We start from the raw sequence: 72089 nt of genomic DNA, 5'->3' as shown, positions 1-72089 counted from the left end.
TGGTGATTTTTCATTTTGGTGTGAGCCACTCGCTCAAATCAGGGGTTTGGTGCCAGTGTACTTGGATAGAAATAAAGGTCAAGTATGAACTCTGGCTAATGAAATGATGGGTTGAGTTTGAGGCAAGCTAGAGTCCATTTATTAGGTGCAATAAGAAGCTAGAAAGATTGTTTCCTTTAAGAGACAGACAAGGGCAGAGTCAAGCCTTTGCTCTAGTAGGTCTGCATCATGCCTGCTGCAGGATGTGAAGGAATGGACCTCCACAGCAGTGCGCTGTGCCAGACTGGGCTGCGCTGGGCCTGCCCTGGCACTGTGGATTTAATCACCCACCTCCTTCCTTTGAGGAACGCTCACGAACGCCCACGAACGCCCTTGTTCTGTTTACAGGCTGACAGCAGGCAATTTAGGACCCTGCTAAATGAGGGTGATGTCCCCATGTGCTTCCTGTGAGTGGCAAAATCCTTCATCTAAGGCAGGTGGGCTTTTTAAAAATTTGGTTGAAGACCATATGTTGAAGGCGGTATCACGGCACAAGCCGCCGACCGTCTCAGAAGAAAGTATGCATGGGAGGACATTATTTGCATAGGACAGCCCTCTTCTCTGACCCATTCTTATGCTGCAGTTGCCATGAAGTGTTACTAGAGGGCAGCAGTATGAACAAAAGAGCACACTGAGGCTTTTCTTCTGCTTGCTGACATGATTCTTGTTCATGGTGGTCTTGCAGGGCCTAAGGAGTGAAGGACTGCGATGACTGAGGGGATGAGGAATGGCTGGCCTGTATTTGTGGTGAGGGGGGAATATTTGGAAGGTAAACAGCAAGATGAAAGCGTCAAAGTATATATGTTTGCTGAGTGATTGAGTCTGTGTGTCACTTGTCTCTTTGAAGGGACATGTGAGAAAGGAACAGCAGCACCATAGACTTCAGATGGGAGAGCAAGCAAGGATGAATATTTCCCTCAAATCCAAATACATACAGCACCTCAAAGATGACAAGTGCGATATGATGTTCTGCAATTGTAAGGATTTGCCATGTGTGGTGCATAAATATGCATGGTTAGTGAGGTTTTTCCCAGAATGTGAGTATCGTTAGGCTGGCAAATGTCAGGCACTACTTTGGGGGTATGAGGCCAAGAAAAAAATTGGGATGTTTGATACAGTCATCTGTAGGATCGAAAGACACTGGGGAATCGTTACAGAGGGAGCCAGGCTGCACAAAATGTGGTAACAGTTGGACAGAAATCTTTAGCAGGGACTTTTGACTACCCCCAATGTGGGACCAGGACCACAGCACCTCTGTGCCTCTAAAACGTATTTTGACCTCTGGACACCACCATCTCAATACCCCTCAAATGTTCCTTCCTGGTACCCCAGCTTTGGTAGTGCATCAACTAGGTTTCAATCATTTGAGTGACCACAAACACCCTTCCTATGTGCCTTCTATAATTACATTCAGTCAGTAACCCAGCTGCTTTGTTCGCTGTTCAATCTCAAGCGACAGTTGGATGCACATTGCAGGGGTATACAGGCATTTACCGTAATGTACAGCCCCTCTCAGTACACCCAGACTACACTTCGTAAAATCATAAATACATGTTTTGCCCAACAGTAAGGCCAGGCCTTTCCTCTGTAGTTCATAGCCAATGTAAGGAGGAAAAAATAAACTGAAGAGCATGCCAAAATTCTCTACAGACACTGCCAATCCTCACACTTCTGCCTATTTGAATGCTGAGGTTATTCACTATGACCCACCAAACCAATTGCCAACAGTAGCCTCTCCCTGCCTCATTCGTATGCTCCGATGCCACCTTTATTTAGCAATTGTTAGTGCTCTAGGATTTCGTAGCGCGATTCGCTATAGCCTCTGTTTTCAACAGAAATGTCCTAAAGGTACCTATACCAATCTGCAGGGTGGGGAGGAGGGGGGCTGCTGCTGCTGGCAGTAAAATGTTGGGGCACCCCACCTGCAAAAATACAGCCACATGCTCCTTGTTGTACCTTTCAATACAATAACTGCAGCAGAATCGTATGGTCACCCCTGTTGGTAAAAGAAACTGTCAAACAGCCTTTTGCCGCCCCCTCTCCCCCGTTGCCCCTAACCAGTTGGGGTACACCCCATGAGGGAGGATCAGAGCAATAAAAACTAATGGTAGCTCCCCAAAATGTACCTAGAAGCCATGCCGTTCTGTGCACCTCATCGCCCTTCACGTTGCGCCCAAACACCTTTCAATACTGCTCCCCCAAATTTTGACTGCCCCCTCCCAACAGAAATCAGAGAGTATAAGGGGTGCATTAAAAAAGTTTTTGCAGTTCCCCACCATAAGTCAGGATCCCTTCATAGTCCCTCAGTACCTACGCCTATTCCTCTGCTGTCTGACCCCACCCAATCTCACTAAGCTCCTCCCAAACCCCTCCTCTGCTGTCTGACCCCACCCTTTCTGTCCAGGCTCCTCCTATACTCCTCCTCTCTGACCCCACCAAATCTGCACAGGCTCCTCCCCCTTCCCCTCTGACCCCACCCAATCTGCTCAAGCTCCTCCCCCTTCCTCTCTAACCCCACCCAATCTGACTAGGCTCCTCCCAAACCCCTCCTCTGCTGTCTGACCCCACCCAATCTGCCCAGGCTCCTCCCCCTTCCTCTCTGACCCCACCCAATTTGACTAGGCTCCTCCCAAACCCCTCCTCTGCTGTCTGACCCCACCCTTTCTGTCCAGGCTCCTCCTATACTCCTCCTCTCTGACCCCACCAAATCTGCCCAGGCTCCTCCCCCTTCCTCTCTGACCCCACCCAATCTGCTCAAGCTCCTCCCCCTTCCTCTCTAACCCCACCCAATCTGACTAGGCTCCTCCCAAACCCCTCCTCTGCTGTCTGACCCCACCCAATCTGCCCAGGCTCCTCCCCCTTCCTCTCTGACCCCACCCAATTTGACTAGGCTCCTCCCAAACCCCTCCTCTGCTGTCTGACCCCACCCTTTCTGTCCAGGCTCCTCCTATACTCCTCCTCTCTGACCCCACCAAATCTGCCCAGGCTCCTCCCCCTTCCTCTCTGACCCCACCCAATCTGCTCAAGCTCCTCCCCTTCCTCTCTAACCCCACCCAATCTGTCTAGGCTCCTCCCAAACCCCTCCTCTGCTGTCTGACCCCACCCAATCTGCCCAGGCTCCTCCCCTTCCTCTCTGAGCCCACCCAATCTGCCCAGGCTCCTCCCCCTTCCTCTCTGACCCCACCCAATTTGACTAGGCTCCTCCCAAACCCCTCCTCTGCTGTCTGACCCCACCCAATCTGCCCAGGCTCCTTCCCCTTCCTCTCTGAGCCCACCCAATCTGACTAGGCTCCTCCCAAACCCCTCCTCTGCTGTCTGACCCCACCCAATCTCACTAAGCTCCTCCCAAACCCCTCCTCTGCTGTCCCCACCCAATATGCCCAGGCTCCTCCCCCTTCCTCTCTGACCCCACCCAATCTGACTAGGCTCCTCCCAAACCGCTCCTCTGCTGTCTGACCCCACCCTTTCTGTCCAGGCTCCACCTATACTCCTCCTCTCTGACCCCACCCAATATTCCCAGGCTCCTCCCCTTCCTCTCTGACCCCACCCAATCTGACTAGGCTCCTCCCAAACCACTCCTCTGCTGTCTGACCCCACCCTTTCTGGCCAGGCTCCACCTATACTCCTCCTCTCTGACCCCACCCAATCTGCTCAGGCTCCTCCCCCTTCCTCTCAAACCCCACCCAATCTGACTAGGCTCCTCCCAAACCCCTCCTCTGCTGTCTGACCCCAACCAATCTGCCCAGGCTCCTCCCCCTTCCTCTCTGACCCCACCCAATCTGCCCAGGCTCCTCCCCCTTCCTCTCTGTGCCCATCCAATCTGACTAGGCTCCTCCCAAACCCCTCCTCTGCTGTCTGACCCCACCCAATCTGCCCAGGCTCCTCCCCCTTCCTCTCTGAGCCCACCCAATCTGCCCAGGCTCCTCCCCCTTCCTCTCTGACCCCACCCAATCTGCCCAGGCTCCTTCCCCTTCCTCTCTGAGCCCACCCAATCTGACTAGGCTCCTCCCAAACCCCTCCTCTGCTGTCTGACCCCACCCAATCTCACTAAGCTCCTCCCAAACCCCCTCCTCTGCTGTCTGACCCCACCCAATATGCCCAGGCTCCTCCCCCTTCCTCTCTGACCCCACCCAATCTGACTAGGCTCCTCCCAAACCGCTCCTCTGCTGTCTGACCCCACCCTTTCTGTCCAGGCTCCACCTATACTCCTCCTCTCTGACCCCACCCAATCTGCTCAGGCTCCTCCCCCTTCCTCTCAAACCCCACCCAATCTGACTAGGCTCCTCCCAAACCCCTCCTCTGCTGTCTGACCCCAACCAATCTGCCCAGGCTCCTCCCCCTTCCTCTCTGTGCCCATCCAATCTGACTAGGCTCCTCCCAAACCCCTCCTCTGCTGTCTGACCCCACCCAATCTGCCCAGGCTCCTCCCCCTTCCTCTCTGACCCCACCCAATCTGACTAGGCTCCTCCCAAACCCCTCCTCTGCTGTCTGACCCCACCCAATCTGCCCAGGCTCCTCCCCTTCCTCTCTGACCCCACCCAATCTGACTATGCTCCTCACAAACCCCTCCTCTGCTGTCTGACCCCAACCAATCTGCCCAGGCTCCTCCCCCTTCCTCTCTGACCCCATCCAATCTGACTAGGCTCCTCCCAAACCCCTCTTCTGCTGTCTGACCCCACCCAATCTCACTAAGCTCCTCCCAAACCCCTCCTCTGCTGTCTGACCCCACCCAATCTGCCCAGGCTCATCCCCCTTCCTCTCTGACCCCACCCAATTTGACTAGGCTCCTCCCAAACCCCTCCTCTGCTGTCTGACCCCACCCTTTCTGTCCAGGCTCCACCTATACTCCTCCTCTCTGACCCCACCCAATCTGCCCAGGCTCCTCCCCTTCCTCTCTGACCCCACCCAATCTGACTATGCTCCTCACAAACCCCTCCTCTGCTGTCTGACCCCACCCTTTCTGTCCAGGCTCCACCTATACTCCTCCTCTCTGACCCCACCCAATCTGCTCAGGCTCCTCCCCCTTCCTCTCTGTGCCCATCCAATCTGACTAGGCTCCTCCCAAACCCCTCCTCTGCTGTCTGACCCCACCCTTTCTGTCCAGGCTCCACCTATACTCCTCCTCTCTGACCCCACCCAATCTGCCCAGGCTCCTCCCCTTCCTCTCTGACCCCACCCAATTTGACTAGGCTCCTCCCAAATCCCTCCTCTGCTGTCTGACCCCACCCTTTCTGTCCAGGCTCCTCCCCCTTCCTCTCTGACACCACCCAATTTGACTAGGCTCCTCCCAAACCCCTCCTCTGCTGTCTGACCCCACCCTTTCTGTCCAGGCTCCTCCTATACTCCTCCTCTCTGACCCCACCCAATCTGCCTAGGCTCCTCCCCCTTCCTCTCTGACCCCACCCAATTTGACTAGGCTCCTCCCAAACCCCTCCTCTGCTGTCTGACCCCACCCTTTCTGTCCAGGCTCCTCCTATACTCCTCCTCTCTGACCCCACCAAATCTGCCCAGGCTCCTCCCCCTTCCTCTCTGACCCCACCCAATCTGCTCAAGCTCCTCCCCCTTCCTCTCTAACCCCACCCAATCTGACTAGGCTCCTCCCAAACCCCTCCTCTGCTGTCTGACCCCACCCAATCTGCCCAGGCTCCTCCCCCTTCCTCTCTGAGCCCACCCAATCTGCCCAGGCTCCTCCCCTTCCTCTCTGACCCCACCCAATTTGACTAGGCTCCTCCCAAACCCCTCCTCTGCTCTCTGACCCCACCCTTTCTGTCCAGGCTCCTCCTATACTCCTCCTCTCTGACCCCACCCAATTTGCTCAGGCTCCTTCCCCCTTTCTCTCTAACCCCACCCAATCTGACTAGGCTCCTCCCAAACCCCTCCTCTGCTGTCTGACCCCAACCAATCTGCCCAGGCTCCTCCCCCTTCCTCTCTGACCCCACCCAATCTGCCCAGGCTCCTCCCCCTTCCTCTCTGACCCCATCCAATCTGACTAGGCTGCTCCCCCTTCCTCTCTGACCCCACCCAATCTGCCCAGGCTCCTCCCCCTTCCTCTCTGACCCCATCCAATCTGACTAGGCTCCTCCCAAACCCCTCTTCTGCTGTCTGACCCCACCCAATCTCACTAAGCTCCTCCCAAACCCCTCCTCTGCTGTCTGACCCCACCCAATCTGCCCAGGCTCCTCCCCTACCTCTCTGACCCCACCCAATTTGACTAGGCTCCTCCCAAACCCCCTCCTCTGCTGTCTGACCCCACCCTTTCTGTCCAGGCTCCTCCCCCTTCCTCGCTGATCCCCCCCCCCCCCAAGGTGACTAGGCTCCTCCTGAACCCCGCCTCTCTGACCACCCCCAATCTGACTACACACAACACCTGTTCCCTTTCTTTCACCTGTCTCTCTTCAGGCCACACCTATTTTACTTACCAACCAATCTGCAATCCCTCATTCGCTAGGCATGATTCCACTCTTACACAACACACAGACACATTTTACTTACCAATTGGCCATTTAGGCCCACCTCCAACTTACCTCTGCTCTGCCACCATCAGTCACCTGGTGCCGAACCCGGGATTTGAACCCTGTTTGCCTGGATCAAAGGCAGGAACTTACCCACTGGACCACACTGGTTTCCATGTAAATAGCCTATCAAATTGTCCTTATGTCATGGTCATCCTTTTTATGTGCAATGGAAGCTGCAGGGAAGGACACCAAGGCTTGTATGTTGCTTATAGTTACTACTACAATCCTCAAGACCATCAAGGAGCTATAGCTCAAAGGTAAGTCTTGTACCTTTGGTGGGGACAGCCCTCACAGGCCAGGGTTCGAATCCTGCCAATGCTGTAGAAGTATACCAAGGTGGGAAATTTTCAAACAGTAAATGTTTTTTTTTTTTTGCTAAGTTTTTTTTTGGCAGGTTTGTCCAAACATTTCAAATGTTTTCCCTCATGACCTTCTACCAACCGCCCTATTTCTCAAGTAGGTGCAATAGGGACAAGGCCTTATCTTCCTTTATCAATGTCTTCATTCTTTGTCCTTTAAGTTTGGTTAATTGCAGAGTGCAATTGTGGTATTGGGGGTTATAACTGAGCACAAGAATGCAAGGAAGGTGCTACACTTATTGTAAAATAGGTTGGATGATGGTGATTTTTCATTTTGGTGTGAGCCACTCGCTCAAATCAGGGGTTTGGTGCCAGTGTACTTGGATAGAAATAAAGGTCAAGTATGAACTCTGGCTAATGAAATGATGGGTTGAGTTTGAGGCAAGCTAGAGTCCATTTATTAGGTGCAATAAGAAGCTAGAAAGATTGTTTCCTTTAAGAGACAGACAAGGGCAGAGTCAAGCCTTTGCTCTAGTAGGTCTGCATCATGCCTGCTGCAGGATGTGAAGGAATGGACCTCCACAGCAGTGCGCTGTGCCAGACTGGGCTGCGCTGGGCCTGCCCTGGCACTGTGGATTTAATCACCCACCTCCTTCCTTTGAGGAACGCTCACGAACGCCCACGAACGCCCTTGTTCTGTTTACAGGCTGACAGCAGGCAATTTAGGACCCTGCTAAATGAGGGTGATGTCCCCATGTGCTTCCTGTGAGTGGCAAAATCCTTCATCTAAGGCAGGTGGGCTTTTTAAAAATTTGGTTGAAGACCATATGTTGAAGGCGGTATCACGGCACAAGCCGCCGACCTTCTCAGAAGAAAGTATGCATGGGAGGACATTATTTGCATAGGACAGCCCTCTTCTCTGACCCATTCTTATGCTGCAGTTGCCATGAAGTGTTACTAGAGGGCAGCAGTATGAACAAAAGAGCACACTGAGGCTTTTCTTCTGCTTGCTGACATGATTCTTGTTCATGGTGGTCTTGCAGGGCCTAAGGAGTGAAGGAATGCGATGACTGAGGGGATGAGGAATGGCTGGCCTGTATTTGTGGTGAGGGGGGAATATTTGGAAGGTAAACAGCAAGATGAAAGCGTCAAAGTATATATGTTTGCTGAGTGATTGAGTCTGTGTGTCACTTGTCTCTTTGAAGGGACATGTGAGAAAGGAACAGCAGCACCATAGACTTCAGATGGGAGAGCAAGCAAGGATGAATATTTCCCTCAAATCCAAATACATACAGCACCTCAAAGATGACAAGTGCGATATGATGTTCTGCAATTGTAAGGATTTGCCATGTGTGGTGCATAAATATGCATGGTTAGTGAGGTTTTTCCCAGAATGTGAGTATCGTTAGGCTGGCAAATGTCAGGCACTACTTTGGGGGTATGAGGCCAAGAAAAAAATTGGGATGTTTGATACAGTCATCTGTAGGATCGAAAGACACTGGGGAATCGTTACAGAGGGAGCCAGGCTGCACAAAATGTGGTAACAGTTGGACAGAAATCTTTAGCAGGGACTTTTGACTACCCCCAATGTGGGACCAGGACCACAGCACCTCTGTGCCTCTAAAACGTATTTTGACCTCTGGACACCACCATCTCAATACCCCTCAAATGTTCCTTCCTGGTACCCCAGCTTTGGTAGTTCATCAACTAGGTTTCAATCATTTGAGTGACCACAAACACCCTTCCTATGTGCCTTCTATAATTACATTCAGTCAGTAACCCAGCTGCTTTGTTCGCTGTTCAATCTCAAGCGACAGTTGGATGCACATTGCAGGGGTATACAGGCATTTACCGTAATGTACAGCCCCTCTCAGTACACCCAGACTACACTTCGTAAAATCATAAATACATGTTTTGCCCAACAGTAAGGCCAGGCCTTTCCTCTGTAGTTCATAGCCAATGTAAGGAGGAAAAAATAAACTGAAGAGCATGCCAAAATTCTCTACAGACACTGCCAATCCTCACACTTCTGCCTATTTGAATGCTGAGGTTATTCACTATGACCCACCAAACCAATTGCCAACAGTAGCCTCTCCCTGCCTCATTCGTATGCTCCGATGCCACCTTTATTTAGCAATTGTTAGTGCTCTAGGATTTCGTAGCGCGATTCGCTATAGCCTCTGTTTTCAACAGAAATGTCCTAAAGGTACCTATACCAATCTGCAGGGTGGGGAGGAGGGGGGCTGCTGCTGCTGGCAGTAAAATGTTGGGGCACCCCACCTGCAAAAATACAGCCACATGCTCCTTGTTGTACCTTTCAATACAATAACTGCAGCAGAATCGTATGGTCACCCCTGTTGGTAAAAGAAACTGTCAAACAGCCTTTTGCCGCCCCCTCTCCCCCGTTGCCCCTAACCAGTTGGGGTACACCCCATGAGGGAGGATCAGAGCAATAAAAACTAATGGTAGCTCCCCAAAATGTACCTAGAAGCCATGCCGTTCTGTGCACCTCATCGCCCTTCACGTTGCGCCCAAACACCTTTCAATACTGCTCCCCCAAATTTTGACTGCCCCCTCCCAACAGAAATCAGAGAGTATAAGGGGTGCATTAAAAAAGTTTTTGCAGTTCCCCACCATAAGTCAGGATCCCTTCATAGTCCCTCAGTACCTACGCCTATTCCTCTGCTGTCTGACCCCACCCAATCTCACTAAGCTCCTCCCAAACCCCTCCTCTGCTGTCTGACCCCACCCTTTCTGTCCAGGCTCCTCCAATACTCCTCCTCTCTGACCCCACCAAATCTGCCCAGGCTCCTCCCCCTTCCTCTCTGACCCCACCCAATCTGCTCAAGCTCCTCCCCCTTCCTCTCTAACCCCACCCAATCTGACTAGGCTCCTCCCAAACCCCTCCTCTGCTGTCTGACCCCACCCAATCTGCCCAGGCTCCTCCCCCTTCCTCTCTGACCCCACCCAATTTGACTAGGCTCCTCCCAAACCCCTCCTCTGCTGTCTGACCCCACCCTTTCTGTCCAGGCTCCTCCTATACTCCTCCTCTCTGACCCCACCAAATCTGCCCAGGCTCCTCCCCCTTCCTCTCTGACCCCACCCAATCTGCTCAAGCTCCTCCCCCTTCCTCTCTAACCCCACCCAATCTGACTAGGCTCCTCCCAAACCCCTCCTCTGCTGTCTGACCCCACCCAATCTGCCCAGGCTCCTCCCCCTTCCTCTCTGACCCCACCCAATTTGACTAGGCTCCTCCCAAACCCCTCCTCTGCTGTCTGACCCCACCCTTTCTGTCCAGGCTCCTCCTATACTCCTCCTCTCTGACCCCACCAAATCTGCCCAGGCTCCTCCCCCTTCCTCTCTGACCCCACCCAATCTGCTCAAGCTCCTCCCCTTCCTCTCTAACCCCACCCAATCTGTCTAGGCTCCTCCCAAACCCCTCCTCTGCTGTCTGACCCCACCCAATCTGCCCAGGCTCCTCCCCTTCCTCTCTGAGCCCACCCAATCTGCCCAGGCTCCTCCCCCTTCCTCTCTGACCCCACCCAATTTGACTAGGCTCCTCCCAAACCCCTCCTCTGCTGTCTGACCCCACCCAATCTGCCCAGGCTCCTTCCCCTTCCTCTCTGAGCCCACCCAATCTGACTAGGCTCCTCCCAAACCCCTCCTCTGCTGTCTGACCCCACCCAATCTCACTAAGCTCCTCCCAAACCCCTCCTCTGCTGTCCCCACCCAATATGCCCAGGCTCCTCCCCCTTCCTCTCTGACCCCACCCAATCTGACTAGGCTCCTCCCAAACCGCTCCTCTGCTGTCTGACCCCACCCTTTCTGTCCAGGCTCCACCTATACTCCTCCTCTCTGACCCCACCCAATATTCCCAGGCTCCTCCCCTTCCTCTCTGACCCCACCCAATCTGACTAGGCTCCTCCCAAACCACTCCTCTGCTGTCTGACCCCACCCTTTCTGGCCAGGCTCCACCTATACTCCTCCTCTCTGACCCCACCCAATCTGCTCAGGCTCCTCCCCCTTCCTCTCAAACCCCACCCAATCTGACTAGGCTCCTCCCAAACCCCTCCTCTGCTGTCTGACCCCAACCAATCTGCCCAGGCTCCTCCCCCTTCCTCTCTGACCCCACCCAATCTGCCCAGGCTCCTCCCCCTTCCTCTCTGTGCCCATCCAATCTGACTAGGCTCCTCCCAAACCCCTCCTCTGCTGTCTGACCCCACCCAATCTGCCCAGGCTCCTCCCCCTTCCTCTCTGAGCCCACCCAATCTGCCCAGGCTCCTCCCCCTTCCTCTCTGACCCCACCCAATCTGCCCAGGCTCCTTCCCCTTCCTCTCTGAGCCCACCCAATCTGACTAGGCTCCTCCCAAACCCCTCCTCTGCTGTCTGACCCCACCCAATCTCACTAAGCTCCTCCCAAACCCCCTCCTCTGCTGTCTGACCCCACCCAATATGCCCAGGCTCCTCCCCCTTCCTCTCTGACCCCACCCAATCTGACTAGGCTCCTCCCAAACCGCTCCTCTGCTGTCTGACCCCACCCTTTCTGTCCAGGCTCCACCTATACTCCTCCTCTCTGACCCCACCCAATCTGCTCAGGCTCCTCCCCCTTCCTCTCAAACCCCACCCAATCTGACTAGGCTCCTCCCAAACCCCTCCTCTGCTGTCTGACCCCAACCAATCTGCCCAGGCTCCTCCCCCTTCCTCTCTGTGCCCATCCAATCTGACTAGGCTCCTCCCAAACCCCTCCTCTGCTGTCTGACCCCACCCAATCTGCCCAGGCTCCTCCCCCTTCCTCTCTGACCCCACCCAATCTGACTAGGCTCCTCCCAAACCCCTCCTCTGCTGTCTGACCCCACCCAATCTGCCCAGGCTCCTCCCCTTCCTCTCTGACCCCACCCAATCTGACTATGCTCCTCACAAACCCCTCCTCTGCTGTCTGACCCCAACCAATCTGCCCAGGCTCCTCCCCCTTCCTCTCTGACCCCATCCAATCTGACTAGGCTCCTCCCAAACCCCTCTTCTGCTGTCTGACCCCACCCAATCTCACTAAGCTCCTCCCAAACCCCTCCTCTGCTGTCTGACCCCACCCAATCTGCCCAGGCTCATCCCCCTTCCTCCCCTAACCAGTTGGGGTACACCCCATGAGGGAGGATCAGAGCAATAAAAACTAATGGTAGCTCCCCAAAATGTACCTAGAAGCCATGCCGTTCTGTGCACCTCATCGCCCTTCACGTTGCGCCCAAACACCTTTCAATACTGCTCCCCCAAATTTTGACTGCCCCCTCCCAACAGAAATCAGAGAGTATAAGGGGTGCATTAAAAAAGTTTTTGCAGTTCCCCACCATAAGTCAGGATCCCTTCATAGTCCCTCAGTACCTACGCCTATTCCTCTGCTGTCTGACCCCACCCAATCTCACTAAGCTCCTCCCAAACCCCTCCTCTGCTGTCTGACCCCACCCTTTCTGTCCAGGCTCCTCCTATACTCCTCCTCTCTGACCCCACCAAATCTGCCCAGGCTCCTCCCCCTTCCTCTCTGACCCCACCCAATCTGCTCAAGCTCCTCCCCCTTCCTCTCTAACCCCACCCAATCTGACTAGGCTCCTCCCAAACCCCTCCTCTGCTGTCTGACCCCACCCAATCTGCCCAGGCTCCTCCCCCTTCCTCTCTGACCCCACCCAATTTGACTAGGCTCCTCCCAAACCCCTCCTCTGCTGTCTGACCCCACCCTTTCTGTCCAGGCTCCTCCAATACTCCTCCTCTCTGACCCCACCAAATCTGCCCAGGCTCCTCCCCCTTCCTCTCTGACCCCACCCAATCTGCTCAAGCTCCTCCCCCTTCCTCTCTAACCCCACCCAATCTGACTAGGCTCCTCCCAAACCCCTCCTCTGCTGTCTGACCCCACCCAATCTGCCCAGGCTCCTCCCCCTTCCTCTCTGACCCCACCCAATTTGACTAGGCTCCTCCCAAACCCCTCCTCTGCTGTCTGACCCCACCCTTTCTGTCCAGGCTCCTCCTATACTCCTCCTCTCTGACCCCACCAAATCTGCCCAGGCTCCTCCCCCTTCCTCTCTGACCCCACCCAATCTGCTCAAGCTCCTCCCCTTCCTCTCTAACCCCACCCAATCTGTCTAGGCTCCTCCCAAACCCCTCCTCTGCTGTCTGACCCCACCCAATCTGCCCAGGCTCCTCCCCTTCCTCTCTGAGCCCACCCAATCTGCCCAGGCTCCTCCCCCTTCCTCTCTGACCCCACCCAATTTGACTAGGCTCCTCCCAAACCCCTCCTCTGCTGTCTGACCCCACCCAATCTGCCCAGGCTCCTTCCCCTTCCTCTCTGAGCCCACCCAATCTGACTAGGCTCCTCCCAAACCCCTCCTCTGCTGTCTGACCCCACCCAATCTCACTAAGCTCCTCCCAAACCCCTCCTCTGCTGTCCCCACCCAATATGCCCAGGCTCCTCCCCCTTCCTCTCTGACCCCACCCAATCTGACTAGGCTCCTCCCAAACCGCTCCTCTGCTGTCTGACCCCACCCTTTCTGTCCAGGCTCCACCTATACTCCTCCTCTCTGACCCCACCCAATATTCCCAGGCTCCTCCCCTTCCTCTCTGACCCCACCCAATCTGACTAGGCTCCTCCCAAACCACTCCTCTGCTGTCTGACCCCACCCTTTCTGGCCAGGCTCCACCTATACTCCTCCTCTCTGACCCCACCCAATCTGCTCAGGCTCCTCCCCCTTCCTCTCAAACCCCACCCAATCTGACTAGGCTCCTCCCAAACCCCTCCTCTGCTGTCTGACCCCAACCAATCTGCCCAGGCTCCTCCCCCTTCCTCTCTGACCCCACCCAATCTGCCCAGGCTCCTCCCCCTTCCTCTCTGTGCCCATCCAATCTGACTAGGCTCCTCCCAAACCCCTCCTCTGCTGTCTGACCCCACCCAATCTGCCCAGGCTCCTCCCCCTTCCTCTCTGAGCCCACCCAATCTGCCCAGGCTCCTCCCCCTTCCTCTCTGACCCCACCCAATCTGCCCAGGCTCCTTCCCCTTCCTCTCTGAGCCCACCCAATCTGACTAGGCTCCTCCCAAACCCCTCCTCTGCTGTCTGACCCCACCCAATCTCACTAAGCTCCTCCCAAACCCCCTCCTCTGCTGTCTGACCCCACCCAATATGCCCAGGCTCCTCCCCCTTCCTCTCTGACCCCACCCAATCTGACTAGGCTCCTCCCAAACCGCTCCTCTGCTGTCTGACCCCACCCTTTCTGTCCAGGCTCCACCTATACTCCTCCTCTCTGACCCCACCCAATCTGCTCAGGCTCCTCCCCCTTCCTCTCAAACCCCACCCAATCTGACTAGGCTCCTCCCAAACCCCTCCTCTGCTGTCTGACCCCAACCAATCTGCCCAGGCTCCTCCCCCTTCCTCTCTGTGCCCATCCAATCTGACTAGGCTCCTCCCAAACCCCTCCTCTGCTGTCTGACCCCACCCAATCTGCCCAGGCTCCTCCCCCTTCCTCTCTGACCCCACCCAATCTGACTAGGCTCCTCCCAAACCCCTCCTCTGCTGTCTGACCCCACCCAATCTGCCCAGGCTCCTCCCCTTCCTCTCTGACCCCACCCAATCTGACTATGCTCCTCACAAACCCCTCCTCTGCTGTCTGACCCCAACCAATCTGCCCAGGCTCCTCCCCCTTCCTCTCTGACCCCATCCAATCTGACTAGGCTCCTCCCAAACCCCTCTTCTGCTGTCTGACCCCACCCAATCTCACTAAGCTCCTCCCAAACCCCTCCTCTGCTGTCTGACCCCACCCAATCTGCCCAGGCTCATCCCCCTTCCTCTCTGACCCCACCCAATTTGACTAGGCTCCTCCCAAACCCCTCCTCTGCTGTCTGACCCCACCCTTTCTGTCCAGGCTCCACCTATACTCCTCCTCTCTGACCCCACCCAATCTGCCCAGGCTCCTCCCCTTCCTCTCTGACCCCACCCAATCTGACTATGCTCCTCACAAACCCCTCCTCTGCTGTCTGACCCCACCCTTTCTGTCCAGGCTCCACCTATACTCCTCCTCTCTGACCCCACCCAATCTGCTCAGGCTCCTCCCCCTTCCTCTCTGTGCCCATCCAATCTGACTAGGCTCCTCCCAAACCCCTCCTCTGCTGTCTGACCCCAACCAATCTGCCCAGGCTCCTCCCCCTTCCTCTCTGACCCCACCCAATCTGCCCAGGCTCCTCCCCCTTCCTCTCTGACCCCATCCAATCTGACTAGGCTCCTCCCCCTTCCTCTCTGACCCCACCCAATCTGCCCAGGCTCCTCCCCTTCCTCTCTGACCCCACCCAATTTGACTATGCTCCTCACAAACCCCTCCTCTGCTGTCTGACCCCACTCTTTCTGTCCAGGCTCCACCTATACTCTTCCTCTCTGACCCCACCCAATTTGCTCAGGCTCCTCCCCCTTTCTCTCTAACCCCACCCAATCTGACTAGGCTCCTCCCAAACCCCTCCTCTGCTGACTGACCCCAACCAATCTGCCCAGGCTCCTCCCCCTTCCAATCTGACTAGGCTCCTCCCCCTTCCTCTCTGACCCCACCCAATCTGCCCAGGCTCCTCCCCTTCCTCTCTGACCCCACCCAATTTGACTAGGCTCCTCCCAAACCCCCTCCTCTGCTGTCTGACCCCACCCTTTCTGTCCAGGCTCCTCCCCCTTCCTCGCTGATCCCCCCCCCAAGGTGACTAGGCTCCTCCTGAACCCCGCCTCTCTGACCACCCCCAATCTGACTACACACAACACCTGTTCCCTTTCTTTCACCTGTCTCTCTTCAGGCCACACCTATTTTACTTACCAACCAATCTGCAATCCCTCATTCGCTAGGCATGATTCCACTCTTACACAACACACAGACACATTTTACTTACCAATTGGCCATTTAGGCCCACCTCCAACTTACCTCTGCTCTGCCACCATCCGTCACCTGGTGCCGAACCCGGGATTTGAACCCTGTTTGCCTGGATCGAAGGCAGGAACTTACCCACTGGACCACACTGGTTTCCATGTAAATAGCCTATCAAATTGTCCTTATGTCATGGTCATCCTTTTTATGTGCAATGGAAGCTGCAGGGAAGGACACCAAGGCTTGTATGTTGCTTATAGTTACTACTACAATCCTCAAGACCATCAAGGAGCTATAGCTCAAAGGTAAGTCTTGTACCTTTGGTGGGGACAGCCCTCACAGGCCAGGGTTCGAATCCTGCCAATGCTGTAGAAGTATACCAAGGTGGGAAATTTTCAAACAGTAAATTTTTTTTTTTTTTTGATAAGTTTTTTTTTGGCAGGTTTGTCCAAACATTTCAAATGTTTTCCCTCATGACCTTCTACCAACCGCCCTATTTCTCAAGTAGGTGCAATAGGGACAAGGCCTTATCTTCCTTTATCAATGTCTTCATTCTTTGTCCTTTAAGTTTGGTTAATTGCAGAGTGCAATTGTGGTATTGGGGGTTATAACTGAGCACAAGAATGCAAGGAAGGTGCTACACTTATTGTAAAATAGGTTGGATGATGGTGATTTTTCATTTTGGTGTGAGCCACTCGCTCAAATCAGGGGTTTGGTGCCAGTGTACTTGGATAGAAATAAAGGTCAAGTATGAACTCTGGCTAATGAAATGATGGGTTGAGTTTGAGGCAAGCTAGAGTCCATTTATTAGGTGCAATAAGAAGCTAGAAAGATTGTTTCCTTTAAGAGACAGACAAGGGCAGAGTCAAGCCTTTGCTCTAGTAGGTCTGCATCATGCCTGCTGCAGGATGTGAAGGAATGGACCTCCACAGCAGTGCGCTGTGCCAGACTGGGCTGCGCTGGGCCTGCCCTGGCACTGTGGATTTAATCACCCACCTCCTTCCTTTGAGGAACGCTCACGAACGCCCACGAACGCCCTTGTTCTGTTTACAGGCTGACAGCAGGCAATTTAGGACCCTGCTAAATGAGGGTGATGTCCCCATGTGCTTCCTGTGAGTGGCAAAATCCTTCGTCTAAGGCAGGTGGGCTTTTTAAAAATTTGGTTGAAGACCATATGTTGAAGGCGGTATCACGGCACAAGCCGCCGACCGTCTCAGAAGAAAGTATGCATGGGAGGACATTATTTGCATAGGACAGCCCTCTTCTCTGACCCATTCTTATGCTGCAGTTGCCATGAAGTGTTACTAGAGGGCAGCAGTATGAACAAAAGAGCACACTGAGGCTTTTCTTCTGCTTGCTGACATGATTCTTGTTCATGGTGGTCAAATTCAAATTCAAAATAGACTTTATTCGGTGTATTTCAACCATAAAAGTGCAATAAAAATACATCAAGTACATACATCAAATTACATTTTAATTCCAGAGTAAGAGGGCTATGAACATTACATACAATAGTTCTTTCATTGGTCCAAACATAATCGTAATTTAAGAGCCAGTTTTAAAAATTCAAGGACTTGAAGGACACCATTACTGTGTAACAATTGTAAGTATAAAAAGGCTGGTCGTATCTGATTAAAATTCATTTTTTTTAAAAGTGAGGTTAAAAAGCGTTTGCGGGGGAATTCATAATATTTACATAGAAACGTGAAATGCATCATGTCCTGTGGAGACTTTCCGTCGCAGCCACAGGACGAGGGAATTTTACAGAAGCTCTCCTTTTTAGGTCTGATGAGCAGATGTTGGAACTGGTTGAATCTAAATCTTGTAAGCAGAAACTTGTCGTGAGTGCTGAAAGTGCCGAGTAAATACGGCTCTGTAGTCAGACATGTCTTAACCATAATAAATTTCCTCACACTTACTTTTTTTAACTCAGCACACTCCCTCTCTGCCTTCTTTTGTTGATAAAACAACTGTTTGACTAGATCAGTGTCTGCCTTCCCAATTCCTGATGGGTTTTCAAACAATTCAGGGCGGCCCAACTCAGTAAAACATATTTTTAAATACTTCAGCCAGGGAGTGCTTAGAGCGTTCTCAAGAGCCAGAAAATCATTAACTATCAAATGTGTCAGCGGGATTTCCTTGCATAACCACATTTTCAGCCAACATAACAGAGGTCGTAGGGACAGGATATCGCTCAAATAGCCCACTCCTAGTTCCTCATGCACCATAAAGTTAGAAGTGCAGGCCGAAACACATAAAAGCCGTTTATAAAACAAATTTTCTGTGGTTTGAAGTTGTTCCCCAGCCATATAGCCCCAGAGCTCACTCCCATATGCAGCCGTTGCTACAGATTTTGCATCATATAATTTAATCATAGCAGCCGTCGGCTTTTTACCAAGCTTTGACGCAAAGTTAAAAATGGAGGCATTGACCTTAGATACATCACATTTTTTTTTAGCAATTTGCGGGGCCCAAGAAAGCTTCGAGTCAAAGAGTACTCCTAAATAAGAAAATGTACTAGAAAAGGGTATAACTGCCTTGTCTAGTTTGAAGGTGTATTGTCTCTTTGGCTGTTTCCCCACCTGCATGATGTAAGATTTGGAGTTATTCACTACCAAATCTCTATCTTCCATAAACTTTTTAAAAGCATTAAGAAGCAGTTGAAGGCCTTTTTCCGTTCTTGCTAACAGCACAGCATCATCTGCGTATAGCAGAACAGGGATGCTTCTATTCCCCACTCTTGGACTATCAGATTTCACCTCCCTTAGAACGCCATCCAGCTCATTTATATAAAAATTAAAAAGGAAAGGGGCTAGTATACAGCCTTGCCGTACCCCCTTCCTAGTTCTAAAATCATCGGTAACGGATAAGTCTTGGGAATACCTAATATTTGCGCTGGTATTATTATGGAGGTCAGCCAGAAAGTTTACGATGTCATTGTCCACTCCTTTGGCCCTCATGGACCCCCACAGCTTCCCCCTGTTAACACAGTCGAAAGCTGAGGATAGGTCCATGAAGGCCAAGTGGACTGTGCCTTTTTGGACTTTAGTATATTTACTTAATATTAGAAAGAGGTTCAAGCACTGAGTTGTGGTCGAGCGGCCGTTACAAAAACCATATTGGGCAGTGGACAGAATATCATTGTCCCTTGTCCAATCGGTAAGTCGCCGCAGTACTATTCTCCCCACAAGTTTTGCCATGGAATTAATCAGGGAAATCGGCCTGTAACAGAGGGGACTATCCCTATCGCCCTTTTTAAATATGGGCACAATGGTTGAGAGCCCCCATGAAGGCGGGCAACCCACCTTTGCAGCTGCGTTGATAACCGCTGCAATAATCGGTGCCCAAAAGTTGGGATCTGATTTAAAAAGGTCCGGGGGTATCCCATCCGGGCCTGGTGATTTACCCGCTGTGAGTCCCTCTATTCCCACCATGACCTCTCCTATACTAACATTCAAGCATGTACCGCCCGAAGTACGACCATCGGGTACCACATTAGTTTCATTTCCCCCGTACAGTTGTTCAAAGTGTGCGACCCATTCCTCTTTAGTAATGACACATTCTAGGCCTTCCCCTGAGTCTTTCACCAGGAAAGGTTTCTTGAGCACCGCCCAAAATCTAGCACTATTTTTCAGTGTTTCTGGTTCTAGAATCTCAGCCCAGGCTTCGTTCTTCAGTACCTCCTTTCTTGTTGTAATAACTGATTTGTACTCTTTACGTGATCTCTGAACTAATTCCTTGTTTCGGGGTTTTAACATCAAGGCTGTTCTAAGATCACGAGCCGCTTTAGAGCATTCCTTGCTAAACCACCTCGGGCCAGCCCTCCCTTTGCACGTTATAGGTTCTGTCAGTGATATAGCTATTTTATCAGTTAGGCTTTTAAAATCAGATAGAACCTGAAGTGGGTCAGGGTCAGCCTGAGTACATCTAGTGATAATGTCACTACAGTTAGTTTGGATATTCTGGTATATAAGGGCCGGAGTGCACATGGACCATTTTAAGCGGCGTCTACCGTCAGTTACTGTGACCCTACCCTTACCTAGATTTCGTCTTTCTGTAGCCACCCAGGGCCCCCTTAGGTGTATGGTCAAAGGGTTATGGTCACTGAGGGGATTAGTGTCTATGGAGAATGAACGCACGAACTCCTGCATAGGGACGGTTAACAACATGTAATCAATAATTGTTCCCTTCCCATGGCCTTTAAAGGTTGGTGTAAGAAAGCGCTTTGATGGGTCACATAATGCCATTGCAATGGTAAGACCATATTCATTAAGTAAATTATTAAAAATTCCCCCCACAACGGTGTGTTCCAGGTGTAATCCATTTATTCTGGGACAATGCAGTTCCATGAGATTTTTCCCTGGAAGGTCACCGCAGGGGTGAATGTTAAAATCACCCATTATCAGCAAATTGTGGGAACAGTCCCTCATTGAGGTATCAATGTACTCACTTAAGGTTTCTGAATTGCCAAGACTTGTAGCATTATTAACAGAATTATAAAAATTGATCAGACCAACCTTACAGTTGCCTGCAGATAAAACTAGACCTTGAATGTCAAGGTTATTAGAGGGCCTGTTAACAATTGTACATCTCAATGCTACCGATATAAACATTACCATACCCCCCTTTGCTCTCCCCCGAGTTACAGGCACAGCAGGTACAAAATATGCCTTATAGCCTTCAATATACACATCACATTTTACAGACCAAGTTTCTTGTAGGCAAATAATTTGAAAGCCCCTAATGTAAGCTAACCAGCTTTCATCCTGCATTTTATTTTCTAAGCCCGCCACATTCCAACATATAACATTCTTTTTTGGTGTAGTTGAAGAAATCACTTCTATCTGTTGAACTGCAGGCGACTGAGCGGTACTCTGAACTTCCGAGACCCTCAGTCAATCGCAGGCATCCAGCCCTGAGAGCATATTAAAACGGTTATATAGTGGAACATTATAACCTGTGTTAATCTGCTTATCAGCATTAAAGTTTCCTGGTGGTGTCCGCCAGTTGTCAACATTTAATGCAGGTGTTTGCCACCCGTTCAGCCCACTAGTGTTGTTATTATACATGTATGGTGTTACCGGACTTGAAATCTGAACTTGTGTTAAAGGTTTGTACCCATGGGGGTTATTAAGGTTTTTTTTAGGTAGATTCTGATCAGGCGCATAAAAGTATCCCAAGGGACGCACACAGACACTATTTGCATTATAAACAAGTGAGGATGCACGTAGCAAGACTGTGGCGACATGTTGGGGGTGCTGAAAGTTCACTATCACGCAGTCCCCCGTAGTTGATTTCCTTGAAGGACCGACCCAATTTACTCTTTCAGTGGATATAATTTGATCATAGAAGTGAGATGGGTAGCCACAGTTTTTGTTTAGCCATCCCACCGTTTTATTTTTTAGGGAGTCTTGGGGTTCTCCATGAGATTGGGCTGATACTTCCTCATGGCGTGGAACATTGGTTAGTACCACCACGTATGGGACACACTCAGGAGGGAGATTCACATTCCTGAGTCTGGCCCTCTGTGGGACCGGTACACAATTGCCTGAAGAGGCAGGGACCTGCTGAGTCGGCTGGTTTAATGGGGCTGTGCGAACCACCGCCACAGGGCCTGCCCTATTTTCAGAGTTTGATTGCCAATTCTGTTGCACACTCTGACTCCTGGCTTCAGTCTCCTTCCCGCTCCCAACAGCGATAGTTTTAGCGATTGTTACGCCTGGAGCAGGGGTCATATGAGCCGTCACTAGAGTGCCCAATCTTTCTACCTCAGACGCTACTTTTTCCAATTTGGCCATTATTGGAGTAATTAAATCTACAATTTTGGTCTCCAGTTTGCACACCAATGTATTTATTAGTGCTTCTAAGTTAGTGTCGGACAGAATCACACTCCCCTCGGTATTACTAGCCACATTATTAGGTTCATCCAAAGCCTGGTTGCTTGCACTATTGATGATGATGGCTTTGGAATTGTTGGGATCTTTAGTGTGTGTTTTAGTTTTTGTGGACTTTCCCCTACGGCACCCCTGAGTCTTTCTACACTTCCTCACAGGTCTTTGTGAGGAATGGGCCTCCACTGACTCTTCTGCTGAGGAGTCTTCCTCCGTTGTAGCAAGCATATCCACGGACTTCTCAGGGTGCACCTGTGCCTGTGCTACTGTGAAATGGCCCTCTGTACTGTATGTGGCATTTTCTATAGTGCCCTCTGGGACCTCTATAGTTTCATTAGATACAGAGTCCAAAACAGGGGGAAGACTTTTACTACCTAATGAGACCCTGCGTTCTTTGTTGATTTGCGTTACTTTTTTTACCATAAAATTATCTATGGTACGCAGACCCGATGCCGCTGGGTCCACGATAGTTGCAGGCATGTTAACAAAAGACAGAAAAGCTGTAATAACCCACTCGCAATCAGCAATTACCCAACAATGTTAAGATGCAATACAATACAATGTTGAAAGTCTTACGTGGAGGATTAAAAGGCTCTATGTTCGTAGAGCCAAAGTTCGTGGCCCGTCCTGTCCTCTTACGACCACAGAGGGCCACAGAGGGCCCGCCCTTTGCCCGGGCTTAGCCCGGCGTCCCGCTCGCGTCCCGCTACGCGAGATGCAATCCTTAGTAATAGGGTCGTTGCGGGCGGTGGGGCGTGGTGTCCAGGGGGCGTGGCGTCGAACACAGCCCTTCGCTATGACACCTGGGCAATGCAGTCCCTTGCGCTTGATCCGCTTGATCCTCTTTCCCCCACACTCCTCGGCACTCCTGTTGGCCCCTGGAAACAACACAGAGGACGTTCAGCCCCTTGCTCCCTTGCGCAGCGGCACCCGCGAAGCGGGTGCTGCAAGAAGTGAAGTCGCACAGACGAGGCTGAAGGGCAGAGCAGGTCTCCTCGCTAAATCCTCCTCAGACCACGGAACCCACAGTTACATCCGCAGGTACCCACACAGTTTGTCTCCCACCGTTGTTACAGGTCCGCCGGTCTTTTAACACACCTGGCCGGGCGGGGGGCGTGGTGTCCAGGGGGCGTGGCGTCGAACACAGCCCTTCGCTATGACACCTGGGCAATGCAGTCCCTTGCGCTTGATCCGCTTGATCCTCTTTCCCCCACACTCCTCGGCACTCCTGTTGGCCCCTGGAAACAACACAGAGGACGTTCAGCCCCTTGCTCCCTTGCGCAGCGGCACCCGCGAAGCGGGTGCTGCAAGAAGTGAAGTCGCACAGACGAGGCTGAAGGGCAGAGCAGGTCTCCTCGCTAAATCCTCCTCAGACCACGGAACCCACAGTTACATCCGCAGGTACCCACACAGTTTGTCATGGTGGTCTTGCAGGGCCTAAGGAGTGAAGGACTGCGATGACTGAGGGGATGAGGAATGGCTGGCCTGTATTTGTGGTGAGGGGGGAATATTTGGAAGGTAAACAGCAAGATGAAAGCGTCAAAGTATATATGTTTGCTGAGTGATTGAGTCTGTGTGTCACTTGTCTCTTTGAAGGGACATGTGAGAAAGGAACAGCAGCACCATAGACTTCAGATGGGAGAGCAAGCAAGGATGAATATTTCCCTCAAATCCAAATACATACAGCACCTCAAAGATGACAAGTGCGATATGATGTTCTGAAATTGTAAGGATTTGCCATGTGTGGTGTATAAATATGCATGGTTAGTGAGGTTTTTCCCAGAATGTGAGTATCGTTAGGCTGGCAAATGTCAGGCACTACTTTGGGGGTATGAGGCCAAGAAAAAAATTGGGATGTTTGATACAGTCATCTGTAGGATCGAAAGACACTGGGGAATCGTTACAGAGGGAGCCAGGCTGCACAAAATGTGGTAACAGTTGGACAGAAATCTTTAGCAGGGACTTTTGACTACCCCCAATGTGGGACCAGGACCACAGCACCTCTGTGCCTCTAAAACGTATTTTGACCTCTGGACACCACCATCTCAATACCCCTCAAATGTTCCTTCCTGGTACCCCAGCTTTGGTAGTGCATCAACTAGGTTTCAATCATTTGAGTGACCACAAACACCCTTCCTATGTGCCTTCTATAATTACATTCAGTCAGTAACCCAGCTGCTTCGTTCGCTGTTCAATCTCAAGCGACAGTTGGATGCACATTGCAGGGGTATACAGGCATTTACCGTAATGTACAGCCCCTCTCAGTACACCCAGACTACACTTCGTAAAATCATAAATACATGTTTTGCCCAACAGTAAGGCCAGGCCTTTCCTCTGTAGTTCATAGCCAATGTAAGGAGGAAAAAATAAACTGAAGAGCATGCCAAAATTCTCTACAGACACTGCCAATCCTCACACTTCTGCCTATTTGAATGCTGAGGTTATTCACTATGACCCACCAAACCAATTGCCAACAGTAGCCTCTCCCTGCCTCATTCGTATGCTCCGATGCCACCTTTATTTAGCAATTGTTAGTGCTCTAGGATTTCGTAGCGCGATTCGCTATAGCCTCTGTTTTCAACAGAAATGTCCTAAAGGTACCTATACCAATCTGCAGGGTGGGGAGGAGGGGGGCTGCTGCTGCTGGCAGTAAAATGTTGGGGCACCCCACCTGCAAAAATACAGCCACATGCTCCTTGTTGTACCTTTCAATACAATAACTGCAGCAGAACCGATGGTCACCCCTGTTGGTAAAAGAAACTGTCAAACAGCCTTTTGCCGCCCCCTCTCCCCCGTTGCCCCTAACCAGTTGGGGTACACCCCATGAGGGAGGATCAGAGCAATAAAAACTAATGGTAGCTCCCCAAAATGTACCTAGAAGCCATGCCGTTCTGTGCACCTCATCGCCCTTCACGTTGCGCCCAAACACCTTTCAATACTGCTCCCCCAAATTTTGACTGCCCCCTCCCAACAGAAATCAGAGAGTATAAGGGGTGCATTAAAAAAGTTTTTGCAGTTCCCCACCATAAGTCAGGATCCCTTCATAGTCCCTCAGTACCTACGCCTATTCCTCTGCTGTCTGACCCCACCCAATCTCACTAAGCTCCTCCCAAACCCCTCCTCTGCTGTCTGACCCCACCCTTTCTGTCCAGGCTCCTCCTATACTCCTCCTCTCTGACCCCACCAAATCTGCCCAGGCTCCTCCCCCTTCCTCTCTGACCCCACCCAATCTGCTCAAGCTCCTCCCCCTTCCTCTCTAACCCCACCCAATCTGACTAGGCTCCTCCCAAACCCCTCCTCTGCTGTCTGACCCCACCCAATCTGCCCAGGCTCCTCCCCCTTTCTCTCTGACCCCACCCAATTTGACTAGGCTCCTCCCAAACCCCTCCTCTGCTGTCTGACCCCACCCTTTCTGTCCAGGCTCCTCCTATACTCCTCCTCTCTGACCCCACCAAATCTGCCCAGGCTCCACCCCCTTCCTCTCTGACCCCACCCAATCTGCTCAAGCTCCTCCCCCTTCCTCTCTAACCCCACCCAATCTGACTAGGCTCCTCCCAAACCCCTCCTCTGCTGTCTGACCCCACCCAATCTGCCCAGGCTCCTCCCCCTTCCTCTCTGACCCCACCCAATTTGACTAGGCTCCTCCCAAACCCCTCCTCTGCTGTCTGACCCCACCCTTTCTGTCCAGGCTCCTCCTATACTCCTCCTCTCTGACCCCACCAAATCTGCCCAGGCTCCTCCCCCTTCCTCTCTGACCCCACCCAATCTGCTCAAGCTCCTCCCCCTTCCTCTCTGACCCCACCCAATCTGACTAGGCTCCTCCCAAACCCCTCCTCTGCTGTCTGACCCCACCCAATCTGCCCAGGCTCCTCCCCCTTCCTCTCTGACCCCACCCAATTTGACTAGGCTCCTCCCAAACCCCTCCTCTGCTGTCTGACCCCACCCAATCTGCCCAGGCTCCTTCCCCTTCCTCTCTGAGCCCACCCAATCTGACTAGGCTCCTCCCAAACCCCTCCTCTGCTGTCTGACCCCACCCAATCTCACTAAGCTCCTCCCAAACCCCTCCTCTGCTGTCCCCACCCAATATGCCCAGGCTCCTCCCCCTTCCTCTCTGACCCCACCCAATCTGACTAGTCTCCTCCCAAACCGCTCCTCTGCTGTCTGACCCCACCCTTTCTGTCCAGGCTCCACCTATACTCCTCCTCTCTGACCCCACCCAATATTCCCAGGCTCCTCCCCTTCCTCTCTGACCCCACCCAATCTGACTAGGCTCCTCCCAAACCACTCCTCTGCTGTCTGACCCCACCCTTTCTGGCCAGGCTCCACCTATACTCCTCCTCTCTGACCCCACCCAATCTGCTCAGGCTCCTCCCCCTTCCTCTCAAACCCCACCCAATCTGACTAGGCTCCTCCCAAACCCCTCCTCTGCTGTCTGACCCCAACCAATCTGCCCAGGCTCCTCCCCCTTCCTCTCTGACCCCACCCAATCTGCCCAGGCTCCTCCCCCTTCCTCTCTGTGCCCATCCAATCTGACTAGGCTCCTCCCAAACCCCTCCTCTGCTGTCTGACCCCACCCAATCTGCCCAGGCTCCTCCCCCTTCCTCTCTGAGCCCACCCAATCTGCCCAGGCTCCTCCCCCTTCCTCTCTGACCCCACCCAATCTGCCCAGGCTCCTTCCCCTTCCTCTCTGAGCCCACCCAATCTGACTAGGCTCCTCCCAAACCCCTCCTCTGCTGTCTGACCCCACCCAATCTCACTAAGCTCCTCCCAAACCCCCTCCTCTGCTGTCTGACCCCACCCAATATGCCCAGGCTCCTCCCCCTTCCTCTCTGACCCCACCCAATCTGACTAGGCTCCTCCCAAACCGCTCCTCTGCTGTCTGACCCCACCCTTTCTGTCCAGGCTCCACCTATACTCCTCCTCTCTGACCCCACCCAATCTGCTCAGGCTCCTCCCCCTTCCTCTCAAACCCCACCCAATCTGACTAGGCTCCTCCCAAACCCCTCCTCTGCTGTCTGACCCCAACCAATCTGCCCAGGCTCCTCCCCCTTCCTCTCTGTGCCCATCCAATCTGACTAGGCTCCTCCCAAACCCCATCTCTGCTGTCTGACCCCACCCAATCTGCCCAGGCTCCTCCCCCTTCCTCTCTGACCCCACCCAATCTGACTAGGCTCCTCCCAAACCCCTCCTCTGCTGTCTGACCCCACCCAATCTGCCCAGGCTCCTCCCCTTCCTCTCTGACCCCACCCAATCTGACTATGCTCCTCACAAACCCCTCCTCTGCTGTCTGACCCCACCCTTTCTGTCCAGGCTCCACCTATACTCCTCCTCTCTGACCCCACCCAATCTGCCCAGGCTCCTCCCCTTCCTCTCTGACCCCACCCAATCTGACTATGCTCCTCACAAACCCCTCCTCTGCTGTCTGACCCCACCCTTTCTGTCCAGGCTCCACCTATACTCCTCCTCTCTGACCCCACCCAATCTGCTCAGGCTCCTCCCCCTTCCTCTCTAACCCCACCTAATCTGACTAGGCTCCTCCCAAACCCCTCCTCTGCTGTCTGACCCCAACCAATCTGCCCAGGCTCCTCCCCCTTCCTCTCTGACCCCACCCAATCTGCCCAGGCTCCTCCCCCTTCCTCTCTAACCCCACCCAATCTGACTAGGCTCTTCCCAAACCCCTCCTCTGCTGTCTGACCCCACCCAATCTGCCCAGGCTCCTCCCCCTTCCTCTCTGACCCCATCCAATCTGACTAGGCTCCTCCCAAACCCCTCTTCTGCTGTCTGACCCCACCCAATCTCACTAAGCTCCTCCCAAACCCCTCCTCTGCTGTCTGACCCCACCCAATCTGCCCAGGCTCCTCCCCTACCTCTCTGACCCCACCCAATTTGACTAGGCTCCTCCCAAACCCCCTCCTCTGCTGTCTGACCCCACCCTTTCTGTCCAGGCTCCTCCCCCTTCCTCGCTGATCCCCCCCCCCCAAGGTGACTAGGCTCCTCCTGAACCCCGCCTCTCTGACCACCCCCAATCTGACTACACACAACACCTGTTCCCTTTCTTTCACCTGTCTCTCTTCAGGCCACACCTATTTTACTTACCAACCAATCTGCAATCCCTCATTCGCTAGGCATGATTCCACTCTTACACAACACACAGACACATTTTACTTACCAATTGGCCATTTAGGCCCACCTCCAACTTACCTCTGCTCTGCCACCATCAGTCACCTGGTGCCGAACCCGGGATTTGAACCCTGGTTGCCTGGATCGAAGGCAGGAACTTACCCACTGGACCACACTGGTTTCCATGTAAATAGCCTATCAAATTGTCCTTATGTCATGGTCATCCTTTTTATGTGCAATGGAAGCTGCAGGGAAGGACACCAAGGCCTGTATGTTGCTTATAGTTACTACTGCAATCCTCAAGACCACCAAGGAGCTATAGCTCAAAGGTAAGTCTTGTACCTTTGGTGGGGCCAGCCCTCACAGGCCAGGGTTCGAATCCTGCCAATGCTGTAGAAGTATACCAAGGTGGGAAATTTTCAAACAGTAATTTTTTTTTTTTTTTTTTTTGCTAAGTTTTTTTTTGGCAGGTTTGTCCAAACATTTCAAATGTTTTCCCTCATGACCTTCTACCAACCGCCCTATTTCTCAAGTAGGTGCCATAGGGACAAGGCCTTATCTTCCTTTATCAATGTCTTCATTCTTTGTCCTTTAAGTTTGGTTAATTGCAGAGTGCAATTGTGGTATTGGGGGTTATAACTGAGCACAAGAAAGCAAGGAAGGTGCTACACTTATTGTAAAATAGGTTGGATGATGGTGATTTTTCATTTTGGTGTGAGCCACTCGCTCAAATGAGGGGTTTGGTGCCAGTGAACTTGGATAGAAATAAAGGTCAAGTATGAACTCTGGCTAATGAAATGATGGGTTGAGTTTGAGGCAAGCTAGAGTCCATTTATTAGGTGCAATAAGAAGCTAGAAAGATTGTTTCCTTTAAGAGACAGACAAGGGCAGAGTCAAGCCTTTGCTCTAGTAGGTCTGCATCATGCCTGCTGCAGGATGTGAAGGAATGGACCTCCACAGCAGTGCGCTGTGCCAGACTGGGCTGCGCTTGGCTGGGCTGGGCTGGGCCTGCCCTGGCACTGTGGATTTCATCACCCACCTCCTTCCTTTGAGGAACGCTCACGAACGCCCACGAACGCCCTTGTTCTGTTTACAGGCTGACAGCAGGCAATTTAGGACCCTGCTAAATGAGGGTGATGTCCCCATGTGCTTCCTGTGAGTGGCAAAATCCTTCGTCTAAGGCAGGTGGGCTTTTTAAAAATTTGGTTGAAGACCATATGTTGAAGGCGGTATCACGGCACAAGCCGCCGACCGTCTAAGAAGAAAGTATGCATGGGAGGACATTATTTGCATAGGACAGCCCTCTTCTCAGACCCATTCTTATGCTGCAGTTGCCATGAAGTGTTACTAGAGGGCAGCAGTATGAACAAAAGAGCACACTGAGGCTTTTCTTCTGCTTGCTGAAATGATTCTTGTTCATGCTGGTCTTGCAGGGCCTAAGGAGTGAAGGACTGCGATGACTGAGGTGATGAGGAATGGCTGGCCTGTATTTGTGGTGAAGGGGGAATATTTGGAAAGTAAACAGCAAGATGAAAGCGTCAAAGTATATATGTTTGCTGAGTGATTGAGTCTGTGTGTCACTTGTCTCTTTGAAGGGACATGTGAGAAAGGAACAGCAGCACCATAGACTTCAGATGGGAGAGCAAGCAAGGATGAATATTTCCCTCAAATCCAAATACATACAGCACCTCAAAGATGACAAGTGCGATATGATGTTCTGCAATTGTAAGGATTTGCCATGTGTGGTGCATAAATATGCATGGTTAGTGAGGTTTTTCCCAGAATGTGAGTATCGTTAGGCTGGCAAATGTCAGGCACTACTTTGGGGGTATGAGGCCAAGAAAAAAATTGGGATGTTTGATACAGTCATCTGTAGGATCGAAAGACACTGGGGAATCGTTACAGAGGGAGCCAGGCTGCACAAAATGTGGTAACAGTTGGACAGAAATCTTTAGCAGGGACTTTTGACTACCCTCAATGTGGGACCAGGACCACAGCACCTCTGTGCCTCTAAAACGTATTTTGACCTCTGGACACCACCATCTCAATACCCCTCAAATGTTCCTTCCTGGTACCCCAGCTTTGGTAGTGCATCAACTAGGTTTCAATCATTTGAGTGACCACAAACACCCTTCCTATGTGCCTTCTATTTACATTCAGTCAGTAACCCAGCTGCTTCGTTCGCTGTTCAATCTCAAGCGACAGTTGGATGCACATTGCAGGGGTATACAGGCATTTACCGTAATGTACAGCCCCTCTCAGTACACCCAGACTACACTTCGTAAAATCATAAATACATGTTTTGCCCAACAGTAAGGCCAGGCCTTTCCTCTGTAGTTCATAGCCAATGTAAGGAGGAAAAAATAAACTGAAGAGCATGCCAAAATTCTCTACAGACACTGCCAATCCTCACACTTCTGCCTATTTGCATGCCGAGGTTATTCACTATGACCCACCAAACCAATTGCCAACAGTAGCCTCTCCCTGCCTCATTCGTATGCTCCGATGCCACCTTTATTTAGCAATTGTTAGTGCTCTAGGATTTCGTAGCGCGATTCGCTATAGCCTCTGTTTTCAACAGAAATGTCCTAAAGGTACCTATACCAATCTGCAGGGTGGGGAGGAGGGGTGCTGCTGCTGCTGGCAGTAAAATGTTGGGGCATCCCACCTGCAAAAATACAGCCACATGCTCCTTGTTGTACCTTTCAATACAATAACTGCAGCAGAATCGTATGGTCACCCCTGTTGGTAAAAGAAACTGTCAAACAGCCTTTTGCCGCCCCCCTCCCCCGTTGCCCCTAACCAGTTGGGGTACACCCCATGAGGGAGGATCAGAGCAATAAAAACTAATGGTAGCCCCCCAAAAAGTACCTAGAAGCCATGCCGTTCTGTGCACCTCATCGCCCTTCACGCCCAAGCACCTTTTAATACTGCTCCCCCAAATTTTGACTGCCCCCTCCCAACAGAAATCAGAGAGTATAGGGGGTGCATTAAAAAAGTTTTTGCAGTTCCCCACCTTAAGTCAGGATCCCTTCATAGTCCCTCAGTACCTACGCCTATTCCTCTGCTGTCTGACCCCACCCAATCTCACTAAGCTCCTCCCAAACCCCTCCTCTGCTGTCTGACCCCACCCAATCTGCCCAGGCTCCTCCCACTTCCTCTCTGACCCCATCCAATCTGACTAGGCTCCTCCCAAACCCCTCTTCTGCTGTCTGACCCCACCCAATCTCACTAAGTTCCTCCCAAACCCCTCCTCTGCTGTCTGACCCCACCCAATCTGCCCAGGCTCCTCCCCCTTCCTCTCTGACCCCACCCAATCTGCCCAGGCTCCTCCCACTTCCTCTCTGACCCCATCCAATCTGACTAGGCTCCTCCCAAACCCCTCTTCTGCTGTCTGACCCCACCCAATCTGCCCAGGCTCCTCCCCCTTCCTCTCTGACCCCACCCAATTTGACTAGGCTCCTCCCAAACCCCTCCTCTGCTGTCTGACCCCACCAAATCTGCCCAGGCTCCTCCCCCTTCCTCTCTGACCCCACCCAATCTGCTCAAGCTCCTCCACCTTCCTCTCTAACCCCACCCAATCTGACTAGGCTCCCCCCAAACCCCTCCTCTGCTGTCTGACCCCACCCAATCTGCCCAGGCTCCTCCCCCTTCCTCTCTGACCCCACCCAATCTGACTAGGCTCCTCCCAAACCCCTCCTCTGCTGTCTGACCCCACCCTTTCTGTCCAGGCTCCACCTATACACCTATACTCCTCCTCTCTGACCCCACCCAATCTGCCCAGGCTCCTCCCCCTTCCTCTCTGACCCCATCCAATCTGACTAGGCTCCTCCCAAACCCCTCTTCTGCTGTCTGACCCCACCCAATCTCACTAAGCTCCTCCCAAACCCCTCCTCTGCTGTCTGACCCCACCCAATCTGCCCAGGCTCCTCCCCCTTCCTCTCTGACCCCACCCAATCTGCTCAAGCTCCTCCACCTTCCTCTCTAACCCCACCCAATCTGACTAGGCTCCTCCCAAACCCCTCCTCTGCTGTCTGACCCCCACCCAATCTGCCCAGGCTCCTCCCCCTTCCTCTCTGACCCCACCCAATCTGACTAGGCTCCTCCCAAACCCCTCCTCTGCTGTCTGACCCCACCCTTTCTGTCCAGGCTCCACCTATACTCCTCCTCTCTGACCCCACCCAATCTGCCCAGGCTGCTCCCCTTCCTCTCTGACCCCACCCAATCTGACTATGCTCCTCCCAAACCCCTCCTCTGCTGTCTGACCCCACCCTTTCTGTCCAGGCTCCACCTATACTCCTCCTCTCTGACCCCACCCAATCTGCTCAGGCTCCTCCCAAACCCCTCCTCTGCTGTCTGACCCCAACCAATCTGCCCAGGCTCCTCCCCCTTCCTCTCTGACCCCACCCAATCTGCCCAGGCTCCTCCCCCTTCCTCTCTGACCCCACCCAATCTGCCCAGGCTCCTCCCCCTTCCTCTCTGAGCCCATCCAATCTCACTAAGCTCCTCCCAAACCCCTTCTTTGCTGTCTGACCCCACCCAATCTGCCCAAGCTCCTCCCCCTTCCTCTCTGGCCCCACCCAATCTGACTAGGCTCCTCCCAAACCCCTCTTATGCTGTCTGACCCCACCCAATCTCACTAAGCTCCTCCCAAACCCCTCCTCTGCTGTCTGACCCCACCCAATCTGCCCAGGCTCCTCCCCCTTCCTCTCTGACCCGGCTCCTCCCAAACCCCTTCTCTGCTGTCTGACCCCACCCTTTCTGTCCAGGCTCCTCCCCCTTCCTCTCTGACCCCACCCAATTTGACTAGGCTCCTCCCAAACCCCTCCTCTGCTGTCTGACCCCACCCTTTCTGTCCAGGCTCCTATACTCCTCCTCTCTGACCCCACCCAATCTGCCCAGGCTCCTCCCCTTCCTCTCTGACCCCACCCAATTTGACTAGGCTCCTCCCAAACCCTTCCTCTGCTGTCTGACCCCACCCTTTCTGTCCAGGCTCCTCCCCCTTCCTCTCTGACCCCACCCAATTTGACTAGGCTCCTCCCAAACCCCTCCTCTGCTGTCTGACCCCACCCTTTCTGTCCAGGCTCCTCCTATACTCCTCCTCTCTGACCCCACCCAATCTGCCCAGGCTCCTCCCCCTTCCTCTCTGACCCCACCCAATCTGCCCAGGCTCCTCCCACTTCCTCTCTGACCCCATCCAATCTGACTAGGCTCCTCCCAAACCCCTCTTCTGCTGTCTGACCCCACCCAATCTCACTAAGCTCCTCCCAAACCCCTCCTCTGCTGTCTGACCCCACCCAATCTGCCCAGGCTCCTCCCCCTTCCTCTCTGACCCCACCCAATCTGACTAGGCTCCTCCCAAACCCCTCCTTTGCTGTCTGACCCCACCCTTTCTGTCCAGGCTGCACCTATACTCCTCCTCTCTGACCCCACCCAATCTGCCCAGGCTGCTCCCCTTCCTCTCTGACCCCACCCAATCTGACTATGCTCCTCCCAAACCCCTCCTCTGCTGTCTGACCCCACCCTTTCTGTCCAGGCTCCACCTATACTCCTCCTCTCTGACCCCACCCAATCTGCCCAGGCTCCTCCCCCTTCCTCTCTAACCCCACCCAATCTGACTAGGCTCCTCCCAAACCCCTCTTATGCTGTCTGACCCCACCCAATCTGCCCAGGCTCCTCCCCCTTCCTCTCTGACCCGGCTCCTCCCAAACCCCTTCTCTGCTGTCTGACCCCACCCTTTCTGTCCAGGCTCCACCTATACTCCTCCTCTCTGACCCCACCCAATCTGCCCAGGCTCCTCCCCTTCCTCTCTGACCCCACCCAATTTGACTAGGCTCCTCCCAAACCCCTCCTCTGCTGTCTGACCCCACTCTTTCTGTCCAGGCTCCTTCTATACTCCTCCTCTCTGACCCCATCCAATCTGCCCAGGCTCCTCCCCCTTCCTCTCTGACCCCACCCAATCTGCCCAGGCTCCTCCCCTTCCTCTCTGACCCCACCCAATTTGACTATGCTCCTCACAAACCCCTCCTCTGCTGTCTGACCCCACCCTTTCTGTCCAGGCTCCACCTATACTCCTCCTCTCTGACCCCACCCAATCTGCTCAGGCTCCTCCCCCTTCCTCTCTAACCCCACCTAATCTGACTAGGCTCCTCCCAAACCCCTACTCTGCTGTCTGACCCCAACCAATCTGCCCAGGCTCCTCCCCCTTCCTCTCTGACCCCACCCAATCTGCCCAGGCTCCTCCCCCTTCCTCTCTAACCCCACCCAATCTGACTAGGCTCCTCCCAAACCCCTCCTCTGCTGTCTGACCCCACCCAATCTGCCCAGGCTCCTCCCCCTTCCTCTCTGACCCCATCCAATCTGACTAGGCTTCTCCCCCTTCCTCTCTGACCCCACCCAATCTGCCCAGGCTCCTCCCCTTCCTCTCTGACCCCACCCAATTTGACTATGCTCCTCACAAACCCCTCCTCTGCTGTCTGACCCCACTCTTTCTGTCCAGGCTCCACCTATACTCTTCCTCTCTGACCCCACCCAATCTGCTCAGGCTCCTCCCCCTTTCTCTCTAACCCCACCCAATCTGACTAGGCTCCTCCCAAACCCCTCCTCTGCTGACTGGCCCCACCCAATCTGCCCAGGCTCCTCCCCTTCCTCTCTGAGCCCACCCAATCTTCCCAGGCTCCTCCCCTTCCTCTCTGACCCCACCCAATCTGACTAGGCTCCTCCCAAACCACTCCTCTGCTGTCTGACCTCACCCTTTCTGTCCAGGCTCCACCTATACTCCTCCTCTCTGACCCCACCCAATCTGCTCAGGCTCCTCCCCCTTCCTCTCTGTGCCCATCCAATCTGACTAGGCTCCTCCCAAACCCCTCCTCTGCTGTCTGACCCCAACCAATCTGCCCAGGCTCCTCCCCCTTCCTCTCTGACCCCACCCAATCTGCCCAGGCTCCTCCCCCTTCCTCTCTGACCCCATCCAATCTGACTAGGCTGCTCCCCCTTCCTCTCTGACCCCACCCAATCTGCCCAGGCTCCTCCCCCTTCCTCTCTGACCCCATCCAATCTGACTAGGCTCCTCCCAAACCCCTCTTCTGCTGTCTGACCCCACCCAATCTCACTAAGCTCCTCCCAAACCCCTCCTCTGCTGTCTGACCCCACCCAATCTGCCCAGGCTCCTCCCCTACCTCTCTGACCCCACCCAATTTGACTAGGCTCCTCCCAAACCCCCTCCTCTGCTGTCTGACCCCACCCTTTCTGTCCAGGCTCCTCCCCCTTCCTCGCTGATCCCCCCCCCCAAGGTGACTAGGCTCCTCCTGAACCCCGCCTCTCTGACCACCCCCAATCTGACTACACACAACACCTGTTCCCTTTCTTTCACCTGTCTCTCTTCAGGCCACACCTATTTTACTTACCAACCAATCTGCAATCCCTCATTCGCTAGGCATGATTCCACTCTTACACAACACACAGACACATTTTACTTACCAATTGGCCATTTAGGCCCACCTCCAACTTACCTCTGCTCTGCCACCATCAGTCACCTGGTGCCGAACCCGGGATTTGAACCCTGTTTGCCTGGATCGAAGGCAGGAACTTACCCACTGGACCACACTGGTTTCCATGTAAATAGCCTATCAAATTGTCCTTATGTCATGGTCATCCTTTTTATGTGCAATGGAAGCTGCAGGGAAGGACACCAAGGCTTGTATGTTGCTTATAGTTACTACTACAATCCTCAAGACCATCAAGGAGCTATAGCTCAAAGGTAAGTCTTGTACCTTTGGTGGGGACAGCCCTCACAGGCCAGGGTTCGAATCCTGCCAATGCTGTAGAAGTATACCAAGGTGGGAAATTTTCAAACAGTAAATTTTTTTTTTTTTTTGCTAAGTTTTTTTTTGGCAGGTTTGTCCAAACATTTCAAATGTTTTCCCTCATGACCTTCTACCAACCGCCCTATTTCTCAAGTAGGTGCAATAGGGACAAGGCCTTATCTTCCTTTATCAATGTCTTCATTCTTTGTCCTTTAAGTTTGGTTAATTGCAGAGTGCAATTGTGGTATTGGGGGTTATAACTGAGCACAAGAATGCAAGGAAGGTGCTACACTTATTGTAAAATAGGTTGGATGATGGTGATTTTTCATTTTGGTGTGAGCCACTCGCTCAAATCAGGGGTTTGGTGCCAGTGTACTTGGATAGAAATAAAGGTCAAGTATGAACTCTGGCTAATGAAATGATGGGTTGAGTTTGAGGCAAGCTAGAATCCATTTATTAGGTGCAATAAGAAGCTAGAAAGATTGTTTCCTTTAAGAGACAGACAAGGGCAGAGTCAAGCCTTTGCTCTAGTAGGTCTGCATCATGCCTGCTGCAGGATGTGAAGGAATGGACCTCCACAGCAGTGCGCTGTGCCAGACTGGGCTGCGCTGGGCCTGCCCTGGCACTGTGGATTTAATCACCCACCTCCTTCCTTTGAGGAACGCTCACGAACGCCCACGAACGCCCTTGTTCTGTTTACAGGCTGACAGCAGGCAATTTAGGACCCTGCTAAATGAGGGTGATGTCCCCATGTGCTTCCTGTGAGTGGCAAAATCCTTCGTCTAAGGCAGGTGGGCTTTTTAAAAATTTGGTTGAAGACCATATGTTGAAGGCGGTATCACGGCACAAGCCGCCGACCGTCTCAGAAGAAAGTATGCATGGGAGGACATTATTTGCATAGGACAGCCCTCTTCTCTGACCCATTCTTATGCTGCAGTTGCCATGAAGTGTTACTAGAGGGCAGCAGTATGAACAAAAGAGCACACTGAGGCTTTTCTTCTGCTTGCTGACATGATTCTTGTTCATGGTGGTCTTGCAGGGCCTAAGGAGTGAAGGACTGCGATGACTGAGGGGATGAGGAATGGCTGGCCTGTATTTGTGGTGAGGGGGGAATATTTGGAAGGTAAACAGCAAGATGAAAGCGTCAAAGTATATATGTTTGCTGAGTGATTGAGTCTGTGTGTCACTTGTCTCTTTGAAGGGACATGTGAGAAAGGAACAGCAGCACCATAGACTTCAGATGGGAGAGCAAGCAAGGATGAATATTTCCCTCAAATCCAAATACATACAGCACCTCAAAGATGACAAGTGCGATATGATGTTATGCAATTGTAAGGATTTGCCATGTGTGGTGCATAAATATGCATGGTTAGTGAGGTTTTTCCCAGAATGTGAGTATCGTTAGGCTGGCAAATGTCAGGCACTACTTTGGGGGTATGAGGCCAAGAAAAAAATTGGGATGTTTGATACAGTCATCTGTAGGATCGAAAGACACTGGGGAATCGTTACAGAGGGAGCCAGGCTGCACAAAATGTGGTAACAGTTGGACAGAAATCTTTAGCAGGGACTTTTGACTACCCCCAATGTGGGACCAGGACCACAGCACCTCTGTGCCTCTAAAACGTATTTTGACCTCTGGACACCACCATCTCAATACCCCTCAAATGTTCCTTCCTGGTACCCCAGCTTTGGTAGTGCATCAACTAGGTTTCAATCATTTGAGTGACCACAAACACCCTTCCTATGTGCCTTCTATAATTACATTCAGTCAGTAACCCAGCTGCTTCGTTCGCTGTTCAATCTCAAGCGACAGTTGGATGCACATTGCAGGGGTATACAGGCATTTACCGTAATGTACAGCCCCTCTCAGTACACCCAGACTACACTTCGTAAAATCATAAATACATGTTTTGCCCAACAGTAAGGCCAGGCCTTTCCTCTGTAGTTCATAGCCAATGTAAGGAGGAAAAAATAAACTGAAGAGCATGCCAAAATTCTCTACAGACACTGCCAATCCTCACACTTCTGCCTATTTGAATGCTGAGGTTATTCACTATGACCCACCAAACCAATTGCCAACAGTAGCCTCTCCCTGCCTCATTCGTATGCTCCGATGCCACCTTTATTTAGCAATTGTTAGTGCTCTAGGATTTCGTAGCGCGATTCGCTATAGCCTCTGTTTTCAACAGAAATGTCCTAAAGGTACCTATACCAATCTGCAGGGTGGGGAGGAGGGGGGCTGCTGCTGCTGGCAGTAAAATGTTGGGGCACCCCACCTGCAAAAATACAGCCACATGCTCCTTGTTGTACCTTTCAATACAATAACTGCAGCAGAATCGTATGGTCACCCCTGTTGGTAAAAGAAACTGTCAAACAGCCTTTTGCCGCCCCCTCTCCCCCGTTGCCCCTAACCAGTTGGGGTACACCCCATGAGGGAGGATCAGAGCAATAAAAACTAATGGTAGCTCCCCAAAATGTACCTAGAAGCCATGCCGTTCTGTGCACCTCATCGCCCTTCACGTTGCGCCCAAACACCTTTCAATACTGCTCCCCCAAATTTTGACTGCCCCCTCCCAACAGAAATCAGAGAGTATAAGGGGTGCATTAAAAAAGTTTTTGCAGTTCCCCACCATAAGTCAGGATCCCTTCATAGTCCCTCAGTACCTACGCCTATTCCTCTGCTGTCTGACCCCACCCAATCTCACTAAGCTCCTCCCAAACCCCTCCTCTGCTGTCTGACCCCACCCTTTCTGTCCAGGCTCCTCCTATACTCCTCCTCTCTGACCCCACCAAATCTGCCCAGGCTCCTCCCCCTTCCTCTCTGACCCCACCCAATCTGCTCAAGCTCCTCCCCCTTCCTCTCTAACCCCACCCAATCTGACTAGGCTCCTCCCAAACCCCTCCTCTGCTGTCTGACCCCACCCAATCTGCCCAGGCTCCTCCCCCTTCCTCTCTGACCCCACCCAATTTGACTAGGCTCCTCCCAAACCCCTCCTCTGCTGTCTGACCCCACCCTTTCTGTCCAGGCTCCTCCTATACTCCTCCTCTCTGACCCCACCAAATCTGCCCAGGCTCCTCCCCCTTCCTCTCTGACCCCACCCAATCTGCTCAAGCTCCTCCCCCTTCCCCTCTAACCCCACCCAATCTGACTAGGCTCCTCCCAAACCCCTCCTCTGCTGTCTGACCCCACCCAATCTGCCCAGGCTCCTCCCCCTTCCTCTCTGACCCCACCCAATTTGACTAGGCTCCTCCCAAACCCCTCCTCTGCTGTCTGACCCCACCCTTTCTGTCCAGGCTCCTCCTATACTCCTCCTCTCTGACCCCACCAAATCTGCCCAGGCTCCTCCGCCTTCCTCTCTGACCCCACCCAATCTGCTCAAGCTCCTCCCCCTTCCTCTCTAACCCCACCCAATCTGACTAGGCTCCTCCCAAACCCCTCCTCTGCTGTCTGACCCCACCCAATCTGCCCAGGCTCCTCCCCCTTCCTCTCTGAGCCCACCCAATCTGCCCAGGCTCCTCCCCCTTCCTCTCTGACCCCACCCAATTTGACTAGGCTCCTCCCAAACCCCTCCTCTGCTGTCTGACCCCACCCAATCTGCCCAGGCTCCTTCCCCTTCCTCTCTGAGCCCACCCAATCTGACTAGGCTCCTCCCAAACCCCTCCTCTGCTGTCTGACCCCACCCAATCTCACTAAGCTCCTCCCAAACCCCTCCTCTGCTGTCCCCACCCAATATGCCCAGGCTCCTCCCCCTTCCTCTCTGACCCCACCCAATCTGACTAGGCTCCTCCCAAACCGCTCCTCTGCTGTCTGACCCCACCCTTTCTGTCCAGGCTCCACCTATACTCCTCCTCTCTGACCCCACCCAATATTCCCAGGCTCCTCCCCTTCCTCTCTGACCCCACCCAATCTGACTAGGCTCCTCCCAAACCACTCCTCTGCTGTCTGACCCCACCCTTTCTGGCCAGGCTCCACCTATACTCCTCCTCTCTGACCCCACCCAATCTGCTCAGGCTCCTCCCCCTTCCTCTCAAACCCCACCCAATCTGACTAGGCTCCTCCCAAACCCCTCCTCTGCTGTCTGACCCCAACCAATCTGCCCAGGCTCCTCCCCCTTCCTCTCTGTGCCCATCCAATCTGACTAGGCTCCTCCCAAACCCCTCCTCTGCTGTCTGACCCCACCCAATCTGCCCAGGCTCCTCCCCCTTCCTCACTGAGCCCACCCAATCTGCCCAGGCTCCTCCCCCTTCCTCTCTGACCCCACCCAATCTGCCCAGGCTCCTTCCCCTTCCTCTCTGAGCCCACCCAATCTGACTAGGCTCCTCCCAAACCCCTCCTCTGCTGTCTGACCCCACCCAATCTCACTAAGCTCCTCCCAAACCCCCTCCTCTGCTGTCTGACCCCACCCAATATGCCCAGGCTCCTCCCCCTTCCTCTCTGACCCCACCCAATCTGACTAGGCTCCTCCCAAACCGCTCCTCTGCTGTCTGACCCCACCCTTTCTGTCCAGGCTCCACCTATACTCCTCCTCTCTGACCCCACCCAATCTGCTCAGGCTCCTCCCCCTTCCTCTCAAACCCCACCCAATCTGACTAGGCTCCTCCCAAACCCCTCCTCTGCTGTCTGACCCCAACCAATCTGCCCAGGCTCCTCCCCCTTCCTCTCTGTGCCCATCCAATCTGACTAGGCTCCTCCCAAACCCCTCCTCTGCTGTCTGACCCCACCCAATCTGCCCAGGCTCCTCCCCCTTCCTCTCTGACCCCACCCAATCTGACTAGGCTCCTCCCAAACCCCTCCTCTGCTGTCTGACCCCACCCTTTCTGTCCAGGCTCCTCCCCCTTCCTCTCTGACACCACCCAATTTGACTAGGCTCCTCCCAAACCCCTCCTCTGCTGTCTGACCCCACCCAATCTGCCCAGGCTCCTCCCCTTCCTCTCTGACCCCACCCAATCTGACTATGCTCCTCACAAACCCCTCCTCTGCTGTCTGACCCCACCCTTTTTGTCCAGGCTCCACCTATACTCCTCCTCTCTGACCCCACCCAATCTGCCCAGGCTCCTCCCCTTCCTCTCTGACCCCACCCAATCTGACTATGCTCCTCACAAACCCCTCCTCTGCTGTCTGACCCCACCCTTTCTGTCCAGGCTCCACCTATACTCCTCCTCTCTGACCCCACCCAATCTGCTCAGGCTCCTCCCCCTTCCTCTCTAACCCCACCTAATCTGACTAGGCTCCTCCCAAACCCCTCCTCTGCTGTCTGACCCCAACCAATCTGCCCAGGCTCCTCCCCCTTCCTCTCTGACCCCACCCAATCTGCCCAGGCTCCTCCCCCTTCCTCTCTAACCCCACCCAATCTGACTAGGCTCCTCCCAAACCCCTCCTCTGCTGTCTGACCCCACCCAATCTGCCCAGGCTCCTCCCCCTTCCTCTCTGACCCCATCCAATCTGACTAGGCTCCTCCCCCTTCCTCTCTGACCCCACCCAATCTGCCCAGGCTCCTCCCCTTCCTCTCTGACCCCACCCAATTTGACTATGCTCCTCACAAACCCCTCCTCTGCTGTCTGACCCCACTCTTTCTGTCCAGGCTCCACCTATACTCTTCCTCTCTGACCCCACCCAATCTGCTCAGGCTCCTCCCCCTTTCTCTCTAACCCCACCCAATCTGACTAGGCTCCTCCCAAACCCCTCCTCTGCTGACTGACCCCACCCAATCTGCCCAGGCTCCTTCTCTTCCTCTCTGAGCCCACCCAATCTTCCCAGGCTCCTCCCCTTCCTCTCTGACCCCACCCAATCTGACTAGGCTCCTCCCAAACCACTCCTCTGCTGTCTGACCTCACCCTTTCTGTCCAGGCTCCACCTATACTCCTCCTCTCTGACCCCACCCAATCTGCTCAGGCTCCTCCCCCTTCCTCTCTGTGCCCACCCAATCTGACTAGGCTCCTCCCAAACCACTCCTCTGCTGTCTGACCCCACCCTTTCTGGCCAGGCTCCACCTATACTCCTCCTCTCTGACCCCACCCAATCTGCTCAGGCTCCTCCCCCTTCCTCTCAAACCCCACCCAATCTGACTAGGCTCCTCCCAAACCCCTCCTCTGCTGTCTGACCCCAACCAATCTGCCCAGGCTCCTCCCCCTTCCTCTCTGTGCCCATCCAATCTGACTAGGCTCCTCCCAAACCCCTCCTCTGCTGTCTGACCCCACCCAATCTGCCCAGGCTCCTCCCCCTTCCTCTCTGAGCCCACCCAATCTGACTAGGCTCCTCCCAAACCGCTCCTCTGCTGTCTGACCCCACCCTTTCTGTCCAGGCTCCACCTATACTCCTCCTCTCTGACCCCACCCAATATTCCCAGGCTCCTCCCCTTCCTCTCTGACCCCACCCAATCTGACTAGGCTCCTCCCAAACCACTCCTCTGCTGTCTGACCCCACCCTTTCTGGCCAGGCTCCACCTATACTCCTCCTCTCTGACCCCACCCAATCTGCTCAGGCTCCTCCCCCTTCCTCTCAAACCCCACCCAATCTGACTAGGCTCCTCCCAAACCCCTCCTCTGCTGTCTGACCCCAACCAATCTGCCCAGGCTCCTCCCCCTTCCTCTCTGTGCCCATCCAATCTGACTAGGCTCCTCCCAAACCCCTCCTCTGCTGTCTGACCCCACCCAATCTGCCCAGGCTCCTCCCCCTTCCTCTCTGAGCCCACCCAATCTGCCCAGGCTCCTCCCCCTTCCTCTCTGACCCCACCCAATCTGCCCAGGCTCCTTCCCCTTCCTCTCTGAGCCCACCCAATCTGACTAGGCTCCTCCCAAACCCCTCCTCTGCTGTCTGACCCCACCCAATCTCACTAAGCTCCTCCCAAACCCCCTCCTCTGCTGTCTGACCCCACCCAATATGCCCAGGCTCCTCCCCCTTCCTCTCTGTGCCCATCCAATCTGACTAGGCTCCTCCCAAACCCCTCCTCTGCTGTCTGACCCCACCCAATCTGCCCAGGCTCCTCCCCCTTCCTCTCAAACCCCACCCAATCTGACTAGGCTCCTCCCAAACCCCTCCTCTGCTGTCTGACCCCAACCAATCTGCCCAGGCTCCTCCCCCTTCCTCTCTGTGCCCATCCAATCTGACTAGGCTCCTCCCAAACCCCTCCTCTGCTGTCTGACCCCACCCAATCTGCCCAGGCTCCTCCCCCTTCCTCTCTGACCCCACCCAATCTGACTAGGCTCCTCCCAAACCCCTCCTCTGCTGTCTGACCCCACCCTTTCTGTCCAGGCTCCTCCCCCTTCCTCTCTGACACCACCCAATTTGACTAGGCTCCTCCCAAACCCCTCCTCTGCTGTCTGACCCCACCCAATCTGCCCAGGCTCCTCCCCTTCCTCTCTGACCCCACCCAATCTGACTATGCTCCTCACAAACCCCTCCTCTGCTGTCTGACCCCACCCTTTCTGTCCAGGCTCCACCTATACTCCTCCTCTCTGACCCCACCCAATCTGCCCAGGCTCCTCCCCTTCCTCTCTGACCCCACCCAATCTGACTATGCTCCTCACAAACCCCTCCTCTGCTGTCTGACCCCACCCTTTCTGTCCAGGCTCCACCTATACTCCTCCTCTCTGACCCCACCCAATCTGCTCAGGCTCCTCCCCCTTCCTCTCTAACCCCACCTAATCTGACTAGGCTCCTCCCAAACCCCTCCTCTGCTGTCTGACCCCAACCAATCTGCCCAGGCTCCTCCCCCTTCCTCTCTGACCCCACCCAATCTGCCCAGGCTCCTCCCCCTTCCTCTCTAACCCCACCCAATCTGACTAGGCTCCTCCCAAACCCCTCCTCTGCTGTCTGACCCCACCCAATCTGCCCAGGCTCCTCCCCCTTCCTCTCTGACCCCATCCAATCTGACTAGGCTCCTCCCCCTTCCTCTCTGACCCCACCCAATCTGCCCAGGCTCCTCCCCCTTCCTCTCTAACCCCACCCAATCTGACTAGGCTCCTCCCAAACCCCTCCTCTGCTGTCTGACCCCACCCAATCTGCCCAGGCTCCTCCCCCTTCCTCTCTGACCCCATCCAATCTGACTAGGCTCCTCCCCCTTCCTCTCTGACCCCACCCAATTTGACTATGCTCCTCACAAACCCCTCCTCTGCTGTCTGACCCCACTCTTTCTGTCCAGGCTCCACCTATACTCTTCCTCTCTGACCCCACCCAATCTGCTCAGGCTCCTCCCCCTTTCTCTCTAACCCCACCCAATCTGACTAGGCTCCTCCCAAACCCCTCCTCTGCTGACTGACCCCACCCAATCTGCCCAGGCTCCTTCTCTTCCTCTCTGAGCCCACCCAATCTTCCCAGGCTCCTCCCCTTCCTCTCTGACCCCACCCAATCTGACTAGGCTCCTCCCAAACCACTCCTCTGCTGTCTGACCTCACCCTTTCTGTCCAGGCTCCACCTATACTCCTCCTCTCTGACCCCACCCAATCTGCTCAGGCTCCTCCCCCTTCCTCTCTGTGCCCATCCAATCTGACTAGGCTCCTCCCAAACCCCTCCTCTGCTGTCTGACCCCAACCAATCTGCCCAGGCTCCTCCCCCTTCCTCTCTGACCCCACCCAATCTGCCCAGGCTCCTCCCCCTTTCTCTCTGACCCCATCCAATCTGACTAGGCTGCTCCCCCTTCCTCTCTGACCCCACCCAATCTGCCCAGGCTCCTCCCCCTTCCTCTCTGACCCCATCCAATCTGACTAGGCTCCTCCCAAACCCCTCTTCTGCTGTCTGACCCCACCCAATCTCACTAAGCTCCTCCCAAACCCCTCCTCTGCTGTCTGACCCCACCCAATCTGCCCAGGCTCCTCCCCTACCTCTCTGACCCCACCCAATTTGACTAGGCTCCTCCCAAACCCCCTCCTCTGCTGTCTGACCCCACCCTTTCTGTCCAGGCTCCTCCCCCTTCCTCGCTGATCCCCCCCCCCAAGGTGACTAGGCTCCTCCTGAACCCCGCCTCTCTGACCACCCCCAATCTGACTACACACAACACCTGTTCCCTTTCTTTCACCTGTCTCTCTTCAGGCCACACCTATTTTACTTACCAACCAATCTGCAATCCCTCATTCGCTAGGCATGATTCCACTCTTACACAACACACAGACACATTTTACTTACCAATTGGCCATTTAGGCCCACCTCCAACTTACCTCTGCTCTGCCACCATCAGTCACCTGGTGCCGAACCCGGGATTTGAACCCTGTTTGCCTGGATCGAAGGCAGGAACTTACCCACTGGACCACACTGGTTTCCATGTAAATAGCCTATCAAATTGTCCTTATGTCATGGTCATCCTTTTTATGTGCAATGGAAGCTGCAGGGAAGGACACCAAGGCTTGTATGTTGCTTATAGTTACTACTACAATCCTCAAGACCATCAAGGAGCTATAGCTCAAAGGTAAGTCTTGTACCTTTGGTGGGGACAGCCCTCACAGGCCAGGGTTCGAATCCTGCCAATGCTGTAGAAGTATACCAAGGTGGGAAATTTTCAAACAGTAAATTTTTTTTTTTTTTTGCTAAGTTTTTTTTTTGGCAGGTTTGTCCAAACATTTCAAATGTTTTCCCTCATGACCTTCTACCAACCGCCCTATTTCTCAAGTAGGTGCAATAGGGACAAGGCCTTATCTTCCTTTATCAATGTCTTCATTCTTTGTCCTTTAAGTTTGGTTAATTGCAGAGTGCAATTGTGGTATTGGGGGTTATAACTGAGCACAAGAATGCAAGGAAGGTGCTACACTTATTGTAAAATAGGTTGGATGATGGTGATTTTTCATTTTGGTGTGAGCCACTCGCTCAAATCAGGGGTTTGGTGCCAGTGTACTTGGATAGAAATAAAGGTCAAGTATGAACTCTGGCTAATGAAATGATGGGTTGAGTTTGAGGCAAGCTAGAATCCATTTATTAGGTGCAATAAGAAGCTAGAAAGATTGTTTCCTTTAAGAGACAGACAAGGGCAGAGTCAAGCCTTTGCTCTAGTAGGTCTGCATCATGCCTGCTGCAGGATGTGAAGGAATGGACCTCCACAGCAGTGCGCTGTGCCAGACTGGGCTGCGCTGGGCCTGCCCTGGCACTGTGGATTTAATCACCCACCTCCTTCCTTTGAGGAACGCTCACGAACGCCCACGAACGCCCTTGTTCTGTTTACAGGCTGACAGCAGGCAATTTAGGACCCTGCTAAATGAGGGTGATGTCCCCATGTGCTTCCTGTGAGTGGCAAAATCCTTTGTCTAAGGCAGGTGGGCTTTTTAAAAATTTGGTTGAAGACCATATGTTGAAGGCGGTATCACGGCACAAGCCGCCGACCGTCTCAGAAGAAAGTATGCATGGGAGGACATTATTTGCATAGGACAGCCCTCTTCTCTGACCCATTCTTATGCTGCAGTTGCCATGAAGTGTTACTAGAGGGCAGCAGTATGAACAAAAGAGCACACTGAGGCTTTTCTTCTGCTTGCTGACATGATTCTTGTTCATGGTGGTCTTGCAGGGCCTAAGGAGTGAAGGACTGCGATGACTGAGGGGATGAGGAATGGCTGGCCTGTATTTGTGGTGAGGGGGGAATATTTGGAAGGTAAACAGCAAGATGAAAGCGTCAAAGTATATATGTTTGCTGAGTGATTGAGTCTGTGTGTCACTTGTCTCTTTGAAGGGACATGTGAGAAAGGAACAGCAGCACCATAGACTTCAGATGGGAGAGCAAGCAAGGATGAATATTTCCCTCAAATCCAAATACATACAGCACCTCAAAGATGACAAGTGCGATATGATGTTCTGCAATTGTAAGGATTTGCCATGTGTGGTGCATAAATATGCATGGTTAGTGAGGTTTTTCCCAGAATGTGAGTATCGTTAGGCTGGCAAATGTCAGGCACTACTTTGGGGGTATGAGGCCAAGAAAAAAATTGGGATGTTTGATACAGTCATCTGTAGGATCGAAAGACACTGGGGAATCGTTACAGAGGGAGCCAGGCTGCACAAAATGTGGTAACAGTTGGACAGAAATCTTTAGCAGGGACTTTTGACTACCCCCAATGTGGGACCAGGACCACAGCACCTCTGTGCCTCTAAAACGTATTTTGACCTCTGGACACCACCATCTCAATACCCCTCAAATGTTCCTTCCTGGTACCCCAGCTTTGGTAGTGCATCAACTAGGTTTCAATCATTTGAGTGACCACAAACACCCTTCCTATGTGCCTTCTATAATTACATTCAGTCAGTAACCCAGCTGCTTCGTTCGCTGTTCAATCTCAAGCGACAGTTGGATGCACATTGCAGGGGTATACAGGCATTTACCGTAATGTACAGCCCCTCTCAGTACACCCAGACTACACTTCGTAAAATCATAAATACATGTTTTGCCCAACAGTAAGGCCAGGCCTTTCCTCTGTAGTTCATAGCCAATGTAAGGAGGAAAAAATAAACTGAAGAGCATGCCAAAATTCTCTACAGACACTGCCAATCCTCACACTTCTGCCTATTTGAATGCTGAGGTTATTCACTATGACCCACCAAACCAATTGCCAACAGTAGCCTCTCCCTGCCTCATTCGTATGCTCCGATGCCACCTTTATTTAGCAATTGTTAGTGCTCTAGGATTTCGTAGCGCGATTCGCTATAGCCTCTGTTTTCAACAGAAATGTCCTAAAGGTACCTATACCAATCTGCAGGGTGGGGAGGAGGGGGGCTGCTGCTGCTGGCAGTAAAATGTTGGGGCACCCCACCTGCAAAAATACAGCCACATGCTCCTTGTTGTACCTTTCAATACAATAACTGCAGCAGAATCGTATGGTCACCCCTGTTGGTAAAAGAAACTGTCAAACAGCCTTTTGCCGCCCCCTCTCCCCCGTTGCCCCTAACCAGTTGGGGTACACCCCATGAGGGAGGATCAGAGCAATAAAAACTAATGGTAGCTCCCCAAAATGTACCTAGAAGCCATGCCGTTCTGTGCACCTCATCGCCCTTCACGTTGCGCCCAAACACCTTTCAATACTGCTCCCCCAAATTTTGACTGCCCCCTCCCAACAGAAATCAGAGAGTATAAGGGGTGCATTAAAAAAGTTTTTGCAGTTCCCCACCATAAGTCAGGATCCCTTCATAGTCCCTCAGTACCTACGCCTATTCCTCTGCTGTCTGACCCCACCCAATCTCACTAAGCTCCTCCCAAACCCCTCCTCTGCTGTCTGACCCCACCCTTTCTGTCCAGGCTCCTCCTATACTCCTCCTCTCTGACCCCACCAAATCTGCCCAGGCTCCTCCCCCTTCCTCTCTGACCCCACCCAATCTGCTCAAGCTCCTCCCCCTTCCTCTCTAACCCCACCCAATCTGACTAGGCTCCTCCCAAACCCCTCCTCTGCTGTCTGACCCCACCCAATCTGCCCAGGCTCCTCCCCCTTCCTCTCTGACCCCACCCAATTTGACTAGGCTCCTCCCAAACCCCTCCTCTGCTGTCTGACCCCACCCTTTCTGTCCAGGCTCCTCCTATACTCCTCCTCTCTGACCCCACCAAATCTGCCCAGGCTCCTCCCCCTTCCTCTCTGACCCCACCCAATCTGCTCAAGCTCCTCCCCCTTCCTCTCTAACCCCACCCAATCTGACTAGGCTCCTCCCAAACCCCTCCTCTGCTGTCTGACCCCACCCAATCTGCCCAGGCTCCTCCCCCTTCCTCTCTGACCCCACCCAATTTGACTAGGCTCCTCCCAAACCCCTCCTCTGCTGTCTGACCCCACCCTTTCTGTCCAGGCTCCTCCTATACTCCTCCTCTCTGACCCCACCAAATCTGCCCAGGCTCCTCCCCCTTCCTCTCTGAGCCCACCCAATCTGCTCAAGCTCCTCCCCCTTCCTCTCTAACCCCACCCAATCTGACTAGGCTCCTCCCAAACCCCTCCTCTGCTGTCTGACCCCACCCAATCTGCCCAGGCTCCTCCCCCTTCCTCTCTGAGCCCACCCAATCTGCCCAAGCTCCTCCCCCTTCCTCTCTGACCCCACGCAATTTGACTAGGCTCCTCCCAAACCCCTCCTCTGCTGTCTGACCCCACCCAATCTGCCCAGGCTCCTCCCCCTTCCTCTCTGACCCCACCCAATCTGACTAGGCTCCTCCCAAACCCCTCCTCTGCTGTCTGACCCCACCCTTTCTGTCCAGGCTCCTCCTATACTCCTCCTCTCTGACCCCACCAAATCTGCCCAGGCTCCTCCCCCTTCCTCTCTGACCCCCACCCAATCTGCTCAAGCTCCTCCCCCTTCCTCTCTAACCCCACCCAATCTGACTAGGCTCCTCCCAAACCCCTCCTCTGCTGTCTGACCCCACCCAATCTGTCCAGGCTCCTCCTATACTCCTCCTCTCTGACCCCACTCAATCTGCCCAGGCTCCTCCCCCTTCCTCTCTAACCCCACCCAATCTGACTAGGCTCCTCCCAAACCCCTCCTCTGCTGTCTGACCCCACCCAATCTCACTAAGCTCCTCCCAAACCCCTCCTCTGCTGTCCCCACCCAATATGCCCAGGCTCCTCCCCCTTCCTCTCTGACCCCACCCAATCTGACTAGGCTCCTCCCAAACCGCTCCTCTGCTGTCTGACCCCACCCTTTCTGTCCAGGCTCCACCTATACTCCTCCTCTCTGACCCCACCCAATATTCCCAGGCTCCTCCCCTTCCTCTCTGACCCCACCCAATCTGACTAGGCTCCTCCCAAACCACTCCTCTGCTGTCTGACCCCACCCTTTCTGGCCAGGCTCCACCTATACTCCTCCTCTCTGACCCCACCCAATCTGCTCAGGCTCCTCCCCCTTCCTCTCAAACCCCACCCAATCTGACTAGGCTCCTCCCAAACCCCTCCTCTGCTGTCTGACCCCAACCAATCTGCCCAGGCTCCTCCCCCTTCCTCTCTGTGCCCATCCAATCTGACTAGGCTCCTCCCAAACCCCTCCTCTGCTGTCTGACCCCACCCAATCTGCCCAGGCTCCTCCCCCTTCCTCTCTGAGCCCACCCAATCTGCCCAGGCTCCTCCCCCTTCCTCTCTGACCCCACCCAATCTGCCCAGGCTCCTTCCCCTTCCTCTCTGAGCCCACCCAATCTGACTAGGCTCCTCCCAAACCCCTCCTCTGCTGTCTGACCCCACCCAATCTCACTAAGCTCCTCCCAAACCCCCTCCTCTGCTGTCTGACCCCACCCAATATGCCCAGGCTCCTCCCCCTTCCTCTCTGACCCCACCCAATCTGACTAGGCTCCTCCCAAACCGCTCCTCTGCTGTCTGACCCCACCCTTTCTGTCCAGGCTCCACCTATACTCCTCCTCTCTGACCCCACCCAATCTGCTCAGGCTCCTCCCCCTTCCTCTCAAACCCCACCCAATCTGACTAGGCTCCTCCCAAACCCCTCCTCTGCTGTCTGACCCCAGCCAATCTGCCCAGGCTCCTCCCCCTTCCTCTCTGTGCCCATCCAATCTGACTAGGCTCCTCCCAAACCCCTCCTCTGCTGTCTGACCCCACCCAATCTGCCCAGGCTCCTCCCCCTTCCTCTCTGACCCCACCCAATCTGACTAGGCTCCTCCCAAACCCCTCCTCTGCTGTCTGACCCCACCCTTTTTGTCCAGGCTCCTCCCCCTTCCTCTCTGACACCACCCAATTTGACTAGGCTCCTCCCAAACCCCTCCTCTGCTGTCTGACCCCACCCAATCTGCCCAGGCTCCTCCCCTTCCTCTCTGACCCCACCCAATCTGACTATGCTCCTCACAAGCCCCTCCTCTGCTGTCTGACCCCACCCTTTCTGTCCAGGCTCCACCTATACTCCTCCTCTCTGACCCCACCCAATCTGCTCAGGCTCCTCCCCCTTCCTCTCTAACCCCACCTAATCTGACTAGGCTCCTCCCAAACCCCTCCTCTGCTGTCTGACCCCAACCAATCTGCCCAGGCTCCTCCCCCTTCCTCTCTAACCCCACCCAATCTGACTAGGCTCCTCCCAAACCCCTCCTCTGCTGTCTGACCCCACCCAATCTGCCCAGGCTCCTCCCCCTTCCTCTCTGACCCCACCCCCCAAGGTGACTAGGCTCCTCCTGAACCACGCCTCTCTGACCACCCCCAATCTGACTACACACAACACCTGTTCCCTTTCTTTCACCTGTCTCTCTTCAGGCCACACCTATTTTACTTACCAACCAATCTGCAATCCCTCATTCGCTAGGCATGATTCCACTCTTACACAACACACAGACACATTTTACTTACCAATTGGCCATTTAGGCCCACCTCCAACTTACCTCTGCTCTGCCACCATCAGTCACCTGGTGCCGAACCCGGGATTTGAACCCTGGTTGCCTGGATCGAAGGCAGGAACTTACCCACTGGACCACACTGGTTTCCATGTAAATAGCCTATCAAATTGTCCTTATGTCATGGTCATCCTTTTTATGTGCAATGGAAGCTGCAGGGAAGGACACCAAGGCCTGTATGTTGCTTATAGTTACTACTGCAATCCTCAAGACCACCAAGGAGCTATAGCTCAAAGGTAAGTCTTGTACCTTTGGTGGGGCCAGCCCTCACAGGCCAGGGTTCGAATCCTGCCAATGCTGTAGAAGTATACCAAGGTGGGAAATTTTCAAACAGTAATTTTTTTTTTTTTTTTTTTGCTAAGTTTTTTTTTGGCAGGTTTGTCCAAACATTTCAAATGTTTTCCCTCATGACCTTCTACCAACCGCCCTATTTCTCAAGTAGGTGCCATAGGGACAAGGCCTTATCTTCCTTTATCAATGTCTTCATTCTTTGTCCTTTAAGTTTGGTTAATTGCAGAGTGCAATTGTGGTATTGGGGGTTATAACTGAGCACAAGAAAGCAAGGAAGGTGCTACACTTATTGTAAAATAGGTTGGATGATGGTGATTTTTCATTTTGGTGTGAGCCACTCGCTCAAATGAGGGGTTTGGTGCCAGTGAACTTGGATAGAAATAAAGGTCAAGTATGAACTCTGGCTAATGAAATGATGGGTTGAGTTTGAGGCAAGCTAGAGTCCATTTATTAGGTGCAATAAGAAGCTAGAAAGATTGTTTCCTTTAAGAGACAGACAAGGGCAGAGTCAAGCCTTTGCTCTAGTAGGTCTGCATCATGCCTGCTGCAGGATGTGAAGGAATGGACCTCCACAGCAGTGCGCTGTGCCAGACTGGGCTGCGCTTGGCTGGGCTGGGCTGGGCCTGCCCTGGCACTGTGGATTTAATCACCCACCTCCTTCCTTTGAGGAACGCTCACGAACGCCCACGAACGCCCTTGTTCTGTTTACAGGCTGACAGCAGGCAATTTAGGACCCTGCTAAATGAGGGTGATGTCCCCATGTGCTTCCTGTGAGTGGCAAAATCCTTCGTCTAAGGCAGGTGGGCTTTTTAAAAATTTGGTTGAAGACCATATGTTGAAGGCGGTATCACGGCACAAGCCGCCGACCGTCTCAGAAGAAAGTATGCATGGGAGGACATTATTTGCATAGGACAGCCCTCTTCTCAGACCCATTCTTATGCTGCAGTTGCCATGAAGTGTTACTAGAGGGCAGCAGTATGAACAAAAGAGCACACTGAGGCTTTTCTTCTGCTTGCTGAAATGATTCTTGTTCATGCTGGTCTTGCAGGGCCTAAGGAGTGAACGACTGCGATGACTGAGGGGATGAGGAATGGCTGGCCTGTATTTGTGGTGAAGGGGGAATATTTGGAAGGTAAACAGCAAGATGAAAGCGTCAAAGTATATATGTTTGCTGAGTGATTGAGTCTGTGTGTCACTTGTCTCTTTGAAGGGACATGTGAGAAAGGAACAGCAGCACCATAGACTTCAGATGGGAGAGCAAGCAAGGATGAATATTTCCCTCAAATCCAAATACATACAGCACCTCAAAGATGACAAGTGCGATATGATGTTCTGCAATTGTAAGGATTTGCCATGTGTGGTGCATAAATATGCATGGTTAGTGAGGTTTTTCCCAGAATGTGAGTATCGTTAGGCTGGCAAATGTCAGGCACTACTTTGGGGGTATGAGGCCAAGAAAAAAATTGGGATGTTTCATACAGTCATCTGTAGGATCGAAAGACACTGGGGAATCGTTACAGAGGGAGCCAGGCTGCACAAAATGTGGTAACAGTTGGACAGAAATCTTTAGCAGGGACTTTTGACTACCCCCAATGTGGGACCAGGACCACAGCACCTCTGTGCCTCTAAAACGTATTTTGACCTCTGGACACCACCATCTCAATACCCCTCAAATGTTCCTTCCTGGTACCCCAGCTTTGGTAGTGCATCAACTAGGTTTCAATCATTTGAGTGACCACAAACACCCTTCCTATGTGCCTTCTATTTACATTCAGTCAGTAACCCAGCTGCTTCGTTCGCTGTTCAATCTCAAGCGACAGTTGGATGCACATTGCAGGGGTATACAGGCATTTACCGTAATGTACAGCCCCTCTCAGTACACCCAGACTACACTTCGTAAAATCATAAATACATGTTTTGCCCAACAGTAAGGCCAGGCCTTTCCTCTGTAGTTCATAGCCAATGTAAGGAGGAAAAAATAAACTGAAGAGCATGCCAAAATTCTCTACAGACACTGCCAATCCTCACACTTCTGCCTATTTGCATGCCGAGGTTATTCACTATGACCCACCAAACCAATTGCCAACAGTAGCCTCTACCTGCCTCATTCGTATGCTCCGATGCCACCTTTATTTAGCAATTGTTAGTGCTCTAGGATTTCGTAGCGCGATTCGCTATAGCCTCTGTTTTCAACAGAAATGTCCTAAAGGTACCTATACCAATCTGCCGGGTGGGGAGGAGGGGGGCTGCTGCTGCTGGCAGTAAAATGTTGGGGCATCCCACCTGCAAAAATACAACCACATGCTCCTTGTTGTACCTTTCAATACAATGTAATTTCCTCTGAGGCGGAAAGCCGGAGGACGCCACTCTTGCTCTTTTTATAATCACTTGTATGCTTGTGTTCTGGCCACTTTTTAACCTCACCTGCACTGAAAAGCGCTGCCCTCACGCGCCAAGCAGACCCTCTGAGGCACTCCTGAGACAGCGGCAACCAGCGCTGAGACAGGATCGACAAACACACCGCCATCGCGGTTCGAAGGCGAGCCACGCCCCCTGCGAGGCCACGCCCACCCAGGATTCTTATATAAACGCTGATAGCAGCGCAACAAACATTACTTTGTAATTTCCTCTGAGGCGGAAAGCCGGAGGACGCCACTCTTGCTCTTTTTATAATCACTTGTATGCTTGTGTTCTGGCCACTTTTTAACCTCACCTGCACTGAAAAGCGCTGCCCTCACGCGCCAAGCAGACCCTCTGAGGCACTCCTGAGACAGCGGCAACCAGCGCTGAGACAGGAACGACAAACACACCGCCATCGCGGTTCGAAGGCGAGCCACGCCCCCTGCGAGGCCACGCCCACCCAGGATTCTTATATAAACGCTGATAGCAGCGCAACAAACATTACTTTGTAATTTCCTCTGAGGCGGAAAGCGGGAGGACGCCACTCTTGCTCTTTTTATAATCACTTGTATGCTTGTGTTCTGGCCACTTTTTAACCTCACCTGCACTGAAAAGCGCTGCCCTCACGCGCCAAGCAGACCCTCTGAGGCACTCCTGAGACAGCGGCAACCAGCGCTGAGACAGGATCGACAAACACACCGCGGTTCGAAGGCAAGCCACGCCCCCTGCGAGGCCACGCCCCTAACATTGCCATAAATGTGTCGGCCACACAAGCGCAGCGGACGAGCGCAGCGGGAGCGCCGTTTGCGCGCCGAAGGCGCGCTTAAGGCAAGCCCGTCTGCGCCCGTCCGCGACCAGCCGGGCCCAGGGCCAAACGCTATGCCTGTCCCCACCGCCACAAAGGTAAGCTACTCGCGTAAAGAGCTACTCAGCCTAAGACCCACTAAAAACAATACCTGTCTTGCACTTCATGACCCTACTGTCCCTTTTACCAGCTGCAACAATTGCAAATCAGGAAATTTATTATTACCGAAATTTCCGGTTTCACCCCCAGTACTTAAAATCTCGACCCTCAACTGCAGATCGCTTCCTAAACATGCCCTGCTCATTAATCATCTCATTGTCGACCTCAATCTGGACATACTTCTCCTCACAGAAACGTGGATTACAGAGCATTCCAACGCAGATATAGTTCTTGCCCTACCCCCGGGCTTCCTTATCTTGTCTCAACCACGCCCTCTAGGTAGAGGAGGTGGATTAGCCATAATCCACAGAGTCCATTTCACCTGTCGAATCAAAGACTGTGCGATTCAGGACTCAGAGAGCTGTCTCTTCACGATTCACCTTTCCTCGACTAACTCCTTGTCAGGCCTCTTGGTATATCGGCCGCCTGGCCCCTCTGGCCCCTTCACGGCCGCCCTTTTGGAAACTGTTTCCTCCTCGGCACACCTGACATCCAACTTCCTTATAACAGGCGACTTAAACATCCATTTCGAGGATCCTCTTTACGCAGGAGCAGCCGACCTAATCGACGAACTAGCGGCCTTTGGTCTGCTCCTTGCCAACTCTGGCCCAACACACACGAAAGGGCATCTTCTCGACCCGGTGTTTTCCAACATCCCCTCCCTCCTTTTTATTAATTCTCAACCTCTCCCGTGGACGGACCATTTTCTGGTCACGACCCACCTCCCTGGAGCATTCAAGAAGCCTCAAAATCCCCCTACTTTCACCAGAGACCGAGCGTGGGCCAGACTCTCGGTGGAGGACTGGTCCATAGCCCTGGACGCTTCGACCCCTATCCTCACGGAGGACTCCTCCACTGCCGACTCACAAGTCAGAGATTGGATTTCTTCCTCTCTCGACAGTATCATCCCCATAAAAAATCGGGAGATTAAAAACAGGATAAAGGGCCAGGCCCCCTGGTACACCTCTGACCTCCGTGACCTCCGCAAAAATTGCAAAAAGGCTGAGAGACAGTGGAGAAAGGACTGGCTCCACAGTAACAAAGATATTTACAACAGTACGGTAAGACGCTATAAATCGGCTCTCAAACTAGCCAAGGCAGGATACTATGACAAAAGAATACAAAATGCCACTAATTCGGCGAAAGAATCCTACTTGATTGTCAAGGAACTCCTCAATATTCCCTCGGCACCCGCTGATTCCCACGCCCCTCCGGACAGAAGCAACGACCTTGCCTCCTTTTTCGACTCAAAAATTTCGCGGATACTGGACTCTCTCCCCACCATCACCTCCCATAATTATGTTGATACAGAGGTCTGCACTCACAGCCCACGGCTGTCCTCCTTTAGAGCAGTCTCCCTCAGTGAGGTCATCTCCACGTTAGCCAAAATGAAAAGTGGCTCACCTCTTGATCCGGCCCCGACCAGACTTTTAAAATCTGTGTCTCCCAGCATATCCCCTACCATCAGGGATCTCATTAACATCTCCCTCTTCCAAGGCGCAGTGCCTCCCAACTGGAAAAACGCGGTCGTCAAGGCCTTGCTTAAAAAGCCCCACTTGAACCCGGGCGACATGACCAACTACAGACCTATATCACTCCTTCCCTGTATCAGCAAGTTGGCTGAGAAACTTGTTAATTCGCAACTCTCCCAATTCCTTGAGACCAACAAAATCCTGCGTCCATCCCAAACAGGCTTTCGGCCTGGCCAGGGCACGGATACAGCCCTCCTCTCCGTCATCGAGGAGTCAAGGTGCATTCTGGATTCAGGAGGATCAGTGGCAGTGATCCTCCTGGACCTCAGTGCCGCCTTTGATACGGTTGATCACCGCGTCCTTTTACATCGCCTGGCCAGGGCAGGAATTGTGGGAACTGCACATGCTTGGATTGACTCCTTTCTATCTGGCCGTTCATTTCAGGTGTGGGACGGCAACTCTCGCTCAGACCCCCTACCACTCATTTGTGGAGTTCCCCAGGGGTCTTCGCTTAGTCCCACCCTGTTTAATGTCTATATGGCCCCCCTGGAAGATGTCGTGACCCCCTACGGGATAAAAATAGTAAACTACGCTGACGACACCCAACTTGTCGTCTCTCTCTCCCAGCTAGATAAACACCCAGACAACCTGCTGAACTGTCTCCAGGACATTTACACCTGGATGTGCGAATCCTCCCTGAAGCTAAACAGTGCAAAAACCGAGGTTATGCTTCTGGGCAACAAATGGTCCTCCATCCCTCCTTCAGTTTGGCCGGACGCCTTTGGTGAGATACCCACACCAAAGACAGAAATCAAAACGCTAGGTGTCTGGCTGGAACCGACCCTCACCATGAAAACCCAGGCTACCAAGACCGCTGGAACATGTTTTGGCCTTCTGCGGTCAATCCGCAAAATTCTCCCCCTCCTTCCCCCCCCCTCCAGGAAACTCCTGGTTCAAGGGCTTATCTTAGCCCGGATTGACTACAGCAACGCCATCTACCTCGGCGCCCCGGATTTCACCCTGGCCAAACTCCAACGTGCACAAAATGCTGCGGCAAGGCTCATCATGAACCTTCCTCCCAGAGCCTCTGCCAAACCGGCCCTCAAGGCTCTGCACTGGCTTCCGGTTCGCCAGCGAGTGGAGTTTAAAGCCATGTGCACCAGCCATAAACTCATCAATGGTGCCGGCCCAGCCGCCCTGAAAGACCTAGTCGCCCCATACAAAGCCCCAAGAACACTGCGTTCTGACGGTGAACATCTGGCCATCGTCCCAAAATTTAAGAAAGCTCGGACCGGTGGACGTCGCTTCTCGGTCAAAGCCTCTGCAGGCTGGAACGCACTCCCCCGCAATCTGCGTCTGGAACCCTGTCACGCCCTATTCCGGAAAAAACTAAAAACCTTTTTATTCCCCAAATAGTTCTCCGGCCCTTCCTCCTCCTGGTTCTTACAACTCTATAGCGCGGGGATGCCTACGGGTCACCAGGCGCTTTATAAATTTATAAATAATAATAATAATAACTGCAGCAGAATCGTATGGTCACCCCTGTTGGTAAAAGAAACTGTCAAACAGCCTTTTGCCGCCCCCCTCCCCCGTTGCCCCTAACCAGTTGGGGTACACCCCATGAGGGAGGATCAGAGCAATAAAAACTAATGGTAGCCCCCCAAAAAGTACCTAGAAGCCATGCCGTTCTGTGCACCTCATCGCCCTTCACGTTGCGCCCAAGCACCTTTTAATACTGCTCCCCCAAATTTTGACTGCCCCCTCCCAACAGAAATCAGAGAGTATAGGGGGTGCATTAAAAAAGTTTTTGCAGTTCCCCACCATAAGTCAGGATAACTTCATAGTCCCTCAGTACCTACGCCTATTCCTCTGCTGTCTGACCCCACCCAATCTCACTAAGCTCCTCCCAAACCCCTCCTCTGCTGTCTGACCCCACCCAATCTGCCCAGGCTCCTCCCCCTTCCTCTCTGACCCCACCCAATCTGCCCAGGCTCCTCCCACTTCCTCTCTGACCCCATCCAATCTGACTAGGCTCCTCCCAAACCCCTCTTCTGCTGTCTGACCCCACCCAATCTCACTAAGCTCCTCCCAAACCCCTCCTCTGCTGTCTGACCCCACCCAATCTGCCCAGGCTCCTCCCCCTTCCTCTCTGACCCCACCCAATCTGACTAGGCTCCTCCCAAACCCCTCCTCTGCTGTCTGACCCCACCCTTTCTGTCCAGGCTGCACCTATACTCCTCCTCTCTGACCCCACCCAATCTGCCCAGGCTGCTCCCCTTCCTCTCTGACCCCACCCAATCTGACTATGCTCCTCCCAAACCCCTCCTCTGCTGTCTGACCCCACCCTTTCTGTCCAGGCTGCACCTATACTCCTCCTCTCTGACCCCACCCAATCTGCCCAGGTTCCTCCCCCTTCCTCTCTAACCCCACCCAATCTGACTAGGCTCCTCCCAAACCCCTCTTCTGCTGTCTGACCCCACCCAATCTCACTAAGCTCCTCCCAAACCCCTCCTCTGCTGTCTGACCCCACCCAATCTGCCCAGGCTCCTCCCCCTTCCTCTCTGACCCCACCCAATCTGACTAGGCTCCTCCCAAACCCCTCCTCTGCTGTCTGACCCCACCCTTTCTGTCCAGGCTGCACCTATACTCCTCCTCTCTGACCCCACCCAATCTGCCCGGGCTCCTCCCCCTTCCTCTCTGAGCCCATCCAATCTCACTAAGCTCCTCCCAAACCCCTTCTTTGCTGTCTGACCCCACCCAATCTGCCCAAGCTCCTCCCCCTTCCTCTCTGACCCCACCCAATCTGACTAGGCTCCTCCCAAACCCCTCCTCTGCTGTCTGACCCCAACCAATCTGCCCAGGCTCCTCCCCCTTCCTCTCTGACCCCACCCAATGTGCCCAGGCTCCTCCCCCTTCCTCGCTGACCCCCCCCCAATGTGACTAGGCTCCTCCTGAACCCCGCCTCTCTGACCACCCCCAATCTGAATACACACAACACCTGTTTCCTTTCACCTGTCTCTCTTCAGGCCACACCTATTTTACTTGCCAACCAATCTGCAATCCCTCATTCGCTAGGCATGATTCCACTCTTACACAACACACAGACACATTTTACTTACCAATTGGCCATTTAGGCCCACCTCCAACTTACCTCTGCTCTGCCACCATCAGTCACCTGGTGCCGAACCCGGGATTTGAACCCTGGTTGCCTGGATCGAAGGCAGGAACTTACCCACTGGACCACACTGGTTTCCATGTAAATAGCCTATCAAATTGTCCTTATGTCATGGTCATCCTTTTTATGTGCAATGGAAGCTGCAGGGAAGGACACCAAGGCCTGTATGTTGCTTATAGTTACTACTGCAATCCTCAAGACCACCAAGGAGCTATAGCTCAAAGGTAAGTCTTGTACCTTTGGTGGGGCCAGCCCTCACAGGCCAGGGTTCAAATCCTGCCAATGCTGTAGAAGTATACCAAGGTGGGAAATTTTCAAACAGTAATTTTATTTTTTTTTTTTTTTTTGCTAAGTTTTTTTTTGGCAGGTTTGTCCAAACATTTCAAATGTTTTCCCTCATGACCTTCTACCAACCGCCCTATTTCTCAAGTAGGTGCCATAGGGACAAGGCCTTATCTTCCTTTATCAATGTCTTCATTCTTTGTCCTTTAAGTTTGGTTAATTGCAGAGTGCAATTGTGGTATTGGGGGTTATAACTGAGCACAAGAAAGCAAGGAAGGTGCTACACTTATTGTAAAATAGGTTGGATGATGGTGATTTTTCATTTTGGTGTGAGCCACTCGCTCAAATGAGGGGTTTGGTGCCAGTGAACTTGGATAGAAATAAAGGTCAAGTATGAACTCTGGCTAATGAAATGATGGGTTGAGTTTGAGGCAAGCTAGAGTCCATTTATTAGGTGCAATAAGAAGCTAGAAAGATTGTTTCCTTTAAGAGACAGACAAGGGCAGAGTCAAGCCTTTGCTCTAGTAGGTCTGCATCATGCCTGCTGCAGGATGTGAAGGAATGGACCTCCACAGCAGTGCGCTGTGCCAGACTGGGCTGCGCTTGGCTGGGCTGGGCTGGGCCTGCCCTGGCACTGTGGATTTAATCACCCACCTCCTTCCTTTGAGGAACGCTCACGAATGCCCACGAACGCCCTTGTTCTGTTTACAGGCTGACAGCAGGCAATTTAGGACCCTGCTAAATGAGGGTGATGTCCCCATGTGCTTCCTGTGAGTGGCAAAATCCTTCGTCTAAGGCAGGTGGGCTTTTTAAAAATTTGGTTGAAGACCATATGTTGAAGGCGGTATCACGGCACAAGCCGCCGACCGTCTCAGAAGAAAGTATGCATGGGAGGACATTATTTGCATAGGACAGCCCTCTTCTCAGACCCATTCTTATGCTGCAGTTGCCATGAAGTGTTACTAGAGGGCAGCAGTATGAACAAAAGAGCACACTGAGGCTTTTCTTCTGCTTGCTGAAATGATTCTTGTTCATGCTGGTCTTGCAGGGCCTAAGGAGTGAAGGACTGCGATGACTGAGGGGATGAGGAATGGCTGGCCTGTATTTGTGGTGAAGGGGGAATATTTGGAAGGTAAACAGCAAGATGAAAGCGTCAAAGTATATATGTTTGCTGAGTGATTGAGTCTGTGTGTCACTTGTCTCTTTGAAGGGACATGTGAGAAAGGAACAGCAGCACCATAGACTTCAGATGGGAGAGCAAGCAAGGATGAATATTTCCCTCAAATCCAAATACATACAGCACCTCAAAGATGACAAGTGCGATATGATGTTCTGCAATTGTAAGGATTTGCCATGTGTGGTGCATAAATATGCATGGTTAGTGAGGTTTTTCCCAGAATGTGAGTATCGTTAGGCTGGCAAATGTCAGGCACTACTTTGGGGGTATGAGGCCAAGAAAAAAATTGGGATGTTTCATACAGTCATCTGTAGGATCGAAAGACACTGGGGAATCGTTACAGAGGGAGCCAGGCTGCACAAAATGTGGTAACAGTTGGACAGAAATCTTTAGCAGGGACTTTTGACTACCCCCAATGTGGGACCAGGACCACAGCACCTCTGTGCCTCTAAAACGTATTTTGACCTCTGGACACCACCATCTCAATACCCCTCAAATGTTCCTTCCTGGTACCCCAGCTTTGGTAGTGCATCAACTAGGTTTCAATCATTTGAGTGACCACAAACACCCTTCCTATGTGCCTTCTATTTACATTCAGTCAGTAACCCAGCTGCTTCGTTCGCTGTTCAATCTCAAGCGACAGTTGGATGCACATTGCAGGGGTATACAGGCATTTACCGTAATGTACAGCCCCTCTCAGTACACCCAGACTACACTTCGTAAAATCATAAATACATGTTTTGCCCAACAGTAAGGCCAGGCCTTTCCTCTGTAGTTCATAGCCAATGTAAGGAGGAAAAAATAAACTGAAGAGCATGCCAAAATTCTCTACAGACACTGCCAATCCTCACACTTCTGCCTATTTGCATGCCGAGGTTATTCACTATGACCCACCAAACCAATTGCCAACAGTAGCCTCTACCTGCCTCATTCGTATGCTCCGATGCCACCTTTATTTAGCAATTGTTAGTGCTCTAGGATTTCGTAGCGCGATTCGCTATAGCCTCTGTTTTCAACAGAAATGTCCTAAAGGTACCTATACCAATCTGCCGGGTGGGGAGGAGGGGGGCTGCTGCTGCTGGCAGTAAAATGTTGGGGCATCCCACCTGCAAAAATACAACCACATGCTCCTTGTTGTACCTTTCAATACAATAACTGCAGCAGAATCGTATGGTCACCCCTGTTGGTAAAAGAAACTGTCAAACAGCCTTTTGCCGCCCCCCTCCCCCGTTGCCCCTAACCAGTTGGGGTACACCCCATGAGGGAGGATCAGAGCAATAAAAACTAATGGTAGCCCCCCAAAAAGTACCTAGAAGCCATGCCGTTCTGTGCACCTCATCGCCCTTCACGTTGCGCCCAAGCACCTTTTAATACTGCTCCCCCAAATTTTGACTGCCCCCTCCCAACAGAAATCAGAGAGTATAGGGGGTGCATTAAAAAAGTTTTTGCAGTTCCCCACCATAAGTCAGGATAACTTCATAGTCCCTCAGTACCTACGCCTATTCCTCTGCTGTCTGACCCCACCCAATCTCACTAAGCTCCTCCCAAACCCCATCTCTGCTGTCTGACCCCACCCAATCTGCCCAGGCTCCTCCCCCTTCCTCTCTGACCCCACCCAATCTGCCCAGGCTCCTCCCACTTCCTCTCTGACCCCATCCAATCTGACTAGGCTCCTCCCAAACCCCTCTTCTGCTGTCTGACCCCACCCAATCTCACTAAGCTCCTCCCAAACCCCTCCTCTGCTGTCTGACCCCACCCAATCTGCCCAGGCTGCTCCCCTTCCTCTCTGACCCCACCCAATCTGACTATGCTCCTCCCAAACCCCTCCTCTGCTGTCTGACCCAACCCTTTCTGTCCAGGCTCCACCTATACTCCTCCTCTCTGACCCCACCCAATCTGCTCAGGCTCCTCCCCCTTCCTCTCTAACCCCACCCAATCTGACTAGGCTCCTCCCAAACCCCTCCTCTGCTGTCTGACCCCACCCAATCTGCCCAGGCTCCTCCCCCTTCCTCTCTGAGCCGGCTCCTCCCAAACCCCTTCTCTGCTGTCTGACACCACCCTTTCTGTCCAGGCTCCACCTATACTCCTCCTCTCTGACCCCACCCAATCTGCCCAGGCTCCTCCCCTTCCTCTCTGACTGACCCCACCCTTTCTGTCCAGGCTCCTCCCCCTTCCTCTCTGACCCCACCCAATTTGACTAGGCTCCTCCCAAACCCCTCCTCTGCTGTCTGACCCCACCCTTTCTGTCCAGGCTCCTTCTATACTCCTCCTCTCTGACCCCACCCAATCTGCCCAGGCTCCTCCCCCTTCCTCTCTGACCCCACCCAATCTGCCCAGGCTCCTCCCCCTTCCTCTCTGAGCCCATCCAATCTCACTAAGCTCCTCCCAAACCCCTCTTGTGCTGTCTGACCCCACCCAATCTCACTAAGCTCCTCCCAAACCCCTCCTCTGCTGTCTGACCCCACCCAATCTGCCCAGGCTCCTCCCCCTTCCTCTCTGACCCGGCTCCTCCCAAACCCCTTCTCTGCTGTCTGACCCCACCCTTTCTGTCCAGGCTCCTTCTATACTCCTCCTCTCTGACCCCACCCAATCTGCCCAGGCTCCTCCCCCTTCCTCTCTGACCCCACCCAATCTGCCCAGGCTCCTCCCCCTTCCTCTCTGAGCCCATCCAATCTCACTAAGCTCCTCCCAAACCCCTTCTTTGCTGTCTGACCCCACCCAATCTGCCCAAGCTCCTCCCCCTTCCTCTCTGACCCCACGCAATCTGACTAGGCTCCTCCCAAACCCCTCCTCTGCTGTCTGACCCCAACCAATCTGCCCAGGCTCCTCCCCCTTCCTCTCTGACCCCACCCAATGTGCCCAGGCTCCTCCCCCTTCCTCGCTGACCCCCCCCAATGTGACTAGGCTTCTCCTGAACCCCGCCTCTCTGACCACCCCCAATCTGAATACACACAACACCTGTTTCCTTTCACCTGTCTCTCTTCAGGCCACACCTATTTTACTTACCAACCAATCTGCAATCCCTCATTCGCTAGGCATGATTCCACTCTTACACAACACACAGACACATTTTACTTACCAATTGGCCATTTAGGCCCACCTCCAACTTACCTCTGCTCTGCCACCATCAGTCACCTGGTGCCGAACCCGGGATTTGAACCCTGGTTGCCTGGATCGAAGGCAGGAACTTACCCACTGGACCACACTGGTTTCCATGTAAATAGCCTATCAAATTGTCCTTATGTCATGGTCATCCTTTTTATGTGCAATGGAAGCTGCAGGGAAGGACACCAAGGCCTGTATGTTGCTTATAGTTACTACTGCAATCCTCAAGACCACCAAGGAGCTATAGCTCAAAGGTAAGTCTTGTACCTTTGGTGGGGCCAGCCCTCACAGGCCAGGGTTCGAATCCTGCCAATGCTGTAGAAGTATACCAAGGTGGGAAATTTTCAAACAGTAATTTTTTTATTTTTTTTTTGCTAAGTTTTTTTTTGGCAGGTTTGTCCAAACATTTCAAATGTTTTCCCTCATGACCTTCTACCAACCGCCCTATTTCTCAAGTAGGTGCCATAGGGACAAGGCCTTATCTTCCTTTATCAATGTCTTCATTCTTTGTCCTTTAAGTTTGGTTAATTGCAGAGTGCAATTGTGGTATTGGGGGTTATAACTGAGCACAAGAAAGCAAGGAAGGTGCTACACTTATTGTAAAATAGGTTGGATGATGGTGATTTTTCATTTTGGTGTGAGCCACTCGCTCAAATGAGGGGTTTGGTGCCAGTGAACTTGGATAGAAATAAAGGTCAAGTATGAACTCTGGCTAATGAAATGATGGGTTGAGTTTGAGGCAAGCTAGAGTCCATTTATTAGGTGCAATAAGAAGCTAGAAAGATTGTTTCCTTTAAGAGACAGACAAGGGCAGAGTCAAGCCTTTGCTCTAGTAGGTCTGCATCATGCCTGCTGCAGGATGTGAAGGAATGGACCTCCACAGCAGTGCGCTGTGCCAGACTGGGCTGCGCTTGGCTGGGCTGGGCTGGGCCTGCCCTGGCACTGTGGATTTAATCACCCACCTCCTTCCTTTGAGGAACGCTCATGAACGCCCACGAACGCCCTTGTTCTGTTTACAGGCTGACAGCAGGCAATTTAGGACCCTGCTAAATGAGGGTGATGTCCCCATGTGCTTCCTGTGAGTGGCAAAATCCTTCGTCTAAGGCAGGTGGGCTTTTTAAAAATTTGGTTGAAGACCATATGTTGAAGGCGGTATCACGGCACAAGCCGCCGACCGTCTCAGAAGAAAGTATGCATGGGAGGACATTATTTGCATAGGACAGCCCTCTTCTCAGACCCATTCTTATGCTGCAGTTGCCATGAAGTGTTACTAGAGGGCAGCAGTATGAACAAAAGAGCACACTGAGGCTTTTCTTCTGCTTGCTGAAATGATTCTTGTTCATGCTGATCTTGCAGGGCCTAAGGAGTGAAGGACTGCGATGACTGAGGGGATGAGGAATGGCTGGCCTGTATTTGTGGTGAAGGGGGAATATTTGGAAGGTAAACAGCAAGATGAAAGCGTCAAAGTATATATGTTTGCTGAGTGATTGAGTCTGTGTGTCACTTGTCTCTTTGAAGGGACATGTGAGAAAGGAACAGCAGCACCATAGACTTCAGATGGGAGAGCAAGCAAGGATGAATATTTCCCTCAAATCCAAATACATACAGCACCTCAAAGATGACAAGTGCGATATGATGTTCTGCAATTGTAAGGATTTGCCATGTGTGGTGCATAAATATGCATGGTTAGTGAGGTTTTTCCCAGAATGTGAGTATCGTTAGGCTGGCAAATGTCAGGCACTACTTTGGGGGTATGAGGCCAAGAAAAAAATTGGGATGTTTGATACAGTCATCTGTAGGATCGAAAGACACTGGGGAATCGTTACAGAGGGAGCCAGGCTGCACAAAATGTGGTAACAGTTGGACAGAAATCTTTAGCAGGGACTTTTGACTACCCCCAATGTGGGACCAGGACCACAGCACCTCTGTGCCTCTAAAACGTATTTTGACCTCTGGACACCACCATCTCAATACCCCTCAAATGTTCCTTCCTGGTACCCCAGCTTTGGTAGTGCATCAACTAGGTTTCAATCATTTGAGTGACCACAAACACCCTTCCTATGTGCCTTCTATTTACATTCAGTCAGTAACCCAGCTGCTTCGTTCGCTGTTCAATCTCAAGCGACAGTTGGATGCACATTGCAGGGGTATACAGGCATTTACCGTAATGTACAGCCCCTCTCAGTACACCCAGACTACACTTCGTAAAATCATAAATACATGTTTTGCCCAACAGTAAGGCCAGGCCTTTCCTCTGTAGTTCATAGCCAATGTAAGGAGGAAAAAATAAACTGAAGAGCATGCCAAAATTCTCTACAGACACTGCCAATCCTCACACTTCTGCCTATTTGCATGCCGAGGTTATTCACTATGACCCACCAAACCAATTGCCAACAGTAGCCTCTCCCTGCCTCATTCGTATGCTCCGATGCCACCTTTATTTAGCAATTGTTAGTGCTCTAGGATTTCGTAGCGCGATTCGCTATAGCCTCTGTTTTCAACAGAAATGTCCTAAAGGTACCTATACCAATCTGCAGGGTGGGGAGGAGGGGGGCTGCTGCTGCTGGCAGTAAAATGTTGGGGCATCCCACCTGCAAAAATACAGCCACATGCTCCTTGTTGTACCTTTCAATACAATAACTGCAGCAGAATCGTATGGTCACCCCTGTTGGTAAAAGAAACTGTCAAACAGCCTTTTGCCGCCCCCCTCCCCCGTTGCCCCTAACCAGTTGGGGTACACCCCATGAGGGAGGATCAGAGCAATAAAAACTAATGGTAGCCCCCCAAAAAGTACCTAGAAGCCATGCCGTTCTGTGCACCTCATCGCCCTTCACGTTGCGCCCAAGCACCTTTTAATACTGCTCCCCCAAATTTTGACTGCCCCCTCCCAACAGAAATCAGAGAGTATAGGGGGTGCATTAAAAAAGTTTTTGCAGTTCCCCACCTTAAGTCAGGATCCCTTCATAGTCCCTCAGGACCTACGCCTATTCCTCTGCTGTCTGACTCCACCCAATCTCACTAAGCTCCTCCCAAACCCCTCCTCTGCTGTCTGACCCCACCCAATCTGCCCAGGCTCCTCCCAAACCCCTCTTCTGCTGTCTGACCCCACCCAATCTCACTAAGCTCCTCCCAAACCCCTCTTCTGCTGTCTGACCCCACCCAATCTCACTAAGCTCCTCCCAAACCCCTCCTCTGCTGTCCCCACCCAATCTGCCCAGGCTCCTCCCCCTTCCTCTCTGACCCCACCCAATTTGACTAGGCTCCTCCCAAACCCCTCATCTGCAGTCTGACCCCACCAAATCTGCCCAGGCTCCTCCCCCTTCCTCTCTGACCCCACCCAATCTGCTCAAGCTCCTCCACCTTCCTCTCTAACCCCACCCAATCTGACTAGGCTCCTCCCAAACCCCTCCTCTGCTGTCTGACCCCACCCTTTCTGTCCAGGCTCCACCTATACTCCTCCTCTCTGACCCCACCCAATCTGCTCAGGCTCCTCCCCCTTCCTCTCTAACCCCACCCAATCTGACTAGGCTCCTCCCAAACGCCTCCTCTGCTGTCTGACCCCAACCAATCTGCCCAGGCTCCTCCCCCTTCCTCTCTGACCCCACCCAATCTGCCCAGGCTCCTCCCCCTTCCTCTCCAACCCCACCCAATCTGACTAGGCTCCTCCCAAACCCCCTCTTATGCTGTCTGACCCCACCCAATCTCACTAAGCTCCTCCCAAACCCCTCCTCTGCTGTCTGACCCCACCCAATCTGCCCAGGCTCCTCCCCCTTCCTCTCTGACCCGGCTCCTCCCAAACCCCTTCTCTGCTGTCTGACCCCACCCTTTCTGTCCAGGCTCCACCTATACTCCTCCTCTCTGACCCCACCCAATCTGCCCAGGCTCCTCCCCTTCCTCTCTGACCCCACCCAATTTGACTAGGCTCCTCCCAAACCCTTCCTCTGCTGTCTGACCCCACCCTTTCTGTCCAGGCTCCTTCTATACTCCTCCTCTCTGACCCCACCCAATCTGCCCAGGCTCCTCCCCCTTCCTCTCTGAGCCCATCCAATCTCACTAAGCTCCTCCCAAACCCCTTCTTTGCTGTCTGACCCCACCGAATCTGCCCAAGCTCCTCCCCCTTCCTCTCTGACCCCACCCAATCTGACTAGGCTCCTCCCAAACCCCTCCTCTGCTGTCTGACCCCAACCAATCTGCCCAGGCTCCTCCCCCTTCCTCTCTGACCCCACCCAATGTGCCCAGGCTCCTCCCCCTTTCTCGCTGACTCCCCCAATGTGACTAGGCTCCTCCTGAACCCCGCCTCTCTGACCACCCCCAATCTGAATACACACAACACCTGTTTCCTTTCACCTGTCTCTCTTCAGGCCACACCTATTTTACTTACCAACCAATCTGCAATCCCTCATTCGCTAGGCATGATTCCACTCTTACACAACACACAGACACATTTTACTTACCAATTGGCCATTTAGGCCCACCTCCAACTTACCTCTGCTCTGCCACCATCAGTCACCTGGTGCCGAACCCGGGATTTGAACCCTGGTTGCCTGGATCGAAGGTAGGAACTTACCCACTGGACCACACTGGTTTCCATGTAAATAGCCTATCAAATTGTCCTTATGTCATGGTCATCCTTTTTATGTGCAATGGAAGCTGCAGGGAAGGACACCAAGGCCTGTATGTTGCTTATAGTTACTACTGCAATCCTCAAGACCACCAAGGAGCTATAGCTCAAAGGTAAGTCTTGTACCTTTGGTGGGGCCAGCCCTCACAGGCCAGGGTTCGAATCCTGCCAATGCTGTAGAAGTATACCAAGGTGGGAAATTTTCAAACAGTAAATTTTTTTTTTTTTTTGCTAAGTTTTTTTTTGGCAGGTTTGTCCAAACATTTCAAATGTTTTCCCTCATGACCTTCTACCAACCGCCCTATTTCTCAAGTAGGTGCCATAGGGACAAGGCCTTATCTTCCTTTATCAATGTCTTCATTCTTCGCCCTTTAAGTTTGGTTAATTGCAGAGTGCAATTGTGGTATTGGGGGTTATAACTGAGCACAAGAAAGCAAGGAAGGTGCTACACTTATTGTAAAATAGGTTGGATGATGGTGATTTTTCATTTTGGTGTGAGCAACTCGCTCAAATGAGGGGTTTGGTGCCAGTGAACTTGGATAGAAATAAAGGTCAAGTATGAACTCTGGCTAATGAAATGATGGGTTGAGTTTGAGGCAAGCTAGAGTCCATTTATTAGGTGCAATAAGAAGCTAGAAAGATTGTTTCCTTTAAGAGACAGACAAGGGCAGAGTCAAGCCTTTGCTCTAGTAGGTCTGCATCATGCCTGCTGCAGGATGTGAAGGAATGGACCTCCACAGCAGTGCGCTGTGCCAGACTGGGCTGCGCTTGGCTGGGCTGGGCTGGGCCTGCCCTGGCACTGTGGATTTAATCACCCACCTCCTTCCTTTGAGGAACGCTCACGAACGCCCACGAACGCCCTTGTTCTGTTTACAGGCTGACAGCAGGCAATTTAGGACCCTGCTAAATGAGGGTGATGTCCCCATGTGCTTCCTGTGAGTGGCAAAATCCTTCGTCTAAGGCAGGTGGGCTTTTTAAAAATTTGGTTGAAGACCATATGTTGAAGGCGGTATCACGGCACAAGCCGCCGACCGTCTCAGAAGAAAGTATGCATGGGAGGACATTATTTGCATAGGACAGCCCTCTTCTCAGACCCATTCTTATGCTGCAGTTGCCATGAAGTGTTACTAGAGGGCAGCAGTATGAACAAAAGAGCGCACTGAGGCTTTTCTTCTGCTTGCTGAAATGATTCTTGTTCATGCTGGTCTTGCAGGGCCTAAGGAGTGAAGGACTGCGATGACTGAGGGGATGAGGAATGGCTGGCCTGTATTTGTGGTGAAGGGGGAATATTTGGAAGGTAAACAGCAAGATGAAAGCGTCACAGTATATATGTTTGCTGAGTGATTGAGTCTGTGTGTCACTTGTCTCTTTGAAGGGACATGTGAGAAAGGAACAGCAGCACCATAGACTTCAGATGGGAGAGCAAGCAAGGATGAATATTTCCCTCAAATCCAAATACATACAGCACCTCAAAGATGACAAGTGCGATATGATGTTCTGCAATTGTAAGGATTTGCCATGTGTGGTGCATAAATATGCATGGTTAGTGAGGTTTTTCCCAGAATGTGAGTATCGTTAGGCTGGCAAATGTCAGGCACTACTTTGGGGGTATGAGGCCAAGAAAAAAATTGGGATGTTTCATACAGTCATCTGTAGGATCGAAAGACACTGGGGAATCGTTACAGAGGGAGCCAGGCTGCACAAAATGTGGTAACAGTTGGACAGAAATCTTTAGCAGGGACTTTTGACTACCCCCAATGTGGGACCAGGACCACAGCACCTCTGTGCCTCTAAAACGTATTTTGACCTCTGGACACCACCATCTCAATACCCCTCAAATGTTCCTTCCTGGTACCCCAGCTTTGGTAGTGCATCAACTAGGTTTCAATCATTTGAGTGACCACAAACACCCTTCCTATGTGCCTTCTATTTACATTCAGTCAGTAACCCAGCTGCTTCGTTCGCTGTTCAATCTCAAGCGACAGTTGGATGCACATTGCAGGGGTATACAGGCATTTACCGTAATGTACAGCCCCTCTCAGTACACCCAGACTACACTTCGTAAAATCATAAATACATGTTTTGCCCAACAGTAAGGCCAGGCCTTTCCTCTGTAGTTCATAGCCAATGTAAGGAGGAAAAAATAAACTGAAGAGCATGCCAAAATTCTCTACAGACACTGCCAATCCTCACACTTCTGCCTATTTGCATGCCGAGGTTATTCACTATGACCCACCAAACCAATTGCCAACAGTAGCCTCTACCTGCCTCATTCGTATGCTCCGATGCCACCTTTATTTAGCAATTGTTAGTGCTCTAGGATTTCGTAGCGCGATTCGCTATAGCCTCTGTTTTCAACAGAAATGTCCTAAAGGTACCTATACCAATCTGCCGGGTGGGGAGGAGGGGGGCTGCTGCTGCTGGCAGTAAAATGTTGGGGCATCCCACCTGCAAAAATACAACCACATGCTCCTTGTTGTACCTTTCAATACAATAACTGCAGCAGAATCGTATGGTCACCCCTGTTGGTAAAAGAAACTGTCAAACAGCCTTTTGCCGCCCCCCTCCCCCGTTGCCCCTAACCAGTTGGGGTACACCCCATGAGGGAGGATCAGAGCAATAAAAACTAATGGTAGCCCCCCAAAAAGTACCTAGAAGCCATGCCGTTCTGTGCACCTCATCGCCCTTCACGTTGCGCCCAAGCACCTTTTAATACTGCTCCCCCAAATTTTGACTGCCCCCTCCCAACAGAAATCAGAGAGTATAGGGGTGCATTAAAAAAGTTTTTGCAGTTCCCCACCATAAGTCAGGATAACTTCATAGTCCCTCAGTACCTACGCCTATTCCTCTGCTGTCTGACCCCACCCAATCTCACTAAGCTCCTCCCAAACCCCTCCTCTGCTGTCTGACCCCACCCAATCTGCCCAGGCTCCTCCCCCTTCCTCTCTGACCCCACCCAATCTGCCCAGGCTCCTCCCACTTCCTCTCTGACCCCATCCAATCTGACTAGGCTCCTCCCAAACCCCTCTTCTGCTGTCTGACCCCACCCAATCTCACTAAGCTCCTCCCAAACCCCTCCTCTGCTGTCTGACCCCACCCAATCTGCCCAGGCTCCTCCCCCTTCCTCTCTGACCCCACCCAATTTGACTAGGCTCCTCCCAAACCCCTCCTCTGCTGTCTGACCCCACCCAATCTGCCCAGGCTCCTCCCCCTTTCTCTCTGACCCCACCCAATCTGACCAGGCTCCTCCCAAACCCCTCCTCTGCTGTCTGACCCCACCCTTTCTGTCCAGGCTGCACCTATACTCCTCCTCTCTGACCCCACCCAATCTGCCCAGGCTGCTCCCCTTCCTCTCTGACCCCACCCAATTTGACTAGGCTCCTCCCAAACCCCTCCTCTGCTGTCTGACCCCACCCAATCTGCCCAGGCTCCTCCCCCTTTCTCTCTGACCCCACCCAATCTGACTATGCTCCTCCCAAACCCCTCCTCTGCTGTCTGACCCCACCCTTTCTGTCCAGGCTCCACCTATACTCCTCCTCTCTGACCCCACCCAATCTGCTCAGGCTCCTCCCCCTTCCTCTCTAACCCCACCCAATCTGACTAGGCTCCTCCCAAACCCCTCCTCTGCTGTCTGACCCCAACCAATCTGCCCAGGCTCCTCCCCCTTCCTCTCTGACCCCACCCAATCTGCCCAGGCTCCTCCCAAACCCCTCTTATGCTGTCTGACCCCACCCAATCTCACTAAGCTCCTCCCAAACCCCTCCTCTGCTGTCTGACCCCACCCAATCTGCCCAGG

This window comes from Lissotriton helveticus, chromosome 5_1 (genome assembly GCF_964261635.1).
Source record: "Lissotriton helveticus chromosome 5_1, aLisHel1.1, whole genome shotgun sequence".
In the NCBI taxonomy this organism is placed as follows: Eukaryota; Metazoa; Chordata; class Amphibia; order Caudata; family Salamandridae; genus Lissotriton; species Lissotriton helveticus.
The sequence above is the reverse complement of the archived record's forward strand: the minus strand, read 5'-3'. Positions refer to the sequence as shown.